This window comes from Nicotiana sylvestris, chromosome 5 (genome assembly GCF_000393655.2).
Source record: "Nicotiana sylvestris chromosome 5, ASM39365v2, whole genome shotgun sequence".
Lineage (NCBI taxonomy): Eukaryota > Viridiplantae > Streptophyta > Magnoliopsida > Solanales > Solanaceae > Nicotiana > Nicotiana sylvestris.
In genome coordinates, this window is record NC_091061.1 from 3,403,709 (window position 1) to 3,475,797 (window position 72,089).

Consider the following 72,089-nt stretch of genomic DNA (forward strand, 5'->3'; position numbering starts at 1 on the left):
AACAGGGAAGACAGTTCAAGTTTCAAGGGAAAGCAATTTCAAAGAAAAGCGGGTCGAGTTCAGCAATCAGGCGCCCACCTGGAAAACAAAGGGAAAACAATTTAAGTTTTAGAGGGAAGGAATACAATTCAAATGTTGGTAATCAGGCGCCCACCCGGAGAACAAAGGGAAGACAACAATGTTCAAAGGAAAACGGTTCAAGTTCAGCAAGTAGACACCCACCTGGAGAACAAAGGGAAAACAATTCAAGTTTTAGAGGAAAGGAAGACAATTCAAATGCTGGTAATCAGGCGCCCACCTGGAGAACAAAAGGAAAGCAACAATGTTCAAAGGAAGACGGTTCAAGTTCAGCAATCAGGCGCCCACCTGGAAAACAAAAGGAAAACAATCCAAGTTTCGAGAAAAAGCAGTGCAAGTGTTGGAAATCAGGCGCCCACCTGGAGAACAAAGGGAAAACAACAATGTTCAAAGGAAGACAGTTCAAGTTCAGCAATCAGGCGCCCACCTGGAAAACAAAGGGAAAACAATCCAAGTTTTGAGGAAAAGCAGTACAAGTGTTGGAAATCAGGTGCCCACCTGTAGAACAAAGGGAAAGCAGCAATGTTCAAAGGAAGACAGTTCAAGTTCAGCAATCAGGCGCCCACCTGGAAAACAAAGAGAAAATAATTCAAGTTTCAGAGGAAAGGAAGACAATTCAAATGTTGGTAATCAGGCGTCCACCTGGAGAACAAAGGAAAAACAACAATGTTCAAAGGAAAACGATTCAAGTTCAGCAATCAGGCGCCCACCTGGAGAACAAAGGGAAAGCAACAATGTTCAAAGGAAGACGGTTCAAGTTCAACAATCAGGCACCTACATGGAAAACAAAGGGAAAATAGTTCAAGTTTCGAGGGAAAGTAGTGCAAGTATTGGAAATCAGGCGCCCACCTGGAGAACAAGGAGAAGGCAGTCCAAGTTTCGAAGGAAGACAATTCGAGTTTTGGAGAATAAGGGAATTTTACTTCAGAATACAATTCAAGTCAGCAACAAAGGATGCTCACCCGGGGAGCACAAGTCAACTGAGCAGTAGAAATTGTAAGATCAAGTTTGAAGATGTGTAGATAGGATTCCTGTAATTCCTAGATCATAGTCTAGTCTAGCTTCTTTTTTTTTTGGGAGTAATAATGAGTTCAGCAAGCAGTAGCAGCAACAGCAATAGTGAAATCACACCTTCCTGGTAGTCCTAGCTACCGAAACTTCCCGAACTACACTGACCTGATTCCTTTATAGCCAAGGATATGTAGGCAACCTCGGAAGCAGGGTGTGGTCAAATCTTTCAAAAATGCTTCACACGGAGTATTCAAACGGGCAAAAATCGCTCGAGCAAAGATGGGCAGTTGTGAGCACGTGATTTTTTCCCTATATGAATTACTCCTATAAAATTCAAGAAAATAAAAATTTTCCATTATTTGCAATTTTATAGGATTTGGTGAGAATTTATGTTAATTGTTTACATTTCTGTGCATGTTTATTTCTGTTAAAAATCATGAAAATGTTAGAAATACCATGAATTGCATTTAGAATTTATTTTTATATTTTTTGAGGTCGATTAGTGAATTAGTTGCTTTATTAAAATTAAAATCCCAAAAATTGGCCCACTTTTGCATTTTAGTTTTTTTTTAATTTTAAAAATTAGTAATTTCCTCTCTTAATTTAGGAGTAATTAATTTTCATAAATATTTTAGTAGATGATCAGTCTTTTCTTTCAAAATAATTATTTTAGGAGTATTAATTTAGGTTTGAATTAATTAAAATAGGAAAAGAGAAAAATAGAAAAAAAAAAGAAATGAAAAAGAGAATTAAAAAACAGGGTTGTTGTGTAATGGACCAAAAATGCAAAGCCCAAATCATTTTTCCTCACCCATTCGCCCAGCCCAACTCCATACCCGGATTCAGCCCAGCCCCACTCTCGAATCAAAACGACCTCGTTTCCATAAGGTCAATCCCAGCCGTCGATCTAATTCGATCCAATGACTGGGAACTGGGTATCCAAACCATATAAAGTGTCTGAACCCACCCCTTAAACCATTCGAACCCCTTCCACTCTTTCATCTCTCTCAATCCAAACCCTAGAAGATTCGACGCCCCCAAATCCCCATCATCTTCGGCCGGCGGCGCAACCCCAAACCACCTCCAAATTCACACCTTGTAACCACCAAGCCTACCCAAACTCGAAACCTTTGGTGTTTTTCCCAAATAACTGCTGGAATTCGTTGAATCTCAAATCCAGATGTGCCCTAATTTCGGAGTCCAGAATTTTTTTTGAAGCTTCCGCTTGTCATGGCTCGAAGCTAGCCCTGGTAGACCATTATTGACTAGAGTGGTCATCATGATCTGCTTCAAGCTTTGTCAAAGCATCCCAAGTTTGGTCATTTATGCTCTTATTCTCTGAGTTTTGGTGAGTTGTTCATCTCTTTCTTTATCTTTATTTTTTGGGTCTTCTTCTCCTCTTGATTCTTTTTTTTTCTTCCTTTCTTTTCTGTTTCAAATCGATTTCTGCTTGCATGTTAGGTTTAAATCATATTAGTTTATGGTAATATTAGCTTAATAATACAGTTAACATATTTTGATAGTACATTTGATTTCATGCTTGCTTTTTGCTCAATTCTACTTTTATTTTTGATTCTTTGGAAATCTGATGTCAGGAGTTCAAAACTCCGTTGGTCTATTGTTCTTGCGGTTTGTTGGTTTTGGATTGGAAATTGGGCCAGGTAGTACAGAAGCCTAAAGAAAAGGGGGAGGGTTTCAATTCTGGCTGTTTGGCCCATTTGTTGGATTTTGATAAGGTAAATAACAACCTTCTAAAGGGTATTTAGGGGAATAGGATAGATAGGATTCTTGGTTAACTGCCTAGGAAGCTGTTAGGAAGGTGGGAATTGGGTGAATTACTGAATAGTTTAAAAGTAGGGTCCAAAATAAAAAGATAAAAAATTGGGGAAGGGGTAAATGGTAAAGTTTTAAAATCAATTTTGCTGCCCTAAAGCTGGCTATAAAAAGACTCATTCCCTTCATTTTCTGGTAGGGATTAGAATACAAAAACTAGAAAATGACTGAAATACACACACACTGATATAGGTTAAAAATTAGAAAGAAAAACACAAAAAAAGTCTCCAACACTGTTCCATTGCAACTGATTTTCATTTTTTTGGGGGTTTAAAAACTTGAACACATTGCTGCTCTTCTAGGTTCTAATCATGGATTAAATTAATGGTGTTGCAGTTGTTTATTGTAGTCTGAAGCTCTATTAATCTCTTTTGTCACCTTGCTGAAGTTTTTGTTATTTTTGGCTATATCCAGGTATGGCCATTACTCTTGAAATGGCAAGTTTGAATCAATGCATGGATTAAAGTGGAAATGCGCTATTCTGCCTTTCATTCTTCTATTTATCTTCAGCATTTGATATGTGTTACTGGTTTATGGTAGTTGTTACTTCCTAGTTATGGCTGGGTGTCAGTATTTGTGCCTTTCTTTAGTGAACTAGGAGTTTGAATATTCTGAGTCTCACATTTGTATAGTGTTTGGTTATAATTTTAAGAATTATTTAACTATGGTTGTAAAGTTGCTAAATGACTTGGACATTTGAACATTTTCAGCATGTTTTAATTGTTTGATTCCGTAAACATGCATGGTTAGATGATTAGGACAAATGTTAGTCCATTAATATTGCAGTGTAGTTTGATTTCAGAATGTGCGTTTCATTTTAGCGGAACACTGCTGATTATTTGAGCCACAATAAGTTAAAGAAAAGTTGTTGGGTCTCAAATGAGTTTGACATGGGGCCCAATTTCAGTTGGCCCAGTCTTAAGCTGGGGCATTTTCAGATCAATGTCAATTATTTGTTTGCTTGATAATTTGTTTAGCTTAATTCAATTTTGGTTGGCAGCATGATGAAATCGCTTTTGGATAACCAATAATCTGTGCTTGGGGTTTGTGTTTGGCCCAACTGAGTCGTTGATGCTTCCTGCAGCTTCAATTTCGACTTTGGGCTTCCCCTTGAGCCCAATCCCTTTAGTCTCGTTTCTGGTTGTATCTGCATTAATTTGGGGCCTCTAGTTGGCCTGCTCCTAAATATAGTTAAAGGGGCCAGAGCATGTACCCCAAGTCATTTACTAATTGCTCAAACCAATTGGCTCTAAATAATCAAGAGCCCAATACATGTACCCCAACCCCTATTACCACTAACAACCGTTCTTTTAGTTCAAATCAATTAGAGATAAGAGCATCCAACCTGCATTAATTAGATGTGTTTCTTTTAAAAACAAATTGAGGTGTGCCATATCAAACAAGACCTATAATTTATGGCCATCAAAGACTAGATCAAGACATCACTTGAAGAAAGAGATTTGAGTCATGCCATAAGCAAATTTAATCATCCATGACCCTCGTATTAATCTTATGACTTAGAATATAAAATGACAAATGCTCGTAGTTGCTTTAGGCTCGTTTAATATATCATTGTGATTGTAGACACGTTTGCGTGACATGATTACGATTTCTAAAAAACAAAACTGGAGTATGCGTTCGCGCAACTTCAGCCAAATTTTCCTTAAATAATAATAAAGCGTTATTAATTGTGGGCACGTTTGCGTGACATGATTTTTGACGCACCAAACAAATGGGTACACGTACGCGTGACCTGTTTCAAGATAATTTTTTAATTAAAAAAGGCAAATGCACATAGGTTCTAAAATTGAGTAATTAGACAATTTGATTAAACCGAGTAAGATCAAACCGACCATGCTAAAATCACGGAACCCGGGAATGCCTAACACCTTCTTCCGGATTAACAGAATTCCTTACCCGGATTTTTGTGTTCGCAGACCGTAAATAGAGTCAAACTTTCTTGATTCGAAATTTTAAACCGGTGACTTAGGACACCATAAATTATCCCAAGTGGCGACTTTGATTTTAATATAAATAATCCCGTTTTGATTGTCACTTAAATTGGAAAAAAAACTCTCTTATGCCCTTCCGGGGTAGTAAAAAGGAGGTGTGACAATGGTAAGCGATGACTATTGTTCCTTAGGTCATTTATGTTGGTCCAGAAAATTTTTAGGTTTATCCGGGTCCAATCGCCCTGGCCCAAGCAGATGGCTCGAGCAATAACAAACAAAAATCTGAGAATCGGGAAGAATTTCAGTTTGATGCCCGTAAAATGCCAAAAATAAGGAACGGTCATACCGAGGCAATGCTTATTATTCCTTAGTTTGTTTTTGATAGTCCGGCAAAATTTTAGATGACCCGAGTGTAGTCTCCTTGGCCCATGCAGATGGCGTGGGTTATAACACATGAAAATTTTGGAATCAAGCCGAATTCTAGTTTTATGGCCCTAAAACGCCAAAAATGAGAAACAGTCATGGCGAGGCTATGCCTATTATTCCTTAGTTCATTTTTGATGGTCCGACAAAATTTTAGGTGATCCGGGTCTGAACGCCAGGGACCTTGCAGATGGCGTGGGCTATAAAACACGAAAATCAAGGAATCGAGCAGACTTCCAGTTTTATGGCCCTGAAACACCAATAAATGAGGAAGGGTTATGACGAGGAGATGACTATTGTTCCTTAGAACATTTTTGATGGTTCGGCAAAATTTTAGGCGATCCGAGTCCCTCCTCCCGGACCAATGCAGATGATGTAGGTTATAGCACACGAAAATCTGAGAATCGAGCGAAATTCCAGTTTTATGGCCCCAGTACACCAAAAATCGAGGAACGGTCATTTTGAGTCGGTGCCTATTGTTACTTAGTTAGTTTCTGATGGTCTGGCAAAATTTTAGGCGATCCAGGTTTGGTCGCTCGGGCTAGGGATGCTTATCAGGCATATTGGGCGGTTATTTACTCTTAATGGTTTGGCTTATCGGTTATCGGCTTTTAAATGTACTAATCCGCTCGCCACCCGATAAGATATTGGGCGAATTGGTATCGGTTTAACTCTTATCGAGCGGTTATCGGGCGATTTATCTGCCTAATTCAATCTATACTGATTTTCTTGCACCAACACTTGTGGTTAGAAAAAGAGACACATCATGGAAAGAAGATCGTTACATGGCATCTTTTCCATCCAGAGAAAAGCGGGGATACTAGTTTAGCGCGTTCCTTGCAGTTCGAAGAATGTCTGAACTGTTGACACAAGACATTCTATGCTGCCCATATTCGTTCAGCTTTTCTCTTCTTGCCATTTTCTCCCCCATGTCCAATTGGGGAAATATCTCCTCCAAGGTTGTCGAGTTATCCCTTTCGTTCAACTTTAGATTAGTAGTAGCAGTGACCATCATGTAAATAGATGAGAGAGGGCGGGTAGAGGCTGCAGTTTGATGGTTGAGAGTCAGAAGTTGAGATAATTATACTTGAAGAGTGGAAGACTGAAGTGGAAGGGTTTTTGATATTTAATATATATATGGATAAAAATAAATTATATATATATATTCTTAGCGGGTTAACGGATTATCCGTTAAGAAAATTGAATAATCCGCCCCCAAATCGATAAGCCATTAATGAAAAAATTTCAATCTGTTCCCCGTCTGTTAAACCATTAACCTAATACCAATAAGCCATTAAGCTTCGATTTCGGTTCAGTTCGGAACACCCCTAGCCTGGGCCCATGCAGATGGCGTGGGCTATAACACACGAATATCTAGGAATCTGGCGGAATTCCAGTTTTATGGTCCTAAAATGAGGGATGGTCATAGTGAGGCGATGACTATTGTTCCTTAGGTCGAGTCTGGTTGTCCGGAAAATTTTTAGGCGATCCGGGTCCAATCGCCCTGGCCCATGCAGATGGCCTGAGCAATAACGCATGAAAATTTGATAATCGGGCAGTAGTTTTATGGCCCTAAAACTCCAATTATGAGGTACGATCATGGAAAAACGATGCTTATTATTCCTGAGTTCATTTCTGATGGTCCTGCAAAATTTTAGACGATCTGGGTCTAGTCTCCTGGGCCCATGCAGATAGCGTGGGCTATGCCTATTATTCCTTAGTTCGTTTTTGATGGTCCGGTGAAATTTTAGGCAATCGGGGTTCGGTCGCCAGGGCCTATTCAGATGGTGTGGGCGATAGAACTCGGAAATCAAGGAATCGAGTAGAAATCCAATTTTATAGCCCAAAATCACCGATAAACGGGAGCTGTTATGGTGAGGCAATGACTATTTTTCCATAGGTCATTTTTGATGGTCCGATAAAATTTTAGGCGATCTGAATCCGGTCAGCCGGACCCATGCAGATGGCCTGGGTTATAATACATGAAAATTCGGGAGTCGGGCGGAATTCCAATTTTATGGCCCTAATACGCCAAAAATTGAGGAACAATCATGTGAAGGCGGTGCCTATTGTTACTTAGTTAGTTTTTGATGGTCCGGAAAATTTTTAGGCGATCCAGGTTTGGTTGCCGGGCCCATGCATATGGTGTAGGCTATAGCACAGGAAAATCTAGGAATCGAGCGGAGTTCCAATTTATTACCCAAAAATGCCAAAAAATGAGGCACGGTCATGGTGAGATGATGCCAATGAGGCGATGACTCATGGGGAGGCATACATACTGTACCTTAGTTCATTTCTGATGTTCCGGAAAATTTTTAGGTGATCCAGGTTTGATCGTCCGCACCCAAGCAAATGACGTGGGCTATAGTATACGAAAATCTAGAAATCGAGCGAAATTCCAGTTTATGGCCCTAAAATGCCAAAAAACGAGGGACGATCATGGTGAGGCAATGACTATTGTTCCTTAGGTCATTTCTGTTGGTCCGGTAAAATTTTAGGTGATCTGGGTCCGGTCACCCGGGCCCATGCAAATAGCATGGGCTATAGCACATGGAAATCGAGGAATCGGGTGGAATTCCAGTTTTTAAGTCCCTGAAATGCCAAGAACGAGGGACGGTAATAGAGAGGAGATGATTATTGTTCCTTAGATTATTTCGGTTGGTCTGGTAAAATTTTAGCTGATCCGGATCTGGTCACATGGGCCCATGCAGATGGTGTGGGCTCTATTGCACATGAAAATCTATGATTCGGGCAAAATTCTAGTTTTATAGCCCTAATATCCCAAAAATTGAGGAACAACTCATGGGAGGCATGCCTACTATACCTTAGTTCATTTATGATGTTCTGGCATAATTTTAGGTGATCCGAGTCCGATCACCCGGACCCAAACAAATGACGTGGGCTGTAACACATGAAAATTTGGTAATTACGTGGAATTCCAATTTTATGGCCCTAAAATGCCAAAAAATGAGGAACGACCATGGAGAGACGAACACTATTGTTCCTTAGGTCACTTCAGATGGTCCGGTAAAATTTTAGGCGATACGTGTCCAGTCGCCCGGGCCCATGCAGATGGTGTGGACTATAACACATGAAAATCTAAAAATCGGACAGAATTCAAATTTTATTGCCCTAAAATGCCAAAAAACGAGGAACGATCATGGCAAGGTGATGATTATTGTTCCTTAGTCGTTTCTAATGGTCCAATAATATTTTTGGTGATCCAGGTCTGCTCTCCCCGCCCCATACAGATTGTGTGGTTATAGCACACGAAAATCTGGGAATCAGGCGAAATTCCAATTTTATGCCCCTAAAATGCCAGAAAATGAGAAACGTTCATGGCGAGGTGATGCCTATAGTTCTGTAAGTCTTATTGATTGTCCGGCAAAGTTTTAGGCGATAGGAATCTGTTTTCTCAGGCCCATGCAGATGGCGTTATACCACATGAAATTTGGAAATCGGGCAGAATTCCTAATTTATGGCCCTAAAACGCCAAAAAATGAGGAAAGGTCATTGCGAGGCGATTCCTATTGTTCCTTATTTAGTTTCTGATGGTCCAGCAAAATTTTAGGAGATCCGGGTCTGGTCACCCATGCCCATGTAGATAGCATGGGCTATAGCACACGAAAATATAGGAATTGGGTGGAATTCAAGTTTTATGGCCGTAAAATAATTAAAAGAAATGAGGAACGGTTATGGCGAGGCGATGCCTATTATTCCTTAGGTCATTTTCTGATGGTCTAGCAAAAGTTTAGGCGATCCAGGTCCGGTCTCCTGGGCCCATTCAGATGACGTGGGCTATAACACACGAAAATCTAGGAATCGGATGGAATTCCAGTTTGATGGCCCTAAAACGCCAAAAAATAAGGAACGATCATGGAGAAGCGATGACTATTGTTCCTTAGGTTAATTCTGATGGTTCGAAAAATATTTTGGCGATCCAAGTCCAATCGTCCGGGCCCGTATAGATAGCGTGAGCTATATCACCTTAAAATCTGGGAATCAGCCAGAATCTCAATTTTATGACCCTATAACACCAAAAAATAAGAAGCGATCATGGCTAGGCGATGCTTATTGTTCCTTCGGCCGTTTTAGATGGTCCGACAAAAAATTTAGCGACCTAGGTCTGGTCATCCGGGCCCATGCAGATGACGTGGGTTATAGCACACGAAAATCTTGGAATCGGGAAATATTCTAGTTTTATGGCCCTAAAATGCCAAAAAACAAGGAACATCATGGTGAGGCGATGCCCATTTTCCTTAGGTCATTTCTGATCGTCTGGTAAAATATTAGGTTATCCGGGTCCAGTCTCCCTGGCCCATGCAGATGATGTGGGCTATAATGAAAATCTAGAAATCGAGCGGAATTCTAGTTTTATGGCCCTAAATGCCAAAAAAGAGGAACGGTTAGAGCGAGGCGATGACTATTATTCCTTAGGTTGTTTTTTATGGTGCGGAAAAATTTTATGCGATCCAAGTCCTATCGTCCGAGACCATGCAAATTTGGGGTTTGAGTTCATGAGAAGCTTCACTTTCAGTATTATGACTTGTATGCATAACTGGAATTAAGATTTGGGGAGTTCGGAGTTGATTTGGAAAGTAAATTCTCATTTCGGAAGCCTAAAGCTAGAAGAATCTGATTAAGGGTTGATTCTGAGTAAACGATCTCGGAGGGATTTGAAGGTTCCAACAGGTTCTATGATGATTTTGAACTTGGGCATATATCCGGATTGGGTTTTGCATGACCCGGGAGAATTTCGGTGCCTATTGTGGAAGTTAGCATTTTGGGAAGAATTTCATAAGTATGGGTTGCAGTGCATTTCAGTGTTATCGATGTCCTCTTGGGATTTCGAGTATGGGAATATCTCCGTATCGAAATTTTGGTATTGGGAGCACGTCCGGAAGTGGATTCGGAGGTCCGTAGATCATTTTGGAGTCGTTTGGCTAAAGTTAGAAATTTGAAGGTTTTGAGAAGTTTGACCGAAAGTGGACTTTTTGGTATCGGGGTTGGATTCTGATTCCGGAAGTTTGAGTAGGTCCGTAATATCAAATATAACTTGTGTGCAAAATTTGAGGTCATCGGACGTGATTTGATAGGTTTCAGCATCGAATATAGAAGTTTGAAGTTCTAAAGAAGCTTGAATTGAGTTGCGCTTCGTGATTTCGACATTGTTTAATGTGATTTGAGGCCTCTAGCAGGTCCGTATCACGTTTTGGAACAGGTTGTTTAATGTGATTTCGGGTGGCTAACTGATCGAATTTGGAATTTGAAGAAGAATTGAGGTAGCTGATATATGGTGTAACCGCGCCTGCGAGGTTTTGGCCGCATGTGCGTGTCACGACCCGGATTTTCCACCCTCGAGAGTCGTGATGGCGCCTACTAATGTGAGCTAGGCAAGCCGACTATTGAACAAATAACCTTTTTACCCTTTTGATTCTCTTTAACAGTTATAAAGCAACAATGTGTAAACAGTGGAAATTTAGAATAAGCGGAAGAAAAGCAATAGAGTATCTGAACATGTAACTAATACAACTGTTTAAACCTCAACCACCCAGAAGTGGTGTCACAGTGTCACAGACAATCTAAGATTTTGCTACATACAAGTCCGAAAAATAAACGATACACTATTTCTGAATTAAGGAAATAAAGCAGGGATAAAGGGATAGAGGGAGACGCTAGGGCCTGTGGACACCTGCAGGTCTACCTTGGATCTCCGCGTGGATTGAAGGTAGCCACCCAATCTACGGTCCAAAAGCTGCTCCGAGATCTGCACATAGTGCAGAGTGTAGTATCAGCACAACCGACCCCATGTACTGATAAGTGCCTAGCCTAACCTCGGCAAAGTAGTGACGAGGCTAGGACCAGACTACCACATAAACCTGTGCAATTCAACTATATACAGTGGAAAAGAAGAACAGAAATAAACAGTCAAATATAGGAGGGGTAGCATGCTACGGGGGAGATATCAATTCAGAATAGAAAAACAATAGATAATTGAAGGAAACAGTAAATCTTGGATATCATCAAAGAACCAGAATTCAATAAGTGCACGGTATCACCCTTCGTTCTTTTACTCTCGTCCTCACCAAAGTAGTCAAGTAATGAAAATGTGCACGACATCACCCTTCATGCTTTTACTCTCGTCCTCACCATATAATCAATATAATCGGTACGGAATGGTACATCGTGCGGCACAACATCACCCTTCGTGCTTTACACTCTTTCCTCACAAATCATACACGGCATCACCCTTCGTGCTTTAACACTCTCTCACCAAAACAATATACGACATCACCCTTTGTGCTTTAGCACTCTTCCTCACCCAAACAACAATCACAAACAATAGGACAAGAGAATAAATGAAATTACAATAAGAATCCCGGCAAGGGAACAATAGTGCAACAATCAAGTCCCGGCAAGGGAATAACATCAAAAGAAACCTCAACATCCCGGCAAGGGAGATAAAATGAAAAACAATAATAACCCGTCAAGGGAGTTAATATAATGATTCTCTTCTCTTTTACACTTTTACTTCATAACTCTCTTCACAACTTTGAGCCAATGCTCTAAAAGATTTAATTTCCACTTATACTTTCACATTTCATTGTACAACTCGAGCCAACGCTCCTCAATGTTCAAATGTTACAATTACTTCCACAAACTTTTTCCAACAATAAAAATCATCATCAAAGCATGAATAATACAACGAAGCCATAATAATCACAATATAAGACTCACGGGCATGCTTGACACCAACGTATAGATACTCGTCACTGTGCCTATACGTCGTACTCGATGAATACCACATAGCAAATATGACTCGACTCCTAAATCCTCAAGCTAAGGTTAGACCAAACACTTACCTCGCTGCTATGAACACAATTCAAGCATCTACAATCGCTTTACCTCTTCATTCCACCACCAATTCACTCGTATCTAGCTACAAGTTACTTAAGTACATCAATAAATGCTAAATGAATCAACTCCAACGCATGAAAATGAGTTTTCCAAAGTTTTACCCAAAAAGTCATAAATTGCCCCCGGGCCTACATGGTCAAAACCCGAGGTTCGAACCAAAACCCAATTACCCATTCCCCCACGAACCCAAATATATAATTTGTTTTGAAATCGGACCTCAAATCGAGGTCCAAATCCCCAATTTTTAAAAAACCTAGGTTCTACCCAAAACACCCAATTTTCCCCATGAAAATCATTGATTTTGAGTTGAAATCATCTGAAAAGATGTTAATGATTGAAGAAAACAAGTTAAAATTAACTTACAATCGATTTGGAAGAAGAGTTGTCTTTGAAAAATTGCCTAAGAGTGTTTTGGTTTTGAAAGAGTGAAAAGTGGGAGATTTTCGGCTAGGTATAAAAATTGCAGGTTGCAGATATGGGAATTGCGACCAGGGTTCGCAATTGTGAACCCCGACCTCTACTATGTTCGCATTTTCGAACAAACTGTCGCATTTGCGACAAAGTAGATTTTCCGGTCTTCTTCGCATTTACGATAGACCTCTCGCAAATGCCAAATCACATTTGCGACTAAGGCAGTAGCTGGGGGGAATCGCATTTGCGATGGGAACCTTGCATTTGCGAGATAGTGCTGGCTGGGCTAGTTCGCATTTGCGACATAGCCTTCACAAATGCGATCTCGCATTTGCGAGCCATACGAAGCCTGCAGGCCTGCAATATATCAGTTCAAAATCTGCAACATCCTAAGTCAAAATTCCACTCCGTGGCCTATCCAAAACTCACCCGAGCCCTCGGGGCTCCAAACCAACCACGCACACTAACCTAAAAACATCATACGGACTTGCTCGTGCATTCAAATCACTAAAATAACATCAACAACTATGAATTTAGCTTCAAAATCATGAAATTTTCTTAAGAACTTAAAATTTCCAATTTTCTCAAAAACGATCCGATTCACGTCGTTTCAAGTCCGTTTCTTACCAAATTTCACTGACTTACCTTAAACCACATATAAGACCTATACCGGGCGCTGGAACAAAAATACGGGCCCGATATCATTAAGTTCTAAATGCATTTCATTTCCAAAACTCATAAAAAATATTCAGAAAAATAATTTTCTTTAAAAATTCATTTCTCGGGCTTGGGATCTCGGAATTCGATTCCGGGCATACGCCCAAGTCCCATATTTTCCTACAGACCCTCCGAGACCGTCCAATCACGGGTCTGGGTCCGTTTACCCAAAATGTTGACCGAAGTCAATTTATACTCATTTTAAATGCAAAATTCATCATTTTTCAGAGATTTTCACAAAATGGCTTTTCGGCTATGCGCCCGGACTGCGCATGCAAATCGAGGTGATGCCGAAAGAGGTTTTTAAGGCCTTGGAACGTAGAATTCACTTTTAAAACAAGTGATGACCTTTTGGCTCATCATATCCTCCACCTCTAAAACAATCGTTCGTCCTCGAACGGACAGAAGAAGGAAGTACCTAAGTCGGGGAAAAGATGGGGATAACGGTTCCGCATATTGGACTCGGACCCCCAGGTCGATGCCTCGGCGGGCTGACCTCTCCACTGAATACGAACAGAAGGAAAACTCTTCGATCTCAACTGACGAACCTGCCGGTCTAGAACAGCTACCGACTTCTCCTTATAAGACAAGTCCTTGTCCAAGGGGACAGTACTGAAATCTAACACGTCAGATGGATCACCATGATATTGTTGAAGCATGGACACATGAAACACTAGATGCACGACTGATAAGCTCGGCGGCAATGCAAGTCTGTAAGCCACCTCTCCCACTCGATCAAGAATCTCAAACGGGCCAATAAACCTAGGGCTAAGCTTGCCCTTCTTCCCAAATCTCATCACGCCCTTCATAGGAGACACTTGAAGCAATACTCGCTCACCGACCATGAATGCCAAATCTCGAATCTTACAGTTGACATAAATATTTTGCTTGGACTGAGTTGTGCGAAGCATATCCTGTATAATCCTGACCTTCTCCAAGGCATCCTGAACCAGATCTGTACCCAACAACCGAGCCTCTCCCGACTCAAACCATCCAACTGGCAACCGACACCGCCTACTACATAAAGCCTCATAAGGAGCCATCTGGATACTCGAATGGTAGCTGTTGTTGTAGGCAAACTCTGCTAAAGGCAAAACTGATCCCACAAGCCTCCAAATTCAATGACATAAGCTTGGAGCATATCCTCCAAAATCTGAATAGTCTGCTTGGACTGGCCGTCCGTTTGAGGATAAAATGATGTGCTCAAATCAACCCGTGTGCCCAACTCTCGCTGAACTGCCCTCCAGAAATGGGAGGTAAACTGCATACCTTGATTCAAAATAATAGACTCGGGCACACCATGAAGACAAACAATCTCCCGGATATAGAACTCAGCTAACTTCTCGAAAGAGTAGGTTACTGCCACAGTAATGAAATGTGCTGACTTGGTCAGCCTATCAACAATAACCCACACTGCATCGAACTTCCTCTGAGTCCGTGGGAGTCCAACAACGAAGTCTATAGTGATACGCTCCCACTTCCACTCAGGAATCTCAATCTTCTGGAACAAACCACCAGGTCTCTGATGCTCGTACTTAACCTGCTGACAATTCAAACACCGAGCCACATATGAAACGATGTCCTTCTTCATTCTTCTCCACCAATAATGCTGCTGCAAATCCTGATACATCTTCATGGTGCCCGGATGAATAGAGTATCGGGAACTATGGGCCTCCTCTAAAATCAACTCTTGAAGCACATCCACATTAGGCACACAAATTTGACCCTGCAATCTCAAAACTCCATCATCACCTAAAGTAACTTGCTTGGCACCTCCGTGCTGCACCGTGTCTCTGAGGACACACAAATAGGGATCATCATACTACCGATCGTGGATATGCTCCAATAAAGAGGAACGAGCGACCGTGCAAGCTAACACACGACTGGGCTCAGAAACATCCAACCTCACGAACGGATTGGCCAAGCCTGAATATCCAAAGCAAGTCGTTTCTCACCGACCGGAATATAAGCAAGACTGCCCATACTGGTTGACTTTTTACTCAAGGCATCTGCCACCACATTGGCCTTTCCGGATGATATCAGATGGTGATATCATAATCCTTTAATAGCTCCAACCACCTTCTCTACCTCAAATTTAGCTCCTTCTACTTGAACAAATGCTGCAGACTATTGTGATCTGTGAACACCTCACATGCCACGCCATACAGATAATGCCTCCAAATCTTTAACGCGTGAACGATGGCTGCTAACTCCAAATCATGAACCGAATAGTTCTTGTCATGGATCTTCAACTGCCGTGAAGCATAGGCAATGACCTTGTCATCCTGCATCAACACCGCACCAAGTCCAATATGAGATGCATCATAATAAACCATATAAGTCCTAAACCTGTGGACAAAACCAACACCGGTGCCATAGTTAGAGCTGTCTTGAGCTTCTGGGCACACTTGTCAGACCATCTAAATTGGGCACCCTTCTGGGTCAACCTAGTCATCGGGGCTGCGATAGATGAAAACCCCTGCCAATCTCAAGAAACTCCGAATCGCTATAGCTGATGCTGGTCTAGGCCAGTTCTTGACTGCCTCAATCTTCTTTGGATCAACCTGAATACCCTATGCAGATACAACATGACCCAGGAATGTGAGTGAACTCAACCAGAACTCACATTTTGAAAACTTGGCAGACAACTGACTATCCCTCAAAGTCTGAAGAACCACTCTAACATGCTGCTCGTGCTCCTCTCGGCTATGGGAATAGATCAAAATATCATCAATGAAGACTATCACGAACAAATCCAAGTAAGGCCTGAACACTCGGTTCATCGACTCCATAAAAGCTGCTAGGGCATTTGTCAACCCGAATGACATCACCAAGAACTCATAATGCCCGTACCGAGTTCGGAAAGCTGTCTTAGGGACATCGGATGCCCTAATCCTCAACTGGTGGTAGCCAGATCTCAAGTCAATCTTCGAGAATACCTTGGCACCCTGAAGCTGATCAAACAAATCATCAATCCTCGGCAATGGATACTTATTCTTGATTGTAACCTTGTTCAACTACCGGTAATAATACACATTCTCATCAATCCATCCTTCTTCTTAACAAACAACACAGGCGCACCCCAAGCGAAACACTAGGTCTAATGAAACATTTCTCAAGCAAGTCTTACAACTGCTCCTTCAACTCTTTCAACTCAGGCGGGGCCATATGATACAGCGGGATAGAAATGGGCTGAGTGCCCGGAGCCAAATCAATACAAAAGTCAATATCCCTGTCGGCTGGCATACCCGTAAGGTTTGAAGGAAATACCTCAGGAAACTCACGAACAACCGGCACAGAATCAATATAAGGAACCTCAGCACTAGAATCACGAACATAGGCCAAATAGTCCAAACACCCCTTCTCAACCATACGCCGAGCCTTCATATATGAGATAACACTACGGGTAGAATGACCAGGAGTCCCTCTCCACTCTAAACGAGGTTAACCCAGCAAGGCTAAGGCCATAGTCCTGGCATAACAATCCAAGATAGCATGATAAGGTGTTAACCAGTCCATCCCTAATATGACATCGAAATCAACCATGTCCAGAAGAAGCAAATCTACACGAGTCTCAAGACCCCCAATCATGACTACACACGAATGATGGACTCGATCTACCACAATAGAATCACCCACCGGTGTAGACACATAAACATGAGTACTCAAAGAATCACTAGGCATGACCAGATACGGTGCAAAATAAGATGACACATAGGAGTACGTAGATCCAGGATCAAATAAAACTGAAGCATCTCTGCTACAAACCAGAACAGTACCTGTGATAACCGCATTAGAAGCCTCAGCCTCGGGCCTGGCTGGAAAAGCATAATATCGGGGCTCGGCCCTGCCACCCTGAACTACATCTTTGGGACGGCCTAAGCTCCACCTCTAATACCTCTACCCCACCTCTAGCTGGCTGGGCGGGCTATGGAACACTCGGTGCCTGAACTATAGCACGGGAACCCTGATGCTGAGAGCTGCTCAGTGCTCGAGGGCAAAACTTAGCAATGTGACCTATATCACCACAAGTGTAACAAGCCCTCGGCTGTTGAGACTGCTGACCCTAATGACCTGAATGACCACCCCGAAAAATCTGAAACTGCGGTGCACTGATTGGAGCTGGTGGTGCACTGTAGGACTACTGATTAAAATATTTTATATGGGAAACACGACCACCTAAAGCACCGTGAGAAATCTGAAGTGCTGACTGAAAAGGCCTAGGAGGATGGCCTTTACCATACGAATCTCTGCCTCCAGATGAGGTACCACTGAATCGGCCTGAATGATGAGGCCTCTTGTCAGACCCCTAACCACCCCCCTATGATAGAACCATCTCAACTCTCTTGGCCAAATTGGCCGCCTCCTGGAAAGAAATCTCACTCCCGGTCTCCTTGGCCATTTGAAGTCAAATCGGCTGAATAAGTTCCTTAATGAACCTCCTCCCCCTCTCTCTCTTGGTTGGAAGTATGATAAGAGCATGACGGGCCAAGTCGATGAATCTGGTCTCATACTGAGTAACTGTCATGGAACTCTGCTGGAGACGCTCAAACTGCCTCCGATAGATCTCCATCTGAGTAATAGGGAGAAACTTCTCCATAAATAACTGAGTAAACTACTTCCAAGTCAAGGTTGGTGAATCGGCTGGTCTAGCCAAGCAATAATCTCTCCACCAAGTCTTGGCGGATCCAGACAAGTGAAAAGTAGCAAAATCGACCCCATTGGTCTCCACGATCCCCATGTTCCTGAGAACCTCATGACAACTGTCTAGATAATCCTAGGGATCCTTAAAAGATGCATCGCACTGAAAGTAGTAGTGAAGAGCTTGGTGAACCTGTCCAACCTCCACAAAGCATCGGTAGACATAGCTGCTCCATCACCGGTCTGAGCTACCACACCCGACTGAACTGCTCCAACTGGCTAAACTACTGGAGTCTAGAACTGGGGAGCTACCTTCTCCGGAGTGCGAGTAGTAGGAGTATGGGCTCCTCCTCCAGCTTGAGAGACGGCTGGTGCTACAGGAAGCAAGCCTGCCTGGGTGACACTCTCCATAAGGCACACTAGGCGGACGGGAGCATCCTGGAGTACGGGTGTAGCAATAAACCCCTCTGGGATCTGAGCTGGGCCTATTGTAACTGCCGGGGCTGGAACCTCATCATCAAAGTCAACCTAAGGCTCAGCCGCTGGTGTTGCTGCTATGGGCTAAGCTCTGCCCCTACCTCGGCCTCTAGCACAGCCTCGGCCTCGCCCTCTGCCTCTCGTGGGAGCTGATGCTAGGGGCTCGGGCTGCTGGTCAGTAGATAAGGAAGTGCGTGTTCTTGCCATCTGCGAATGAACAGAGTAGAAATTTAATTAGCATTGAGAAACTAAACCGCACGACAGGAAGGAATAAATGTGAAGTTTTTCCTAACTCTGTAGCCTCTGGGGGATAAATACAGACGTCTCTGTACCGATCCCTCAGACGACTAAGCTTGTCTTTGAACTGTGAGACACATGTAACCTAGAGCTCTGATACCAACTTGTCACGACCTGGATTTTCCACCCTCGAGAGTCGTAATGGCGCCTACTAATGTGAGCTCGGCAAACCAACTATTGAACAAATAACCTTTTTACCCTTTTTATTCTCTTTAACCGTTATAAAGCAATAACGTGTAAACAACGAAAATTTAAAATAAGCAGAAGAAAAGCAATAGAGTATCTAAACATGGAACTAATACAAGTGTTTAAGCCTCAACCACCCAGAACTGGTGTCACAGTGTCACAGACGATCTAAGATTTACTACATACAAATCCGAAAAATAAATGATACACTGTTTCTGAATTAAGGAAATGAAACAAGGATAAAAGGATAGAGGGAGACACCAGGGCCTGCGGACGCCTGCAGGTCTACCTTGGATCTCCACGTAGACTGAAGGTAGCCACCCAATCTATGGTCCAAAAGATGCTCCGAGATCCGCACATAGTGCAGAGTGTAGTATCAGCACAATCGACCCCATGTGCTGGTAAGTGCCTAGCCTAACCTCGGCGAAGTAGTGATGAGGCTAGGACCAGACTACCACATAAACCTGTGCAATTCAACTATATACACCGGAAAAGAAGAACAGAAATAAACAGTCAAATATGGGAGGGGTAGCATGCTACGGGGAGATATCAATTCAGAATAGAAAAACAACAGGTAATTGAAGGAAACAGTAAATCTTGGATATCATCAAAGAACCATAAATCAATAAGTGCACGGCATCACCCTTCGTGCTTTTACTCTCGTCCTCACCAAAGTAGTCAAGTAATGAAAATGTGCACGGCATCACCCTTCGTGCTTTTACTCTCGTCCTCACCATATATTCAATATAATCTGCACCAAAATACGGGCCAGATACCATCAAGTTCTAAACGCATTTCATTTCCAAAACTCATAAAAATTTCCAGAGAATAATTTTCTTTCAAAATTCATTTCTCGGGCTTGGGACCTCAGAATTCGATTCTGGGCATACACCCAAGTCCCATATTTTCCTACGGACCCTCCGGGATCGTCCAATCACGGGTCCGGGTCTGTTTACCCAAAATTTTGACCGAAGTCAATTTAAACTCATTTTAAATGCAAAATTCATCATTTTTCATAGATTTTCACTAAATGGCTTTCCGGCTACGTGCTCGGAATGCGCAGGCAAATCAAGGTAATATCAAAAGAGGTTTTAAGGCCTCAAAATGCATAATTCACTTTTAGTGCGGAGTCTCAAAAGCGGCCTGGGAGTCGCAGATGCGGTGTTGGGCAGTCAAGGGAAGGACCGCCGGTGCGGAGTGTTGGCTGCATCTGTGCAAGCGCAGAAGCGAAGGAGTTGACTGCAAAAGCGGAAGAAACCCATAGAAGCAAAGGGAGCCTCGCACCTGCGAAGCCGCAGGTGCGGCTACTATTCCGTAGGTGCGGGAATGTCGCTGGGCAGAAGGGTTTTATAAAACGAGACTTGGGCCACTTTTCTCCCATTTTCATTTGGTTTGGACAATTTTTGAGAGCTTCAAGGAGAGATTTTCATCAAGCAATTCTAGGTAAGTGGTTTCTTCTCATTTGTGAGCTAAATACATGAATTATACATGGATTGGAACATGGAAATTTGTATAAATTGTGGGGATTTTGGTAGAAAGCCTAAAATTTGGTATTTTGGATCTTGACCACGAATTTGGGTATGAAATTGAGAATAAACCATATATTTAAGTTCGTAATGTTATGGGTAATGGTTATCTTCAAAAAATTTCGGAATCCGGGTACGTGGGCCCGAGGGTGATTTTATCGACTTTTCAAGCGGAGTTGGAAATTGTTGTAAATAGGATTATAATGAGTATTTGAGTATGTATTAATGGGTTTGCATGATTATTAAATAATTTTGGAGCATTGGGCATCGGTTTGAGTCGTCGGAAGGGCTTGGGAGCCGGTTATGGAACTTCGGAGTGAAGTAAGTCTCATTTCTAACCTTGTAAGAGGGAATTAACCCCATATGTGAACTAAATTATTGTGTGCTTCTATTTGTGGGGGCTACGTATGTACGAGGTGACGAGAGTCTGTACGTAACTACTAGATATGCCTATATCCGGGTAGTTTTAGGCTCACATCATGCCTTGTTGATATTGTTATTGATTTATGTCTATTGCTTGCCTTAAGAGGGAGCGAGATTGAGTTTGGTTATTAAATGTTTTGAAAGGAGTGAAATTGAATGATATAAAATTTAAAGGGTTTCATTTGAACTTTGTAATTTCGAAAAGAATTGAGGAATATTATAATAGCTTAAGAAATCTATGTGTAACCGCGTCACATGTATATTTCGCGAGTGGGGTAATTTTCTTAAAAAGCTACAAGCTGAATTTCTCTTATTTTGAAAAAGAGTTAAGAAAGAGATATGATTTTAATTTTAAATTCATATTTGACCGCGTCGCGAGTATGATCCGCAAGCGGAGAGATTCCTTAAATTTAAATTTGACCGTGTTGCACATATGATTCGCGAGTGGGGTATTTCCTTCTACTATTCTTATGGGAACGGACCATTCGCCTCGACAGGATTTATGTACCACACTCTCATGGGAAAGGGTCGTTCGCCTCGATAGGTTAATAGATGCATCTGTAGTTCGCATTGTTCGACCCTCGGCAGTGCACAATTTACTTCTATGTTGGATCGGGCCGTACGCCTCGGCATTTCCTATGAGAATAATATATATATATATATATATATATATATATATATATATATATATATATATATATATATATATATATTATTCTCATGGAATCGTGCATAACATTTGGCTAGAAGCTAGTGTATCGGAAGGTTTTTCCCTGATTTGAATTATGACAACCTCTTGATGATATCTACTATATATATATATATATATGCTCCCGTTACGGAGGGAACTTGCTAGTTGAGAGCTTGAATAAAATTCTAAAGAGGGGAATTGTACCACCTATTTTATACATGTTTATTTCATATATTTACTCTGTATCATATTTATTTACTTCTTTACTGTATTTGATATTATTGGACCACTAGTAAGTGTCGAAGTCGACCTCTCGTCACTACTTCTTCGAGGTTAGACTGGATACTCACTGGGTACGCGTTGTTATTGTACTCATGCTACACTTGCTGTGCATTTTTATTGCACATGCACATGTATATCTAGTGGCCTAGCAGGCGCAGCGGCATGGTTGATACGGAGATTTGGGTGAGCTGCATCTCTCGAGACGACCCGCAGCCTGCAGAGTCTCCTTCAGAGTATTGTATTTTCTTTCTGTCCAAATTTGTATTCCGGACAGTTATTGTACTTTATTTTATTTCCTAGTGATTGCTCATGCACTTGTGACACCGGGTTCTGGGATGATTATGTGATATTCAGTATTAAGATTTGAAAATATTATGAATTATCCTGCAAAGTTTATCTTTTTACTAGTTAAATTAAAAGAAATTTATGATTTCAAAAATATTAAAATGAGAGTTTAATTAACTATTTAGTGTTGGCTTGCCTGACAAAGGTGTTCGGCGCCATCACAACCTTTAATGAATTTTGGGTCGTGACCGGTCGGTTTGATAGGAAAAACTGATGTCCCCATAAATCTGGTATTATTAACACAATGTTTGGTTACTATACTGCACCTTTTTAAAGTTACGCAATACTATTTTATGCATGATAAATGTACAATAAAAATGTAAGTATTAGTAAGGTATGGACTAAAAACAACAAAAGTTATAAAACGAATTATGTTTTAATAGCAAATAAGCAACAAAAAAACACTCTTATTATATATTGTATAAAAAAATTGAATACATCATACTACAACATCATCAATTTATGTATTGCACAATTTTTGCATTATTAATTCCTGCATAATTTATCTCTAAATCAAACGATCATTAAGAATTTATGCATCTCTCATAATCCATTATGCATGGCTTAAGAACCTCATCAACATAAGCCTTTAGATTCACATTAGATGAACCATCTTCTTTCATAGTATTTTTAGTTATGTCACTCTATTTCTTTGCGTTTTTCTCAATTCCTCTCCTTCCTTTCCACCCCCCATCACAATTTCTATGCAAATCTTGAACTCGGCCGCTTCACCAACGCCTTCTTCATTCGCATTTACTCTCACACCAGTCTTCCAAACATCTTGAATAAGCTTAGAATTGCAATCTTGATCGGTCCAAAGTGGACACGCCACGACAGGAATTCCAAAAACTAAGCTCTCCAGAGTCGAATTCCATCCGCAGTGAGTCAAGAAACAACCTAAAGAAGGGTGTTGTAAAATCTCTACTTGAGAACACCAAGACACTATTTTTCCTTGCTTTTCAAGTTCCTCTTTGCAACTTAAATTTTCCATTGGTTTTTCTCCATTAATTACCCACAAAAATGGCCCTTCACTTCCTATCAATCCTTGAGCAATCTCTTCCATCATTTGTTTAGGTAACTCAGAGTAGCTACCAAATGCTACATAAACTACCGATGCATTAGGCTTTGCATTCAACCACTCCATGTAATCTTTTGAACGTTGTCGCAAATCACCTCCATGAGAAGTATCAGAAGGATTCTTTCCATCAAGAAAAGATGAAGGAAACAAAGGCCCAATCCCTACCATATTCACATTCTTTATAGCCCTCAATGCCTCAAATTCCAAAGCATCAAAAGTGTTCGCAAGCACTATTTCATTACTTTCACTATTTATTAACTCAACATGCTCTTTCATAGTTTGAATTAGCCAGTCCATAAGTCCATCACTTGAAAGCAAAATTGATGGAATCTCACGAATACTTACAAGAAATGGAAGCCCGGGAATTTCAAGGGATTTGTCCTCATCAGGACAATTCTTGAATGCATCTTTGTAACTAGTGAAGTAATAGTAGTAGAGGTCTAAAAGTGTGGCTGGTTGAATCCATAGAAGTGTGGCTGGAGAATTAACCCTTTTTGCCACTATGCCAACCCAAGAGAGCACGGTCGTATGGATAATACGCGAAAATGGGCGCCCCTCCTTCGCCCTACAAAAAAACAGGAATTTCGTCACTAAAAAGAAAATTTCCTCTCTAATCATATTTAACGTCGGATTAATGACTAGAAGCAACTCCAAAATATAATTATGGGTTGAAGCTAATATATTCGTGTAAATTTTAATGATTTTTCACATATATATCTATGTCTCGTGTCAAAATATTAATATCGATTGAACCCATTAAATAAAGGCGTCATCCGCCTTTATTAACGACGACAAATCCCCCCCTCTTCCTGTTCGCTCTTTTCTCCTTCTTCTTTTTCTTCTTCTTATCTTTTTTCTCCTCCTCTTCTTCTCACCCTTTATGAGCCGAGGTTCTATTGGAAACAACCACTTTATCTTCGCTAGGTAGGGATAAGGTCTGCGTATACACTACCCTCCCCTGACCCCACTTATGGGAATATACTTAGTTTGTTGTTGTTGTTGAATCCCCACACTGATAGTTAAAAAGAAAAAGAAGCTACATATAAAGTGTAATATATTCTTAATGGTGCGAACTTGGTTCGAAGTGGATAATATCACATCATATTAACAGTATCTTTGAGCTAACTTAGCCCGACACTACCAAAACATTCGTCGCTAATTCCTTTTTTTTTTAGTAATTGTTGGACTTTAAGCATTAGGCTTTAAAGACTTTAAGCATTGGGCTTTAAAGTCCAAGAGTGTGAATTGGGAAATGGTGGGAAATAAAATGGAGGAAAATGAAAATTTGAATCAAGTGAGCTTTTGTCATGAACTTTGTACCACATTGGTGAAAGACAACTATACTTGTGTATATAAATATAGGATCACTTCTTAGAGCTCTTAAAAGGAGTTGAAGAGAATGAACCCTCGCACCGTCGTCGTCGCTCGCTCGGCTCGGCTTCGGCTTCGGCTTCGGCTTTGTCAAACGATCGATAAGATTATTTTTGGACAAAATTTATTTAATTAATTATTTAATAATTAATTAAATGCCACAGTTCATTAACGGAATTAAGCTGCCTTTGTTGAACGTTGATTTCCCTCCTGAACAGACACATTTTCCTGAACAGACATCACACCTTTTTCCGATAATTGCCTATAAATTCTGAGGCATGGCTTCTTTTTCCAGACACTGAAAAATACATAGAACTCCCTTCCTTCTGAAAATCCTGCATGTTTTTTGCAGAATCTCTTCTAAATTCGTAAGTGTGATTTTGCTCTGTTCTTTGGGTTCGTTGGTATCCTGCAATTTGTATTGCCACTGTTGCAAGAAGGTTTATTCCATTTCATCCTGAGAGGATTTAATCCATTACCTTGGCAACGTGTGAAGGGGTTAAAATTCCTTAAGGACGCACAAGCAAATTGTGGACTCGGAATATTTCTTATAGTTTACTGTTTTTATAGTTTTTTTTCCTAACAGTCTTTCTAATTTTCTGTTTTAACACAATAGCGTTCACAAGCTTAAGGAATTTTAAATCTAACGTTTCTGTGTTGAAATATAAATTAAACTGTTATCTATATTTTGTATACTGGTTTGGAGACTAAAGCCTTCGTGCTTTCTACTCCAATAATTGTTCTGTCTGGTTTAAAGTATAAAAAAACTTTACCGGAATAATAAACGTACGGGTTTGAAGTATATCAGAACTTCAACATTGTTACGTGTTGTATGTTTGGTTTGGCATTCAGTTTGAAGATATCAAAACTTCACTGATTTAACAAAGTTTTGTTTTGTTTCCAACTCTACAGAAACATGACGAATGAAAACCAAACTAATGGAAATGTTGCTGGAACGGGTGCTACTGTTATGAGTGTTGTTGCCTCGTCAAGACGTTCAACTCCTGCTCATGCTATGGCACCAGCAGAAAAACCTGGAAAGTTTTCCGGTATTGACTTCAAACGTTGGTAATTGAAGATGCTCTTCTATCTTACTACATTGAGTTTGCAGTGATTCATCAAGGAGGATCCTCTGGTCCTGGCTGAAGGCACTCCGGATGACGAACGATTTGTTGTAACTGAAGCATTGAAATATTCTAATTTTTTGTGCAAAAACTACATTTTGAGTTGTTTGGAAGATAGCTTGTACAATGTCTATAGTGTCATGGAAACTTCCAAAGCGTTATGGAATGTGATTGAGAAGAAGTACCAGACTAAGGATGCCGGACTTAAGAAGTTCGTGGCTGCAAGGTTTTAGGATTTCAAGATGATTGACACTAGGTCGGTCATAACTCAAGTCCAAGAATTACAAGTCATTGTGCATGACCTCCTTGCTGAAGGTATGACCCGAATCGATAATTTTATTAATAAGATTTATCTTGTTATTAATTATGAATTTATTATTGAAGGTATGGTCATAAATGAGTCCTTTCAAGTCACCGCTTTCATTGAGAAGCTACCTCCGTTGTGGAAGGACTTTAAGAACTATCTAAAACACAAGCAGAAGGATATGACACTTGATTGTTCGTTTGAGGATAGAAGAAGACAACAAAAATGCTGAAAAGAAGTCACGTGGAAACTCAACAATAATAAGGGCTAACATTGTTGAGGAGGCGCCACAAAATAAGAAGGGAAAGAAGGATTTTGGACCAAAGAATTACCCAAGCAAGAAACAGTTCAAGGGTAATTGCCACAACTATGGAAAATCTGCGCATAAGGCCGTGGATTGTCGTGCACCAAAGAATGATAAGAAAAAGAAGAATAAAGCTAACATGGTTGAAAATGCTGAAGAAATGGAGGACTTGTGTGCGTGCCATGTTGTCTGAATGCAACTTGGTAGGAAATCCTAAAGAATGGTGGATTGATTCTGGTGCCACCCGCCATGTTTGTGCTAACAACGAGTTATTTTCTTCCTATGCCCCCGCAGGACCTGACAAGACAATTTTCATGGGAAATTCGTCTACAGCCAAAATTGGAGTTGGCAAGATTGCGTTGAAGATGACGTCGGAAAAAATTGTGACTCTAAACCAAGTTCTCCATGTTCCAGAAATTCGCAAGAATCTTGTTGTCTACCTCACTTCTTGTCAAGAATGGATTCAAATGTATTTTTGTTTCTAATAGTGTTGTACTAAGTAAGAATGATGTGTATGTTGGAAAAAGGTTACCTGAATGAGGGCCTTTTTAAGCTAAATGTAATAGCAGTTCCTATCAATAAAGTTAATGCTTCTTCTTACTTACTTGAGTCAAACACTTTATGGCATGCACACTTAGGTCACGTCAACTTCAAAACATTGCGAAAAATGATAAATTTAGAAGTATTGCCAAAATTTGATTGCATTAATTCTAAATGTCAAATATGTGTGGAATCAAAGTATGCTAAGCATCCTTATAAGTCCGTTGAAAGGAATTCAAGTCCCTTAGACTTAATTCACACAGATATTTGCGACATGAAGCCAACACCATCTCGCAGTGGGAAAAAATATTTTATTACTTTTATTGACGATAGCACGAGATATTGCTATGTTTATTTATAGTAAATATGAGGCAATTAATGCTTTCAAGCAATACAAGGGTGAAGTTGAAACACAACTAAACAAAAAGATCAAAATGATAAAAAGTGATAGGGTGGCGAATATGAATCTCCTTTTGAAGAAATATGTTTGGAAAATGGCATTATTCACCAAACAACTGCCCCTTACTCTCCACAATCTAATGAAATTGCAGAGAGAAAGAATCGAACGTTGAAAGAGATGATGAATGTGTTGTTGATAAGTTCTGGTTTACCACAGAACTTGTGGGGGAAGCTATACTTACAGCTAACCGAATAATTAACTGTGTACCTCATAGTAAAACACAGTCCATTCCTTATGAAAAATGGAAAGGAAGGAAACCCAGCTTGAAATACTTCAAAGTGTGGGGGTGTTTAGCTAAGGTACAAGTTCCTAAACCTAAAAGGGTTAAGATAGGTCCAAAAACGGTTGATTGTGTATTTATTGGATATGTAATCAATAGCAATGCATATCGTTTTCTGGTTCATAAATCAGAAAATCTTGAGATTCACGTTAACACGATAATAGAATCAGATAATGCTGAATTCTTTGAAACTATTTATCCGTATAAAAAGGAAAGTGAATTGACCTGCCAAAAGTCAAAATGACCTCGGGAGGAAATAATGGATGGTATGCCTAATGAGGAAAATCCGAGAAGAAGTAAACATCAACGGACATCTACTTCATTCGGTCCAGATTTTCTGACTTTCCTACTAGAAAATGAGCCTCGTACCTTGAAGGAAGCAATGTCTTCCTCAGAAGCACAATATTGGAAAGAAGTTGTCAATAGTGAAATAGAATCCATATTGAGCAACCATACCTAGGAATTGGTTGATTTTCCTCCAGGTAATAAAATATTGGGTTCTAAATGGATTTTCAAGAAGAAAATGAAAGACGATGGTACTATTGACAAATACAAGGTAAGACTTATTGTCAAAGGATTTAGACAGCGAGAAGGTCTTGACTATTTTGACACATACTCGTTGGTAACAAGAATTACATCCATTCAGATGCTAATAGCGTTAGCCGCCTTGTATGGTCTTCAGATCCATCAAATGGATGTAAAAACAGCCTTCTTAAATGGTGATCTAGAGGAGAAATTTACATGAACCAACCTGAAAGGTTTGTGGTTCTGGGAAAAGAAAAGAAGGTGTGTTGACTTGTTAAGTCCCTTTATGGACTAAAACAAGCACTTAAGCAATGTCATGTGAAATTTGACCAAACAATGTTGTCAAATGGCTTTAAGATTAATGAATGTGATAAGTGTGTTTACATTAAGAACGTTCCAAATCATATAGTCATTGTTTTCTTATATGTTGATGATATGCTAATAATGAGCAAAGACATTGCCGACATTCAAGCTACTAAGCGTATGCTTGCTAGTAAGTTTGCTATGAAAGACTTAGGAGTTGCCAATGTAATTCTAGGAATTAAAATCCAGAGGACTCCTCAGGGTCTATCTTTGTCTCAATCACATTACGTGAAAATGGTACTTGAAAAATTCAAACACTTGGAATTTAGAAGTGCAAGAACTCCAATTGACTTAAACCATCATCTTATAAAGAATAAAGGTGAAAGCACGTCTCAATTAGAGTATGCTCGTGTATTAGGAAGCTTAGTGTATATCATAAACTGTACACGTCCTAATATAGCTTGTGCAATAAGTAAACTTAGCCGATTCACAAGTAATCCTAACAAACATCACTGGGTGGCAATGAAACGAATTCTGGGATATTTGGAATATACCCAAGACTACGCTTTACATTACAATAAATATCCTACGGTTATCGAAGGATATAGTGATGCAAATTGTATAACCGGCTCAACAGAAACAAAGTCCACAAGTGGATATGTTTTTACTGTTGGTGGAGGAGCAGTATCTTGGAAGTCTTCCAAACAGACGTGCATCGCTCGCTCTACAATGGAATCAGAGTTTATAGCTTTGGATAAGGCCGGCGAAGAAGTTGAATGGCTTCGAAATTTCTTAGAAGACATTTCGTTCTGGCCAAAACCTTTGGCTCCTATGTGCATACATTGCGATAGTGAGGCTACAATAGGACGGGTAGGGAATGTTATGTATAACGGAAAGTCTCGTCATATACGACGAAGACATAACACCGTTAGACAACTACTTTATAGTAGAATTATCACTATTGATTATGTAAGATCAAATGATAATGTGGCGGATCCGCTTACAAAAGGCTTAACTAGAGAGGGAGTTGAGAAATCATCTAAGGGAATGGGACTATGGCCAAGGACAAGTCAACATGGCGGTAACTCTACCTAGAATTTTGGATATTCCGAGATCTCAGTTCAAGGAGCTCAAACAAAGTTGTGATTGACCGGTTCAACATTGTCCAAATAAAATCTTTGGTCCCTTCTCGTGATGAAGACAATGTTCAGTAACAAGGATAGAACTTTACACGTTCTTTAATGATTGCCTAAGTTTGATGTGGTATTTATCAAATAGTGTCAATCTAAAGTATTACACGTTTAGGAATCACCTATGTAAGTGTGAAGTGTAAGTCACTTCAATGAGAATTCTGTAAGGCCAATTCTCTACGCACTTATGAAACCAGGTGGTGTTCATGGATGAAACGAACACAACAATGAGAACCAAAAGACGGTTAAGGGTTGATTGTGTGACATATGGTTGTCTAGGTATACACTAAAGTTCAACGGTTCAAAGATATCAAATCTACCGATTGACCGAGTATATCCGACATATGTTCACTATGGAAAGTTCAAAGGGAAACCTACTTATCCAGATGCAATTAATCCTTACTTGCAAATCACACAGCTTTCATCTATGATCATTCTTGTTACAGCCATTCCCATTCATGTGAGGGATTGTTGGACTTTAAGCATTGGGCTTTAAAGACTTTAAGCATTGGGCTTTAAAGTCCAAGAGTGTGAATTGGGAAATGGTGGGAAATAAAATGGAGGAAAATGAAAATTTGAATCAAGTGAGCTTTTGTCATGAACTTTGTACCACATTGGTGAAAGACAACTACACTTGTGTATATAAATATAAGATCACTTCTTAGAGCTCTTAAAAGGAGTTGAAGAGAATGAACCCTCGCGCCGTCGTCGTCGCTCTCTCGGCTCGGCTTCGGATTTGTCAAACGATCGATAAGATTATTTTTGGACAAAATTTATTTAATTAATTATTCAATAATTAATTAAATGCCATAGTTCATTAACGGAATTAAGCTGCCTTTACTAAATGTTGATTTCCCTCCTGAACAGACACATTTTCCTGAACAGACATCACACCTTTTCCGATAATTGCCTATAATTTCTGAGGCATGGCTTCTTTTTCCAGACACTAAAAAATACATAGAACTTGCAATTAATCGTTACTTGCAAATCACACAGCTTTCATCTATGATCATTCTTGTTACAACCATTCCCATTCATGTGAGGGATTGTTGGACTTTAAGCATTGGGCTTTAAAGACTTTAAGCATTGGGCTTTAAAGTCCAAGAGTGTGAATTGGGAAATGATGGGAAATAAAATGGAGGGAAATAAAAATTTGAATCAAGTGAGCTGTTGTCATGAACTTTGTACCACATTGGTGAAAGACAACTACACTTGTGTGTATAAATATAGGATCACTTCTTAGAGCTCTTAAAAGGAGTTGAAGAGAATGAACCCTCGCGCCGTCGTTGTCGCTCGCTTGGCTCAGCTTCGGATTTGTCAAACAATCGATAAGATTATTTTTGGACAAAATTTATTTAATTAATTATTTAATAATTAATTAAATGCCACAGTTCATTAACGGAATTAAGCTGCCTTTACTGGACGTTGATTTCCCTCCTGAACAGACACATTTTCCTGAACAGACATCATACCTTTTCCGATAATTGCCTATAATTTCTGAGGCATGGCTTCTTTTTCCAGACACTGAAAAATACATAGAACTTCATTCCTTCTGAAAATCCTGCATTTTTTTCGCAGAATCTCTTCTAAATTCGTAAGTGTGATTTTGCTTCGTTCTTTGAGTTCGTTGATATCCTGCAGTTTGTATTGCCACTGTAGCAGGAAGGTTTATTCCGTTTCATCCTGGGAGGATTTAATCCATTACCTTGGCAACGTGTGAGGGGGTTAAAATTCCTTAAGAACGCACATGCAAATTGTGGACGCGGAATATTTCTTATAGTTTACCATTTTTATAGTTTTTTTTCCTAACAATATTTCTAATTTCTGTTTTAATACAGTAGCGTTCACAGTAATACCTATCAGTAAAGATTTCGGACACAAACTCGGACCCAAGAACAGTGAAGGAAGCATAAAACTCCCGATACTCATCGAGGGATTTGCCAATGTTGGGGTAGCCATTATCATAGCCATCAGAAAATGGAGCAAACGTTAAGCCTTTGATAGAGTGAAGATTATTAGACCTGCAGTTTAATGCTGATAGACTTGTGGAGAAGGTGACATTTACTCCAAGCTTGATAAAACGCTTGGCAAATTGAAGAGAAGGATTATTTTGGCCTTGGGATGGGAAAGTTACAAGAAGAACATGGCAATTTTCTTTCATTTTGGCCATCTATTTTTTGTTTTTGGATATGTAAGCTAAAGAAATTTGGAGCATATATATATAGATTCTACTGTCTCGAAGGTTCCGATAGAAAGAATGATTGATTGCTTGAATGCCGGGCCATCTACTCGCGAAATCACCCAGGTCTCTCAGCTCCTTCCTAAAGAAGTGAATTAATGATCGATCAACGGAGGGAAAGGAATATCGGAATTGGGATGCCTGGACTCGGTCTTTCTGGTTCCATTGGTTGGTAGGTCTTAACTTCTGGGTTAGATCTCGATACGAAAGGAATATAAAGGGCGGGCGTCGAAACCCCATGCTTTGAGAGTTCCTTTCTGCCAGCACTTTCTCTACCCGGGAGTCACTTCATCAGTACATGGGGCTACTGTCCCAGGATGCCAAAGGTATGATCCACACATTGAAAGTGTCAACGTTAACTCACACGCGCCACCCTCACCGGGTAAATCCGGAGAAGAATGGAAGATGGTGCAACATCGAATCCTCTTACGTTACTACGAATGGAATCTTAGCCCACCTCACTTGCTTTCTTTACTGCATAAATAAGGGCATAAGCGAAGTCAAGTGATTCCCGTCTAACTAGTGTCTGAGAGTAAGCAAGCTACCTTCATTCAACAGATATATATATATATATATATATAAAGAAATTTGGAGCATATATATATATATATATATATGGGAGTTCAATTTTTCAGAATAAAGCTTAGAAGTCAATTCACAAGTAACCTACAAATAATAGATGTGATTTGGTAACATGAAATAAGGATAATATTTGGCAACGTAAGGAGATTATGATGACAATTTAGATTGGGTGGCCTATGGCATTATGGCGATTAACATATCTATTTTAGAGGCGGAACTAGAGTGGCGGCTACAGGTTCGGTCCAACTCAGAGCTTTTGTTATTGTGGGAGGGGGAGGGAGGGGTAAAATGCTTTCTAACTAAAGCGACTTCAAACCCAATGCTCGAACTCGAGATTTTTAATTAAAAATGAAGGAATACTTATCACTCCACTACAATCTTTGTTAGTTGTTTTACCTCTATCATTAATAGGTTATAATAGAGCATGTTAAAAATGAGCCCAATAGTTCTAGGTTGATCTTTGGAAAGCACAAGATTTAGCCCCATCTTAAAGATTTAAGCCAATCTTTTTTAGCCTTTAATAAACACATTCTAGTTACCCTTTCTAAAATTCATTAGATTATCAGAAAAACTACTTGTAGCCAATTCATTACTAGTTTTACATTTCAAATTAAAGGTTCACTTTTCCTTTTCTGTTTGTCCCAAATAATTTTCACTTTTAAAAAAGATTAGTTACCTCATCTAGCAAAGGTTGATACCTTATTTTAAATAAATACTTTTTTAAAAAATTATATTCTATAACTATTTTTTGATTTTTTATAGTCAAATATATATTTATGGTCACCTCCTACCCTTAAGCCATAAAATAAGCTTTGTATTATTTTTCTCTCTCATGTACCCACAAATTTCTCCTATCCCCTACCCAATATCTATTCTCCCTCTCTCTCTACACTTCCCGATCTCATATCTTCTTTTCTTCTTCTTGTACAATTTCAACAATTGGCAGTGCCTCGATCGAAGCCTTTGTCGCCGGCGGTGAAGGCCCCTGCATATTCTGAACGCTACTACTTGTGATTGATTCCCTACTACTTCTGGAATCCATGGAAACTTCAATCACGTACGATCTCCGATGCAACAACAGTTGGAATTAAAGGCGGCGTTGGATCGTCGCCAACCGGAGGCAACGGTGACGGCGAGCGAGGACTGGATACTGATGTTGCTTCAACGAGACGATATTAGGGTTGTTCTTGAACAAAGACGAAGGAGTTGGGGCTAAGCAACTTGAATTTTCTGTTAATATATTTCAATGTATCTCGCTGTATTTCATTTTATTCATTGTCTTTTTTTATTGTATTTCAATGTATCTCGTTGTATTCTATGTATTTCATTGTATTCACTGTCTTATTTTTCATTGTATTTTCAATGTATTCCGATGTATTTTATGTATTTCATTGTATTCACTGTCTCACTATATTTCATGAATGTATTCATATGTTTGTTTTTAATGAATATAATTTACGGAAAAGGGTTCAAAATGCCCCTAAACTATTGGAAAAGGTTTAAAAATACCCTTCATCCACCTATTGGACTAAATATACCCCTTCATCCACCTTTTTGGTTCACTTATACCCTTTGACCATTAGGTCAATGATGAATTAAAAATAATTACTTAAAAAAATATTTTGTAAAATATTTTTATTTTTTTAAACTAATGCACCAAAGTCCACTAATTTAGTAAAGTTTTCTTCTGCTTCTTTTTTCAATTTTTACAAAAAATAATTCAGTTTTTACAAAAAAATATTATTTTTTTAAAGCATTTGTTTTTGTAAAAAACAGGGGGGGAGGGGAATTGTAAAAACATAAAAAAAGTTATTTTTAATAAAATATTTTTGTTTTATAAAAACTGAAAAAAATATTTTCAACAAAATATTTTCATTTTTTTAAATTTTCTTTTTCATTTTTAAAGCATTTTTTCCGGTAAAAACTGGAAAAATATATTTTTCAAAACTAATTTTTTTTGTAAAAACTAAAAAAATTATTTTCGTTTTTTAACAAAATATTTTTGTTTTTTAAAAATTGAAAAAAATTATTTTTTAAAAACGAAAATATTTTGTTGAAAATATTTTTTTATGTTTTTAAAAAACGAAAATATTTTTGTTAAAAACAATTTTTTTCTGTTTTTACTATTTTTTTCGATTTTTTACAAAAAAAATGCTTTAAAAAACTGAAAAAATATATTTTTTTGTAAAAACTAAATTATTTTTTGTAAAAACTGAAAAATAAGAAGAAGATTTTACTAAATTAATGGACTACTTGTGCATTAGTTTAAAAAACGAAAATATTTTGCAAAATATTTTTTTTAAGTAATTATCTTTAATTCAAAATTGACCTAACGGTCAAAGGGCATAAGTGAACCAAAATGATGGATGGAGGGGTATTTTTAGCCCAATAGGTGGATGAAGCGTATTTTTAAACTTTTTTCAATAGGTTAGGGGCATTTTGAACCCTTTTCCGTTTAATTTATGTATTCAGCTGTATTATATAATTTCTCTGAAGATTGCTATGTTTCTGGGGTATTATGTTAATTGATTCACTTTTCATTTAAAACAGTGTAATCCCCTGTTTCACGCCATGAATACAGTTGAATATAGTCTAATACAATAATTTGTCCAGCTGTAATCTCATGTTTCACACCATGAATATAGTCGAATACACTCGAATACAAAAATATGTCTAGTTGTAATCCCATGTTTCACGCCTAGAAATGCTACTGTATTCATGAATACAGTAGCTTAAATACATTAAATACACTCTGAAAAATCTGAAAATATAGCTATAGAAAGTAATATAGTAAATGGTAGCTACAACTAGCTAATAACTACTAAAACATAATGATTTCTGAAAGTTTCTCTTTAAAAAATAAAAATTTTGAACATATTGGATCCAAAAGATTTATCTCAGACTTACAGTTTCCTCTTCCTAATATAGTTGTTGTTTATTATATTATAAAAAAATTAAGAAGTATCATATTAACGGTGATGACCCGATAGGTCATCTTATGTTTTAGAACCTAATTCTTGCCTTCTGTGTGAGAATTGTTCTATTGGCACGTGAGTCGTCCATGCGGTTATGAGTTGTAATGTGGGCACAAGATGCCAAGTGATTAGGGTTCATGAATTGGAACCCATGAACTGTGATTATGAGGTTCGGTACCTCGTAGAAATGCTTGAGCGAATCTGGTGGGAAAGCGGTTGTTCTTATGAAGTTGTTGCTGGTTTTCCCTTTATTTGGTTTCCCCGGACTTAGACTATGATCAGATACTCTACCGCATTATTACCTTACTGTTTCCTGTTGAATATTATCGTTGCTAGTGTATCATTGCAAGTATTGTTTTGTATTCCTTAACCTGCTTAGCTTTATATTAATATTGTTTTATCTGTTAGTTCATCTGCACACTTGTTCAGGGTGTTTAGTCCGATAGGTGTCTTAACTGTCCCTCGTCACTACTCCACCAAGGTTAGTCTTGATACTTACTGTGTACCGCTTTGGTGTACTCATACTACGCTTCTGCACATTATTTTGTAGATCCAGGTGCCACGATTGTTATTGATTATTAGCTAGTTGGTCGAGCTGTGAAGACTCAAGGTAAACCTGTCGTCGCGTTCGTAAGCCTGGGAGTCACCTTCTGATATTTTCATTGTACTATTTAATTCCATTTTGAACAGTTGCATTTAGGGATTTTCTAGCAAACACTCAGTAGAGCTTATGACTCGTACTCCTGGTTTTGGGATTGTAAGTTGTGTTCAAACATTTCTATTTCACATTTATCAGTTGGTGGTTGAATTCTTCTATCAATTTATTAAGTGTTAGGCTCACCTAGTCACTAGGTGCCATCATGACATCCTACGGAGGAAAATTGGGGTCGTGACAAGTTGGTATCAGAGCTCTAGGTTCATAGGTACTACGAGTCATAAGTGATTTTAGTAGAGTCTTGCGGATCGTTGGAGACGTCTGTACTTATCTTTGAGAGGCTACGGAATTATTAGGATAGTTTGACTTATTCTATTCCTATCGCGTGAGTTTATTGACCTTAGAGTTTGAACCTTTGTCATTCTATTCTCTCACAAATGGTGAGCACACGAGCTACAGTTACCAACGATGCTGCCCCAGAGTCGGTATTGCTATGGGTCGGGGCAGAGGCAGGGGTCGAGGAGGAGCATGTACCGCGGCTAGAGCATTTTTCAGAGCAACAATTTAGGAGCCGCCAGTAGCTCCTGATGGGAGACAGGTATCGGAGGCGCTTGTTGTGACCCCAGGACTTCAGGAGACTTTAGCACAGTTCCTAAGTATGTTTGGTGCATTGGCTCAAGCGACATTGATTCGGGTTGCACCAGCTAGTTCATAGATAGAGGGAGGAGCTCAGATTCTCGCCTCCTGTACTCGAGGGCAGCGAGTCCATATTAGTTAGGCTCCAGTGTCATGCCCACACAGCCTGTTATACTAGTCCCGCCCGTGGCTAGGGAAGCAACATCTGAGGAAGAACAGCTTAGCCTTGTGAGGTTCAAGAAGTATTAACCTCCTACTTACAGTGGTTCGGCTTCAGAGGATGCGCATGGGTTCCTAGGGGAGTGCTACCTTATTCTCCGCACTATTGGTATTGTTGAGACGAGTGGAGTTGCTTTTACTATGGGTCTCAAGGTACTCGTATCGGACAACTTCTATAGCCATGTCTGCGGAGAGGTTTCATTGAGTGTGGAGATACCAGCCATATGGTGAGAGTTTGTCCCAAACTCCGGACAGATGTTCGCAGTGGGGTATTCAGGCCATGAGTTCTGCTCCAATTATTGATATCCTTGCACCACCAGCTTAGGGTGTCGGTCAGACGAGCAGAGGGCACCCAAGAGAGGGAGGCCCAGCCCATTGATGTGCTTTCTGCAGTAGGGAGGAGGCCGTTGCAGTAGATGATGTTGTACAGGTATGGTTTCAATTTATAGAGGAGAACATCATTTGTATTTTGTTTCGGTTTTGATTATCGAGGTGATTCCTCCTATCTTGCTTCACATATGGGTGAGTATTGTGATTTGGTACTCTGCTTATGTGTTTACCCCTATTGGGAGATTCTATTATGGTAGCATGTGTCTATCGTGTTGTTTTAATTCATTACTAGGAGCTGTGAGACTAGAAGTGACTTTCTGTTACCCATTACGGTAGGTTTCGATGTGATTTCTAGGTGGTTGGTTATGAGCTGTGATTTAGATGCTCTACTAGTGTGGGAGTTCAGTATGTGTTGTGATTTTGTTGGCAAAATTGAATTAGAGGAAGGTTCTGATTGGTAAGATGTGTAAACTACTTGTGATTCAGAGCTGAGGATTGAATCCTCACATTTTCATATGGTTGATATGTTTAACCGGGCTGCGTGCCACGATGGAAGTTAAATCAGGATGAGATCCGTGTGATTAGCTCATATGTTTTGATTCTCCCTTGTGAAATTTATTTGTAGTATGGTACTAATAGGGAGTGGTGCCTGTCGAGCTTGTTTGATAGTTCTTTTATGTGTTTCCTTGTATATTCAGTCATATTCGTGTTGTGCTTATTGGGTTTTAGCTTGCGAGGTATGTGCCCAGGTGGCACTAGATATGGCTTCTTAATTTAGGTGAATAGTTATGAGGTATTCATGTTTCTTGCATCGTTATCGGTGTCGGGGAGGTTTGGAACAGGGTTCTAATGGATATGGGTTAATTTTCAGTGTTAGATTTAATTATGGGCAGTTATTATGATCAGGGATGTGATTGTCGGCATATATGTAACGTGTTACGTCGTGTGGTTGTACCCTATGGGTGTAAGTGGTTGTAGCTAGTTGAGGCTGATACCGAGTGTGATATAGGAATCTGGTCTTTTGGAGATGATCGGATGGTGAGAAATTTGGTTCTAAGACTTATTGATAATGGCGGAAGGGATAAATTTTAGTTGACATAGTGTTGTTGGGCTTATGTGGAGTGGGGTGACATGGGATCACACACGGGTGTACTTATGGTGAATGTATTCAATGATTTGATGTCTTTGAAATGGTTGTTGGCACGTTCGAGGATGAACGTTTGTTTAAGAGGGGGAGAATATAACGACCCGACCGGTCATTTTGAGAATTAGCTTCCTATTCAGCTATTTGAGGTCCCGAACAACTTCATAATGTGTATTATGACTTGCGTGTGTGGTCGAGATTGGTTTTCAGATGATTCGAGATTATATTGAAAGAACAATTCTTATTTTTGAAGCTTAAATGAAAGAGTTGACCGGAGTTTGACCTTTGAGCAAACGACTCCTGAATGGAATTTTTATGGTTTCAATAGCTTTGTATGGTAGTTTCGGACTTAGGCATATGGCCGAATATGGATTTGGAAGTCTGTAGGGCAATTCGGCGCATTTTGGAAAAATTTGGAAAGTTGAAGTTATGGAAGGTTGAGAGGTTTGACCGAAAGTTGACTTTGGTGATATCAGGGTCTGGATGTGATTCCAAGAGTTGGATTAGATCTGTTATATCATTTGGAACTTGCACGCAAAAGTTAACGTCATTCCGGGTTGACTTGATATGTTTCGGCGCGAGTTATGAAAGTTAGAAGATTTGGAAGTTCATAAGTACGATTCGAGGTGTGATTCATAGTTTCGATGTTGTTTGATGTGATTTGAGGCCTCAAACAGGTCTGCGTTATGTTAATGAACTTGTTGGCATATTTCGACAGGGTCCCCGAGGACTCGGGTGTGTGTCAGATGGGCTATGGGCCATTTCCTTCTATTTTGGACTGTTGTTTTGTTGGTATCTGGTGTCCTTCGCGTTCGCGATGAAGCAATCACATTCGCACAGTGTTAGTGGGAGGCAAGAACATTTTCCCTTCGCGTTCGCGAAGGTGGGAAGATCTTTTTCCTTCGCGTTTGCACTCAGTGGTAAGCGATCGCATAGAGGTAAGGCGGAAAAGGGCATCAGGCAACTCTTCTCTACGCGCTCGCGAGTACCTAGACGCATTCGTGTGGGGTTTCAAGATTTGGTCACCACGTTCGCGAGTACACAGGCGCATTCGCGAAGCACGTTTTGGGCAGCCTTCATTTTTCTTCGCGATCGCGAGGAATATTTCGCGATCGCAATGTATTAATCGCTGGGCTGAATATAAAAGTACTCTATTCTGAGGGTTAGCCATTTTATCACTTTGGAGTTGTAGACCTCGAATTTGAGCGATTTTTCGTGGGTTTTTCAAGTAAATCATTAGGGTAAGTGTTCTTCACCCGGAATTTAATATATTCCATGATTCTATCTTTATTTTTATCTTATAATTAGTATTTGGAGTTGAGGAAAAATGGAGATTTTTGAAGAAATCTTTCAAAGTGTAAAATGATGATTCGAAGGATGAATTGATATGGGAATTCGGTAATTCTTGTATCATTGAACTCGTATTGGAATGGGTGTTCAGGTTTTGTAAATTTTATCGGGTTCCGAAGTGCAGGCCTGGGGGTTGACTTTTAGTTCTTGTTAAAAATTGAAGTTTTATTATCCAGTATTGTTTCCTATGAGTTTTATTTATGATTTGAAGTTATTTTGGTTAGATTTCAGCTGTACGGAGGTTGTTTTTCTCGAGAAGGTCATTTTAGAGTGACGGTCTAGCTCCTTTGAGGTAAGTATCTTGCCTAACTTTGTGGCGTGAAACTACCCCTTAGTATTTGAGTCTTTGTTGCTAATTGTGCCATGTGAAGTCCGTGTAGGCGAGGTGACGAGTGCGTGCTCGGGCTTATTTGTGGATATTGGACCGTTTAGGAGTCTTAGGTTCTTATGTTCATTAGATAAAAAATTATTTTTTTATATTAATTCCCCATTTATTAGTTTCACCTCTACGTGTCTTAATTGAAATAAATTGCCTCGTGTTCCACCCTATATGCCTTAATTGAAGTAGTTACCTCTTTTATTACCATGTTATCCTTCCCTAATTATTTATCCTTGATTGAAGTTATTATTATCTCTTTCGTAATTGTCTATCCTTAATTAAAGTTATTATTATCTTTTCCGTAATTGCTTGTCCTTAATTGAATTTGTTGTATCCCTTTCGTAACTGCTCAACCCTAAATTAAGTTTTGTTATCATGTATCATTGTTGACTTATCCTTATTTGGGATTATTGACTCATGTTATCTCCCTTATCATCGAATTGTACTTTTGTGGAATTATTGCTACATATTATCTCTTCCTTATTGAGTTATTGTTATGTTGTATCATTAGTTCATGTTGTGTCTTTTCTTTATGAGCTCGTTCTTCCGTTTTCTTTATATCCTAAAGTTACTGAGTTTTTTACTTGTCGTATTCTCGTGTTATTATCATTGTTATTGTTGTATTCAATGTTGTTGAGTCGAGGGCTATGTGTGGTTGTGATATTGAAACTGTTTTAAGGAAATATTATGGCATGTGGGCACATATTTTGAAAGTCATTTATTTGAGTTGTTATGCTTTGACACACTTGTTGTTGTTGAGAGAATTGTTATTGTGCTTGCACGACGTTTCTGTCGTGCGATTGTTAATGTATTTGCACGAGGTGTCTGTCGTGCGGTTGTTATTGTATTGCAAGAGGCTTCTGTCGTGCTGTTCTTATTGATGCGCATGCGGTGGTATAAGGTCTGGGTGTTGAAACGCATACGTTAAGATAAGGTAGGCGTGAAATGCATGGCTAGTAGGGGAACTACTAGAAGACACGCGGTGTGATAAGGTGGCTAAAATGCGGGATGCTATTTCGGAAAAAAATAATTTTCAAAACTAAATATAAAGGCTCTTGTAGTGATATAAGGAAAGTTGTGATTCATTTTACAATTTGAGACGACGAGGCGGTACCTCGGGGGGGGGGGGCTCTTGTTATCATTTCCCCTTCTCTGTGCACTTCTCCGTGTTGCACTATTTTCTCAGTTCTATGTAGCTAATCTTGTTGTGATCGTCGCTACTTCAAACTTCATTGCTGCTTTTATTACACTGTGTATTTTGTGGTGATCGTTTCTTATGTGTCATTCATTGTCTCTACCCTTATTTGTTGACTGGAATTATGGTAGAACACTTGCACAAGCATACACATAATTAAATCACCCATATCGGTTTTAAAAGGTAAAATTCTGACATCATTAACCATTATACATACTCTTATCTTCTTGCCTTCTGTATGAGGATTGTTCTATTGACACGTGAGTTGTCCGCGCGGTTATGAGATGTAATGTGGGCACAAGACACTAAGTGATTAGGGTTCATGATTTGGGACTCGTAAGCTGTGATTATGAGGTTCGGTACCTCGTGGAAACGCTTGAGCGGATCTGGTGGGAAAGCGATTGTTCTTATGGAGTTGTTGCTGGTTTTTCCTTTATTTGGTTTCCCCGGACTTAGACTGTGATCAGATACTTTACCGCATTATTACCTTACTGCTTCCTGTTGAATATTATCGTTGCTAGTGTATCATTGCAAGTATTGTTTTGTATTCCTTATCCTGCTTAGCTTTATATTAATATTGTTTTATCTGTTAGTTCTTCTACACACTTGTTCAGGGTGTTTAGTCCGATAGGTGTCTTGACTGTCCCTTGTCACTACTCCACCAAAGTTAGTCTTGATACTTACTGGGTACCGCTTTGGTGTACTCATACTACGCTTCTGCACATTATTTTGTAGATCCAGGTGTCACGGTTGTTGTTGATTATTAGCTAGTTGGTCGAGCTGTGGAGACTCAGGGTAAACCTATCATTGCATTCACAGGCATCGGAGTCACCTTTTGATATTTTCATTGTACTGTTTAATTTCATTCTGAACAGTTGCCTTTAGGGATTTTTTAGCAAACTCAATAGAGCTTATGACTCGTACTACCAGTTTTGGGATTGTAAGTTGTGTTCAAACATTTTTATTTCACATTTATCAGTTGATGGTTGAATTATTCTATTAATTTAGTAAGTGTTAAGCTTACCTAGTCTTAAAGACTAGGTGTCATCATGGCATCCTATGGAGGAAAATTTGAGTCGTGACAAAAAATCACAATATATTGTTTGCAACCACTTGAGCAATAAAATCATAAGTAGTTTAGAATGGACGAGAGTTAATCATAAATCCTCATGGGATGATATTTTCTCATCACTTTATTACTTGTCGCCACGTATACCGGGTCTATACGTGGATTTTATATCGGATTATGTTGATACAAGATTGTGTATCAGGGTACATGGGCCTTGTAATTATTTGAGCATACATTGACTAATTTAAGAGTACTCATTTTACTGCTAATTGCTATTTGACATCCTCATATGTTAGTTGGTAGTCTCGGCTCCATTATTTGAGCATGCTATCTTTTATTAATATATTTGAGCAGCGCTATGCTTATTTCTGTACTAGAAAAGCATGCTTAATACTCTTCAATTGTTGATATCTGTGATTCTTATTATTCATGATATTATCTACTGTTTCAGTTCTTAATTTTGTTACTATACCGGTGTGGTAAGTATCTGGAAGTATCTAGCCTTGTCATTGCTTCTTCGAGATTAGACTTGATACTTACTGGGTACCAATTGTGTTGTACTCATACTATACTCTGCACTTCTTTTGTGCAGATTCTCAGGTGGGTCCTAGGAGATTACATGGAGACTTAGGGTGAGCTGTACTTCAGGGATCTACTTCGCAGTTCCCGAGTCCATGTTCCTTTATTATTTATGTCTATTTGTATTTCAGACAGCTTGATATGTATATAGACTTGACCTCGTCATCGTAATTTGCTCCTATACTTGAGCCACCTAGTCTTGGAGGTTGTACGGTATTAGTCGTGTTTAGGCCATGTTATGAATTTATCAGAACTTTTTTATTATTTTGGATTATTATTGTCTTTACTTATGTTGTATCATTATTAATTAAAGAAAATTGACTTTATTTTATGAATTGTGAGTTGGTTTGCTTAGCAAGTTCGGCTAAGTGTCATCATGGTCTCGAAGTGGGGTTTTGGATCATGTCAATTCTTTGGATAACCTACAGCTATTGGTGAAGAAACAAATGCTTAGGAGTCGTTTGGTTGGTTTGATAGGAAAAACTGATGTCCACATAAAGTCTGGTATTATTAACACGATGTTGGTTACTATAGAGTACCTTATTAAAGTTACGCAATGTATTATTTTAAGCATGATAAATGTACAATAAAATGTAAGTATTAGTAATGTGTGGACTAAAAAAACCAAAAGTTACAAAACTATCTATGTTTTAATAGCAAATTGTCATGCCCCGAACCTGGGGGACGAGACCGGTACCCAGTGCCTCACTTAACCTTACGTACCAACTTGCAACTAAGGGACTCTGAACATATGATGTCATACTTTGGCCATGGTCCATATTGCAAGACAACTGTGAATGTTGACTAAACATCAATATAAAACTGGACCGATAAGGCCGTCACAATTATTACAGCCGACAAACCAACCAAATATACATACCAGGCATGTAAGCTAACATACTGCACTAACTGACAAGATATGTATTCAAACCTCTACTGATGGATATATTGTGATCGGAACAGCTCCCCGACCTACTCATAATATATATACATATGTATACAAGATGTACATAAGGCTCTAGACCCGGAAACTCTGAAAGGCATGGAGCTTACTGATCAAGCTGAACTCGGGCAACACCTAATGAAGAGGCCTACCCGTCTGTCTGTCTGAACCTGTATGCATGAAATGCAGTGCCCCTAGAAAAGGGACGTCAGTACGAAATAATGTACCGAGTATGTAAGAAAAGCTGAAACTGAACTGATAATATAATAACTGCAAGTAGCTAGAAGTCAAAGATAATCTGAAGATATGCTTAGATGATGATACTGACTCAACTCTCTCAATATAGTAGGTAAAATAGTTGTCTGGCCCTATATATATATAACTGCTCTGCCGTAGTAAGCTCGCTCATAGGCGCTCGGCCATACTAGGATCTGTATCTCGACCAACTGGGCTCGTTCATAAGCACTCGGCCATAGTTGGATCGGTATATAACTTACCATTTGATTAGAGGTTGCCCAATAGGGGCCTGCCCATCGATTATAGCTCGATGGTAATGAAAATATTTTAATACTGTATATATAAACTCTCTGCTCTCTTGACTGGAAGAAGAAAATATTCAATTGAATATGAAGTCCCGGTAAGGAGGATATTGTAACTTACAAAACTAGAAAAATATATGTAACTTGAGAGACTAGCAAAATATACGTAAATTTCGGGATACGAATTGTTCTTTATGCCTCGTTATCAAACTTGTGTAATGACGAGATCACGCAAAATGAAATAAGGGTTTAGCCTTAACATACCTGGAGTAGTAAAAAATCCTTATGATGTTCTTGGAAAAGATTGCACCGTACTCCCTTAGAATCGCAAAATCCTATTGCTATTACACAGTATAATTTCATATGACATTGTGCTTATGATCCGTTACTTGCTGAATATAACCATCCTTAATTTGACATAGAAGCCTCACGTTACTTACTGAAAATCTTGAGCTAATCACATTTCTTAAATATGAAGGTGTGACTCTCAATTCTCATATTCTCATCTTTATCAAAGTTCACATCTTGAGTATAACATTGCCACCTATTTAAAAATGACTCTTAGTCATGAATTATGACTAAGAGTCATACGGTTGATGTATTAATTTACTGCCACGTGGGACTTTGATCCTATCCATCAATCAATTCATTTAATTAGGTAATATTATGCTATCCAGTAATTAACCAATTACCCGCATAATTAAGAATTGGCTCAAATTACTTAAAATTCTACTTATTTTTAATACACTTTATACATCCTACTATCATGGCCATATGGTACCTCATATGATACTAATCTATAAATATCGGGTATTATCGCTCGGCCCGTATTTTATCTCAATATGCCAACTAGGACGAAAATTCATTTTCTTTGACTTGCTTTCCTTCCCACCTTCACAAATTTACTCATAAGTTGTTTGAAATAGTATAATGCATATAATTTCAAAATAATCCCATTCTCGAACTTACGTCGATTAACTTTCGACAAAATTTTAACATATGAAAATGTGGGATATAACATCATTCCTCCCTTTGGAACATTCGTCCTCGAATGTTGACTGATGCACTTATCATTCTCATAACCCATAGCTCTTACGAATACTTTAGTGCTCCTCTTTCCATCTAGGCAACTATTCTGTGAATAAGTCCCAAGGCTAGGGCATTTCTCCCTTTAGTCATATTCCTCATATCACGACTTGTGTTCAGGATCTTTTCAATCTTGTAACTGTTGCTACCTTCTATTATCCAGCCTGTATGACTTTGACCTTGTAAGTGCGCCTATGCGACTCTTCTCCCCTTTTTCCTCTAGCTTCTAGCCAATCTCTAGGACTCACTTCGCAAACATATACAGAGCTTGATGAAATGTCCCTTTGGGCATTTGTAGGTATACTAAAGTTTTTTGCTCGGTATTTTGTTGAAATTATAATTATTGCAATATCTTGTTTCATAGAACCGGTTATCTAACCGTGTGATTTTTACTATATCTAGGTAGGTCATACTATACCATAACTCTTACTTCAATTTATCGTTACTGAGGTCTGCTACCAAATTCCAGGTTACTCTTTCACTGCTTATCATATATGTATAGATCTGAGTCCTTTAATGCTTCCTCATGACTATTCATCTTAAGAATGACGGCCTATTCTCATTTTATAATTTGTAACTCTTATACATCCATTGTTGATTCACCTCACTATTTATCTATACTCTACCATTGGTAACTTGAAACCACTTACGTAATCGCTAGGGCTCACGTTGCATCGAGGATCATTTGAAGTGATTAGACTGATCCGCCTGGGAAAATACCATGCTTCCATAACCGTATCTCACAGCATCCCAATGTGATTCACCTTGTGTGGGTATTTTAATCATGTCCGATTTATGATATCCCTTTATTTTCTTTGTTAGATCATTACTCAATCCAAGGCCCAAATATCATCCTTTATCTATCACAATTACATACTTATTCTATTACCAGGGCAGCATTCCATCTCTTTTAAATGCTATTAGTCTTAAACCACTTTGAGTTCATTCAGGCTATATTGAGCTTTCTATAACTTAGAGGAACCATCAGCTCCTTTGTTTTCACAGGCTTAATCCCGAGAACTTATCCATTTTCATCACTTTCTCACTTGCCTTCTCATTATCCTTACTCTTGTCTTTCTAAAACCTTGTCGTTCTATCATATTTTAGCTTGCGATCAATTCCTATGTATTTTCTGGAACATCAAGCGAGATATCGCATCGTCTCTAACTCTCCTTTTACTCTCTAATTAGACCTTTCGGTACTAAGAAACCATAGGTTGGGAATTATTCCACTGACGACGCTGCTATCATTCCTGGATAATGAATCCCCGCGCTTCTAGACTTTTATCCGCAATATGAACTATTCACGACCTTCTGCATTTGAGTATCTTGTATGTTGTTCTCCTTTATCTTTCTTACCTTACAATCTTGCATCATATCTTCTATCTCTTTCATGACCTCCCTTCCACATAGGTATAATTCACATTCACAACTTGAAGTTCTATTATAATACTTGTACCTTTGGGCATACACAAATCGGTGGGAGCTTTATATTGACTTCTTATGAGGCTAGTACTTCTTCTAACTGGATTTATCGTAGAGCCGTTATAGAATATGGTTGTTGTAATATCTCCCATCTACCTTTGATATTAAGAGTAATTCTGCAATATTCTAAATCACAATTTTTATAATTTCTTGGTCCAATAATCGGATTCCTGATTTACTTCATTGATGTAACTCTTTAGTTTCCTCATTCTTTCGATCGGCCTTTATGTCAGCTTAAATTATGTCCCGCTTTGGATTCATGGTATTAGTTATTCTGTTTAGCCGTTCATGGGCGCTGAGGAATATGCATGACACAATTCTTTAACAATTTTATCATTCGTTTATGACCTGGGCTCAATTCTTTCTTTTAACATACACCAGAATCTTCTACGGCTGTTTATGCTGCATCTATAAAACTCTGAATCCTTAAGTGCGTTCATAACATAACCAACTCTGGATCATCGATCGAATAATTTCTTTCATTCCATCTTAGCTTTCTTTCAAGTTAAGCTATTACTTTTTCTGGTCTTTCTGTCCCCGTGTTGCGTCCATACTTAGCTTACATTAGTGCCCATACATGCCAGAGTTTTCGTGCAACTCATATGATTTTGAATATTACTTTTAATTTCACTTCCCGTTCATTAGCCACGGTAGATGCCACTTTCCTTTTGAGTGCTTCCAATATTGTTGTGAGACTGTTGTTACACGACTATTTCCTCTTTAGGTCGTTGTGCTTAGGTTGAAGCCTTCTTCCTTATTTCCTCAACTAGTCTTTCGTTGTAGTACTTAGGGAGAACCCTTGACTCTCGTAAAGCTGTGAGCTTATTACAGACCTTTTAATGTCCTTCCTTGCCTATAATCATATGTAGTTGCTTACCTCTATGCCCTTGTGCTTGCAGGGTTGCTTTTGAACTGATATTTTGACTGTCTTCTAAGTGGTACTTTCTTTTATCCATGTAACACTCATATGGTACATTTAATTACCTCGACTCCTATTTGAATATATCTTAAGTGTTATAATGACATTACTACGAGGCTGAATTCTCCATGTTAGGGTTTACTACATTTATCTTGCATGATCTGCTGATTTGTCTGCAACGTTTTATCTAGTCATTACTAGGCTCTTCCTTTATCATTCCATATTCCTCTTTTAGGGAAGTACTAAGGCTTGGAGTTATGACGACCTGCCTATAAATGTTTTTCCTCTCCATCTTTGGCGTCCTTTCACATCATCAATAAACCTAACTCGCCTTGTGGTAATCCTTCTGTACCAAAGATAATAAAATTCCTCACTCGCAATGGTGACACTTAGTGTAACTGGAACATACAGTCCCTTAAGCTCATATTAACTTTGCTCATCTTAACTTTGCTCATATTGCTTGCTTTAGGGAAGCGTCTCCCTCAATGACCACTCTCTAAATTCATCATGGATCTTCTTCTGTTGTCTATTCTATTATTGTCGGAATGCAATCTGAAATTCTCATGATGCTGACTATTGTCAAATCACTCAGTTCCCAGTTCATGTATAGTTTATCTTGTTCATCAGCCCATACTGATTTCTATTACTCTAGGGTCTAACTTTTTCTTCTGCTAATCACGCTAGAGTTGCGAACTTATTTCTCAAAATGAGGATGTGACTGTATGGCCTATACTATTTTGTTGTCTTAAGGCTCATCACCCCCGTCTCTTTCTTCATTTGACTATAGATTCTATAATATTGTCATCTTTTTGACCTACTGTTGTCATCTATGTATCACATCTTACTCTTAATGCTTCATTAGTTCTCTTCTTATTTCCTTCTAACATTTCAGTCTATTACTTTATTCCGAAAACTTTAACAAGATATTCTTTCATTTTTAGCTCTCCTTGCTTCATTCATCGACTCTTCGAGTTACTCAATCTCCTCGCTCTACTAGGGACGAGAGTCATACTAAGGTAATATTTATCCCTTCCAGGCTTTTAGTGCCTATTGATAACTAGTGATTATAGTTTATTTTACACTCCTTTTACTTGAGTTTTGATTAAAAATGTATACAAAATAGTCCCAAAGGCTTACATATTGTACTTGTTTGCAGGGTTTATTAAAAAGGTGACAATTAGTCAAAATCAGCTCAAAAATGAGTGAAACATGCACAAGTACCAAGAACAAGTCTAAGCATAGTACAATAGATCCACTGCGGCTGCATTCCATTTAGTGAGGTCCGCAGTGAGGAGATTCAGAGAGGTGCATATTTTAGAAACTCAAGCACTGCGACTGTAAGTAAATTCAGTATTCCGAGGCCAAAAAACTCCCTTTTACCTCACTTTGATTTGCGAGCGTGGTCCGGACCCATATCCGAAAAGCCTTCTATGTGAAAGATGAGAAATAGAATTTTCTAGAGTTAAAATTTTGGTTTTTAGTTGACTTTGGTCAATATTTTGAGCAAACTGACCCGAATCCGTGTTCCGACGACCCCGATTGGTCCGCAATAAACTATGGGACTTGGGCGTATGCCCGGAAATGAATTCCGAGGTCCCAAGCCTTAGAAATTAATTTTTGAAAGAAATTGTTTTGCGGAATTATCTAAGAAATGAAGAAAAGAATTAATATTTGAAACCATTGGTATCGGGCCCATATTTTGGTTCCAGATCCCGCTACAAACTTGTTATAGTATTTAAAGATAACTTTGAAATTTGGTGAAAACGGAGTTTATTTGACGTGAGTTGGACTTCTGGTTGAAGAGTTTTGAACTTTGAGAGTTCTTGATGAAGATGTTGAGTTTTGAGGTTTAATTCATGATTTTACATGTTATTTTGATGATGTGATCGCACGAGTAGGTCCATATGATATTTTTGAGCTAGTATGCACATTTGGTTTTAAGTCCCGAGGGCTCGGGTGAGTTTCGGGTAGGTTCCGGGATGTTTAGGCTTAAAATATAGCTGTTGCAGGTCCAAAGATGTTGCAGATCTCTGATCCCGCCAGTGCTGACCACATTGATTTTGTGCTGACCGCGGAGGGTCCTTTGCGGCCGCACTCCTTTTTGTGCGGTCCGCGGTGAGGAAGAATTTCACTTGTCTGACTTCGGAGGCCTATATCTATTGATCTACAAGATATTTTGAGATGATTCAAAAATAAAAGTTGTAGCCCTTCGTGTCTAGTTTCCAAAAAGGTAAAGAAATCATATTATGGACATCTGTAGAGAAAGTTATGACCAAAATACTAAAGTATGTCACTTCAATCAACATTGTGAGCTCTGCGGCCGCACTCCTTTTTGTGCGGTCCGCACAGGGGGTCTGATAGGGGTATATTTAAACGGTATTTTCAATTATTTTTCATTTTTCAAAACCCCAAAAACATAAGAGGAGATTTTTCAAATAACATTTCTTCTCCAAAACATTAGTAAGTGATTTCTAACTCATTTTCTTTACTCCTTAACTTCATTTCATCCAAGAATCTAGGGTTTTCATAGTGGAATTGGGGAATTTTGGGTAAAACCTAAGAATATTGAAATTTGGGGATTTAGACTTCAAATTGAGGTCGGATTCCAAAACAAATTATATATCTGGGCTCGGGGTGAATGGATAATCGGGTTTTGGTCCGAATTTCGGGTTTGGACCAAGCGGGCCCGGGGTCGATTTTTGACTTTTGGGAAAAACTTTAGAAAACTTATTTCCATGCATTAGAAATGTTTCATTTAGCACTTATTAATATTATTAAGTAACTTGTGGCTAGATACGAGCGAGTTGGTGGTGAAATCAAGAGGTAAAGCGATAGTTGAGGCTTGAGTTGTGTTCGTAGCATCGAGGTAAGTGTTTTGTCTAACCTTAGCTTGAGGGATTAGGGGTTGTTTCTTATTTGCTATGTGCTAATTGTGGAGTATGACGTATAGGTATGGTGACGAGTATCTATACGTCAGTGTCAAGCATGCACGTGAGTCTTGTATTGTAATTGTTGTGACTCTGTTGAGGTTTATTGTGCTTCATATGAGGATTATCATTATTGTTCCCTTGTCGGGATGTTGTTGTCATATTGTTGTTCTCTTGTCGGGATGTTGTTGTTATAGTATTATTCCCTTGTCGGGATGTTGTTGTTATATTATTGCTTTCTTGTCGGGATTCTGTTATGATTGGTATTGATAAATGAAAAGGGAGAGGTTTGCACGCCAGCAACAGTAACATATGAAATGGGAGCGGGTTGCACGCCTGCAACATTAACATATGAAAAGGGAGCGGGTAGCACGCCTGCAACGGAAATATATGAAATGGGAGCGGGTTGCACGCCTGCAACGGTAATTATATGAAATAGGAGCGGGTTGCATGCCTGCAACGATAATATATGAAATGGGAGCGGGTTGCACGTCTGCAACGGTACAATATGAAATGGGAGCGGATTACACGCCTGCAACGGTACTATATGAGATGGGATCGGGTTGCACGCCTGCAACGGTATTACATGTGTACTTGTTCTTCTTATTTCCTTATCTTTGTTAGTAATTGATTTATAGCATTCCTTACATTTCTGTACTGTTGTTTTGTTATTATCTGTTACTCCCCGCAACATGTTTCCCCCGCCCAACTTTAGTCGTAATTATCTTCTTCTATTTTCGTTGTATATGATTTAACTGCATAGGTTTATTTGGTAGTCTGGTCCTAGCCTCGTCACTACTTCGTCGAGTTTAGGCTACGCACTTACCAGTACATGGGATCAGTTATGCTGATACTACACTCTGCGCTCTTTTGTGCAGATCCTAGTGCTGTAGATTTTGGACCGCAGTGAGATTGTTGTTTCTTGTTCATCAGGCGACCCGAGGTAGTCCTGCAGGCGTCCGTAGGCCTTGGCGTCTCCTTCTATCTACTATTCCTGTTTCTTTCATGTATTTTCAGAGACAGTATTGTATTTATTTCTTTTAGACTTTTATTTGTAGTACTCCTAGACAGTCTGTGAAGTTGTTACACCAGTCTTGGGTAGATTTGTTATGGATTGGTATTAGCAGTATTATTAAAACTTTACAATGCAGCCTTCCGCTTATTCAATTCTGTTGTTATCTAATTGTTGGCTCTTAAATGTTATTGGATTAAAAATGGAAACAAGGCAAATAGTTAGTTGGTTGGCTTGCCTAACTTTCATTAATAGGCTCCATCACGACTCCCGAGGGTGGAAAATTCGGGTCGTGACAAAATCATTTTGTGCCGACCGCATTTGTCACGCCCCAAACCTGGGGAGGCGTGGCTGGCACCCGGTGCCGCACTGGCCCAAGTGAACCACTGTGAAACTTTTTTTCTTTATAACTATCATGGACCAACATGACCATAACTCGTAATGTATAACTATAGGTGGGCAACACTGTATTACTGAACTATTTTTCTTAAGACATGAATACTTATGGGTCATCAAGGCCTCTGACATATTGTACAAACTGAACCTCTGTCTACAAAGCCTCTAAGATTATTCGACATCAAATGGGACAGGGTACCGGCCTACCCATAAGTCTGTAGAAAAACTCTGACACGATGACTCATTGACTCGGCTCCACTTCGAATGAGGTGGAGTCTTACCGATACTTCGCTGAATGCAAATCTCGTTTACTGTGAGGGATCGTCAAACTGATTGTCTCCTGCAGGCATGAATGTAGCGCCCCCAACAAAAGGACATCAGTACGAATAATGTACCGAGTAAGTAAGGCGGAGCTGAAATATAACAGTAAGTCAACATTAATTAAGGACATGGAACAAACATGGAGTAGATAATTCATCTTGTAAGTCTGGATAGCTCTGTAAATAATGAAATATTTATAGTGGCATGCATATGCATGTAAATGTCATGTAATGCATAGGTCTGTACGTACATAACATCATCAAGCCTCTGAGGGCATCCCATCATATCATCTCGGTCACTATGGGAAAATCATCAATGTATACCAACTGATCGGGTGGTGGTACGTATATAACATCGTAACCTTTTTCCATATCCCATATACATATATATACATATCTACGTGTATATAACGCCATCTGAGTCATATTTCAGCCACTGTGGGCAACATCATCATCGGATACTAGCTGATCAGGTGGCGGTGCGTACGCCGTAACCTTTTCCCATATCCCATATATATATATATACGCATATATAATGTCATCTGGTCATGGGTCAATGTGCATGTATAAATGTATGAAATGCATATGAAATACGTTAATAAAATCTCTCGGTACGTCATAAGACCATTATGCCTCTGATTAATATCATGAAATAAAATTTATCAACTTACGTATTTTCTGAGACCCATGAATATATGATAGAATAATATAACACATAGGGAATCAAGAACATAAGCATCTCTAGTATTTCTATGAATAGAGTCATTTATGAAAATTGCGCATTTGCTCGTTTTATTCGTATTGTATAGATCATGCCAAAAAGAAAGAAGAGATAGCCTTAACATACCTGAGTAGGGAGAAATTCGTATGATATTATTGAGACAAAATCTACACGGGCAAGGAGCGATCAACTAAGCTACAACGCATGGTCATTCCCAATTCAAATAACTAACTAATGCCAAAATCTATTTGAGGCCCACCCCCGGGACCAAAAATTTCCAAGATTTGGCCAACCCAGGTATCAGCGATAATTGAGAAGCTCTTTCCTAAATTGGTTCTTATATATGCAAGTATCCCAAATTCTTGATTATGTGTTTTTCAAGTACTATATATACATGCCAATGAATCTTGACACAGAGACAGCAACTATAAACAAGAGACCACATAAAATCTGCACTATAAAGTGATAATCAAAACATTCCCAAGGCATTTTCACCATTCACTCATCACAAGATTGATTGCGAAAAATTCCTACAAAAATTTCAAGTTTTCAACATGTTCCTATATTTATTGACATATTATGTAGTCAGCTTCAGATTTGATTCTTTTCCTCTAGCGTTTTACTTTCTCTTGCCCAAAATTATTAGCTAAATCGACAGACTAAACAATCATTTTAGTCTAAATTACACTAAGCACCATATCCAACTTTTTCAATCACTAGCTAGTCAGCTAATAATGTACAAAATATTAAACAACTAGTAATAAGTTTTTGTGACACCACACTCCTCTTGTTGCCACCTAACTTAATAAGTTAAGAGTCATCAACTATAACCTATATTGCTGCCATGTAATTCCCTTGTTGGGGGGTTTAATCTTTATCTAGTAAATCTTTAATTAGTTAAGTTAATATTCCACTAAAAATCATTAATTACCCACTTATCCACATAGTTAGGAATTATCTAAAATTACTTAAAATACTACTCACTTTTAACACACTTTATATACCTTACTAACACGGTCATGTGGTACCATATAAAATAAATACATACACTATTATCTCATTAAAACGTCCATGTAAAAATATATATATATTCTCAACTTATACTTTTCCTAACCTCATATAAAGAGTACAAATATACGTACGCTTAATTCTTAAAATGGTAAAAAGATAACCTTCTTTTCTTGTGGGAAAATAATTTCTATCTTTAATAAAGAAAATCTCATAAACTTTCTTATATTATGTGAATAATTTACCATATTCGAAAATATTAAAATGTTAACTATCCAAAATTGTCAAACGAATCAACTATAATCCATTTATTGGTTTAATGTCCACTTGTAAATACAAATCAGGTATTCCTCTAAATATTCATCTAGCTTTGATCTGCTAAGCCCGAGGATGAACATAAGGAAACATATTTAGAGATATAAATAATCAACGAAAATCCGTGAATGGTTAAAAAAAGAAAGCTTTGGATTTAAACTTTTAGTTTTTCTTAATGGTTGTAAAGCTAATAACTGAACATGGAACTGGAGACTGTTTTTGTTGGATTCAAGATTTATATCCTTACTCCCTTATTTGGATTAGTGAAAATAATAAAATAAATTTCAAATATTCTCAAACATTTATTCTAACTGAATCTACTTTTTTTTCTTCTGTTGGGTGCACATATATTTTACAAGACGTACAAGTATGATCATTATGACATTTTATAACACAAAGATTAAGAAGCAAATAACTTCTACTAGCCAGATACATTAACTTTAATACCTTCAGATGCTTTTGGAAATAAACTTCTACGGTCAGAACAAGTTTCCCAGTAAATTTGTATCCCCATAAAACTCAACATAGTAAATCTCTCCCTCCTAACCAGGAAACATATTTATAAGTTAAACTATTAGCTATGAAAATGTTTCATATAGAAAAGAAAAAAGCTAATAAAACAATACACAGACATATATGATTGACGGCCTATAGCATAGGAAGTAAACATACTTACTTTGATATTAGTAATGAGCACTACGGATTACTACAAGACTACCATTATATATAGAAGGTTTAGGGATGAAATAGAAGAGGAATATAGGGAAGATTTATGTTACTGGAGAATGAATATTTTTCTTTTCTTTCTGCACCTTGATAATTGAAGGATGTCATGTGCACATCTGGAATGAGCTATAGTTGTAAAGTATTTAATTCTACATTCAATTTCTTAAATTTCACTTCCAGTGTCCTTTTGCATTTCATTTAGAGTCCTCTAGATTGTCTTAGTCACTTCAAGCTCATGTGGATTACTACGACCCATCCTATTATTAAAGTACGGTATGTAACGGCAGTGGCCTCACCGCGGCCGCAATCGAGTTTGTGCGATTCGCAAAGATGGGGTTCAGAGAGCTGGGAGTTTGGAGATTAAGGCCAATGCGGTCTGCGGTCCTTTTTGTGCGGATCGCAGTTGAAGCCACCGCGGCCGCGGTGCATTTTATGCGGCCTGCAGCGGCCAAGTTCAGAGAGCAGAGACTTGAAGCCAAAACGTCTCATCACGACCGCACTCCATTTCTTGCGGTCCGCAGGTATCCCCGCAGGGGTATTTTTGTCCAGAAAATTTGGCAGAGTATAAATACTTTCTTTTCCCATTTTAGGTCATCGTTTGTAATCTAACTTTCAACTGAGCACGTGAACGGTTGAATCTTCAATTATTAGCTTGTAATTAAATCTTATGGGTTATTCTTCATCTATTTATCAGTTTTCTTTCATTATTATGAGTAGATAGACCCATTAGCTAGGATTGTGGCTCAACTATAGTGTGGGTATTTGATGGGTCTTTTCTTTTAAGGCTTGGGTGTTTATGGGTAGTTGATATTTGGACTGATTTGTGTTTTCCATGTTGAATTAGTAGTTGCAAATACTAATTTGTGCTTATTTGACTTGGGCTCTTCTTGAGAAAGAGAGCTTGAATCTAGGAAAATCAATACAACAAGGAATTAGGGTGTAATCAAGAGATTGATAGCCCCAATTAAAAGATTAAACCTAGATATATTAATACCCGACTTGAGCCTATATTGCTTGCACAATTTTGACACCCAATTGGTCTTGAGAAAGTCAATTAGGGCAAAGTCACTCAAGCTACCGAGAGGTATAGAGTGAGTAGTATCGTGCATTGGCTATATCGCAATCCCCAACATAACAACTTCGCCTAAGGCTTAAGAACCCGTCGAATACTTACCTAGGAGAAAGTCACTTCCTTAGTGCCTCTTTAACTAATTAGAAAATCCTACAAACAATCATTCTTAGTTTAATTTAGCTTATCATTAGCATAAATATTAGAGGTAATATCCAACCAAAAGATGATTGGAAGAGTAATTAAGAGCACTACGCATCTCTAGTTTAGATAGGAATCCAATTCCTACTTCTAGCTTCCTGTGGATTCGATCCCGACCATCTTGGGTAAAAGTTGCTTTGACCGCTCTCGCCACTTCGTAGTGGTGTAGGGTTGGCATCGATCACTTTTTGACGTTGTTGCCGGGGAGCTAACAGTTTTGGCTATCTATCTAAATAGTTTTGTGTATTGTTCTTCTTTCCTTCTGCATTACTAATTTGTGTGTATCGCAAATGCAGGTACAAAATAGCTGCAAACAACGCACCTCTTGGAGAACTTCCGTCGGGGGAGGAGGTAGATGACAATATTGATGATGAGATTCCAATTGTACCTCAAGGACAAAGGAGAGGCCGCCAGGCCAATGATAATGTTCTAGACCCTCCCTCACCACCTCCAATGGCTCCTCGAGTGCTTCCCAACCAAGGATATGCTAGTGCAATTGTCCCACCCCCGATCCGGGTAGGCAATTTTCAAATTACAAATGTGATGCTGACGTTGTTGGAGCAACGAGGGTATTTCACGGGTGCTCCCCATCAGAATGCTTACAAACATCTCAAAGGTTTTGTGGATACCTGTTGGGGGAACAAGCAAACAAATGTGTCCGAGGATGCACTTCGGTTGAGATTATTCTCTTTCTCACTTAGAGGGAAGGCATTGGATTGGCTTGAACGACTTTCCAACCATTCCATCACTACTTGGGATGAGTTGGCGGATAAATTCATTGCAAAGTTTTTCTCGCCGGGGCACATGGCAGCATTGAGGGATGAGATCTTAGCTTTCAAGCAGGAGCCCACCGAACCATTACATAAGATATGGGGGAGATACAGAACCATGGTAAAGGAATGTCCCAACAATGATATGATTAAGGCAATGATACAACACACATTCTACCGGGGCATTAACACAACAAATCAGTGCATAGTGAACCAACTTGCTGGGGTAATTTTATGAAGTTGTCTTATGATGAGGCTTGTGGAATTCTTGATGAGATGGTTGACACATCCTCCGCTTGGCAAAGTAGAGCCAATGTGCAACAAGGTCACCCCACAGTCACTCACTTGCATAAAGAGCTACATGATCATGGGCAGGCAATAGCAGAGCTGACAACAACGATGAACCAGCTAGCAAAGGCACAGTTACAACAGGTTCAAAATTTACGCAAAGTAAATGCTATGGAGGGTGTCAACATGCTAGTGAACAAAAGAAGACAAAGAGGTCAACAGAACCAAGGGTGTTCAGATCAATATGACAATAATAGTGGTGGATTCCAAGATGATGGTTATGATGTGCAGAATGAAGAAGTGCAATATGTGAACAATTATCAGGGCCAAAGGGGCAATTCTTCCAACCAACAACAATGGAGACCCCAAGGCAAATGGGGCAATCAACAACAACAAGGGAATAGTAATTGGGGGAACAACAACCAAAATTCCAATTGGGGCAATTAGAACAATGATCAGAACAATTAGGGTAATTAGAATGGAAACAACAACAACAACTGGGGTGGTAACAACAATTAGGGTGGTTGGAACAATGGCAATTAAGGAAATCGGGGCAAGGCTTTCAAAGGCCCCCAATATATCAACAACCGAACAATCCACCTCCATTTCCATACCAAGGTCCTAGTTCTTCCAACAATAAAATGGGGAGATTTGAAATGATGTTTGAACAGATGATGAAAAAGAATGCGGATTCTGATGCTCAGTTGGCATCCCACAATACTTCAATCAGAAACTTGGAGGTTCAATTAGACCAAATCTCGCAATCTTTGAATACTCGCCCTAAGGGGGCTCTACCAAGTGATACGGTAGTTAACCCAAAGGGTGGGAACAATCATGTTATGGCAGTAACTACAAGAAATGGATGAGGCGGTGATGTGAATGCCTCCAAACAAAAAGAAATTTTGAATAATGAAGTTGAGTTGCAAGAAGATGAAATCCCTTTGGTTGTTGAAATGTGATTGATAAGAACGTGAATGAGGAAGTGAGGATTGATGTTCATAATGCTGAGGTGGAAACTTAGAATGACGTGAACCCGTCTAGGGAAAACGTAATAGACATGCCGGAAATAGTTGTGCCTAAAGACAAAGATCCCTTGCCAAGGCCACCTCCATCTTATCCTCAAAGGCTAGCGAAGCAGAAAAATAAGAATCAGTTTAAGAATTTTATTGACATGACGAAGAGCTTACCCATTAATGTACCTTTGGTGGAGGCTCTAGAGCAAATGACGGGTTATGCTAAACTCATGAAGGACTTGGTGACAAAGAAAAGATCCATGGATTGTGAAACTATCAAGATGACCCACCAAGTTAGTGCAATAGCGCCTTAATGGCCCCGAAGCTAGAAGACCCCGGTGCTTTCACCATTCCTTGCACCATTGGGAGTGCGGACTTTGCAAAAGCTCTATGTGATTTGGGTGCAATTATCAACTTGATTCCGTACTCAATTTTCAAGACTTTGGGTATTGGGCAACCGAGGCCAACTTCCATGAGATTGCAAATGGCAGATAGAACAATAAAGAGGCCGCTTGGTATTATTGATGATGTTCTTGTCCGGGTGGACAAATTTATCTTGCCAGTTTATTTTGTGATCTTGGATTGTAAGGTAGATTATGAGGTGCCAATCATATTGGGCAGAAGTTTCCTTGCAACTAGGAAGACCTTAGTTGATGTGGAAGCAGGGGAACTCACCTTCCGGGTGGGTGATAAGGAAGTGGTCTTCCATGTGTGCAAGTCAATGAAGCAACCCAATAGTTCTGAAGTGTGCTCTTTTGTGGATCTTATCACAGCAGTGATAGTTGATGATACTAGTTCAATGATCAATGTGGAGGATCCTCTAGAGGCGGTATTGTTGAATCTTGATGTAAATGAGGATGCAAGCCGGGTGGAGTGTGTCAATGCTTTACATGGAATGGACTCTTACTCTTATGAGCCTAGGAAACACTCTTTAGATCTTGAGAATAGGAAAACTCCACCAACAAAACCTTCAATTGAGGAACCTCCGATGTTGGAGTTGAAGTCGTTGCCTCCACACCTCAGGTATGAGTTCTAAGGCTCTAGTTCAACTTTGCCAGTTATTCTTTCCTCTTGTCTTACTAACATGCAGGTTGATGACACATTGGCAGTGCTCCAAAAGCGGAAGAAGGCAATTAGATGGACCTTAACTGATATTTGGGGGATAAGCCCTGCATTCTGTATGCACAAGATTATTCTGGAAGATGATGCAAAACCATCCTTAGAACATCAAAGGAGGTTGAACGAGGCAATGCAAGAAGTTGTGAAAAAGGAGGTGATCAAGTGGTTGGATGCCGGGGTTGTGTACCCTATCTCTGATAGCTCTGGGACTTCTCTGGTGTAATGTGTGTCGAAGAAGGGTGGTATGACTGTGGTGACCAATGCGCAAAATGAGTTGATTCCTACCAAGACTGTCACCGGATGAAGGGTGTGCATGGACTACCCAAGTTGAATAAAGTGACACTCAAGGATCACTTTCCATTGCCTTTTCTTGATCAGATGTTAGATCGACTTGCTAGGCGTGCCTCCTACTATTTCTTGGATGGGTATTTTGGGTACAACCAAATTTTTATTGCTCCGGAAGATCAAGAGAAGACCACCTTCACTAGTCCATATGGCACTTTTGCCTTTTCTAGGATGCCTTTTGGGTTATGTAATTCACCGTCTATATTCCAGTGGTGTATGATGGCTATTTTTACCGATATGGTGGAAGATATTTTGGAGGTGTTCATGGACGGCTTTAGTGTTGTGGGTGACTCGTTTGATGAATGTTTGAAAAATTTGATAGAGTGTTGGCCCATTGTGAAGAAACCAATCTTGTTCTTAATTGGGAGAAATGCCACTTCATGGTTGAGGAGGGCATAGTTCTTGGGCATAAATTTCAAAGCATGGTATAGAGGTAGACAAAGCAAAAATTGATGTGATTTCAAGGCTTCATCCCCTACTTCTATCAAGGGAGTTAGAAGTTTTCTTGGGCATGTGGGGTTCTACCGGAGATTTATCAAAGACTTTTCAAAGGTAGTGAATCCCTTGTTCAAGTTATTGGAAAAAGATGTCAAGTTCGTGTTCAATGAGAGATGTATGCAAGCCTTTGAACTTCTCAAGCATAAGTCAACCACCACTCCTATTATTACCGCACCCAATTGGAGCTTTCCTTTTGAGCTCATGTATGACGCGAGTGATGTTGCGGTTGGGGCGGTCTTGGGTCAAAGAGTGAACAAAATGTTTCATCCGGTGTATTATGCGAGCAAGACAATGAATGATGCTCAAGTGAACTACACGGTGACTGAGAAAGAGTAGTTGGCTATTGTGTTTGCAATGGAGAAATTTCAGCTGTATCTCATGGGTGCCAAGGTCATAGTTCATACCGATCATGTCGCACTCCGGTCCTTGATGTCGAAGAAGGACTCCAAAGCTAGACTGATGCGATGGGTCTTATTACTTCAAGAGTTTGATTTGGAGATTGTGGACCGAAAGGGTAGTGAAAACCAAGTGGCGGACCACTTGTCCCGCTTGGAGGAGGAGGGGAGGCCTCGTGATGGCCTAGAGATCAATGATTCATTTTCCGATGAGCAACTCCTTTCTGTGTCGGTGAATGGTATGCCATGATTTGCGGACATTGCTAATTTCCTTGTGACTGGTATTGTCCCGTGTGAGCTCTCTTCTAACCAAAGGAAAATCTCAAATGGGATAGTTTGGACTTCTATTGGGATGAGCCGTACTTGTTCAAGATTTGCACGGATGGTGTAATTCGAAGGTGTGTCCCAGAGGAGGAGCAATTGAGTATCTTAGAGGCTTGTCATTCCTCACCCTATAGTGGTCATCATGGTGGGGTGAGGATCGCTTCGATGGTTCTTATTTGTAGGTTTTATTGGCCAACCTTGTACAAAGATACGGGTGATCTTGTAAAGAGATGCGACGAATGTCAAAGAGTGGGTAGAATTACAAAGAAAGATGAAATGCCTCTTAATACTATTCTCGAAGTTGATATTTTTTATGTGTGGGGCATTGATTTCATGGGCCTGTTTGTTAGTTCGTGTGGGAACACAAACATTCTCGTGGCGGTTGATTATATTTCAAAGTGGGTTGAAGTCGTGGCTTTACCCAACAATGAGGCCCGGAATGTTGTTGCATTTCTCAAGAAGAGCATTTTTACTGGGTTTGGTACTCCTTGAGCAATCATAAGTGATGGGGGTCTCATTTTTGTAATAGAGCTTTTGATACCTTGCTTTCAATATATGGTGTCAATCACAAAGTTTCTACTCCTTATCATCCTCAGGCAAGCGGCCAAGTTGAAGTCTCAAACAGGGAAATCGAGAGTATATTGTCAAAGACGGTCAATGCAAATAGGACCGATTGGTCAAAGAAATTGGATGATGCTCTATGGGCTTATAGGACTGCTTACAAGACTCCAATTGGTATGTCTCCATACCATATGGTATTTGGGAAGGCTTGCCATCTACCGGTTGAGTTAGAGCACAAGGCTATGTGGGCTTTGAGGAAGCTAAATCCTGAATGGGATGTGGCAGCAAATCTTCATGTGGAGCAGCTTAATGAACTTGATGAATTCTGATTCCATGCCTACTCCAGTTCGTCCTTCTACAAGGACAAGATGAAGTACCTTCATGACAAATATGCTAGTGGCAAGGAGTTCAAAGTGGGTGATTTGGTTCTCTTGTTCAACTCCTGGTTACGTCTATTTCCGGGAAAGCTTAAGTCAAAATAGAATTGACCCTTTAAAGTGGTGCTTGTGACTCCCTTTGGTGCACTCGATTTGAAAAACAAAAATGGAGAGGTCTTTAGAGTTAATGGGCACCGGGTCAATCACTATCTTGGAAAGATTGATGATAGCCACGTGGCGGCACTGATCCATCTCAAGTGATTTGATGGTAACCTGCATCGTGCCGCGACGTTAAATCAGGCGCTTCTTGGGAGGTAACCCATGTGTCTTTCTTTTTGTTTTTCTTTGATTTTCTTTGTAGTATGGGATTTGCTTTTGGACTAACTGGTTGTGAGATGTGTGTACGATTATTTTGATGTAGTGCAGGACCAAGTTGGGAAAAATGTGCACTCTCTGAAGTTTGCACTGCGACCGCAAAGGCCTTAGTGTGGGGGCAACATTTCAATGTGATCCGCAGAGTTGATTGGTCAAAAATAGGGTTCTCTGAAGTTTTCCACCTCTGTCGCAATGCATTTGTGCGGTTTGCGATGGACCACTACGACCGCAGAGCATTTCTTGCGGTCCGTAGTGGACGTCTCCCCAGTGTTTCATGTTTCTGAGTACCGCGGTGCCATTTTGTGCGGTCTGCGGTGGGTAGGTATAGTGGGTCCCAAGATCCTTTTCTATAAATAGGACCTTAGGCCTTCATTTAAAACTTTTCGCTCATTCTCACTCTCAATAATAAAAAGTATTGTTCATCCAAGCCCTAACTTCACGATTTCAACTTCTGATTCTCATTCATCAGTGTTGCATCTCATCACTGGTACTTTTAATCTTTCCCTAGTTTTTAACTTTAATATTTTCTTTTAATTAGTTAGTTTTTCTTCTTTTTCTTCCCGTTTTCTTTCAATTCTGTATCGTAGGTTTATTTAATCATGCTTAGTTTAGGATTAATTACTTAAATACCATGATTAACTACCTGGTGGGTTCATAATATCTGCATTTCGGGGTTAAATTGAGCAAAATCTAAAACCCTAAGTTGGTATTACTGGTGGTGGCTTACCGCGGTCTGCGGTGGATTTATTGCGGTCCGTGGTGCTTCTCCGCGGTCCGCAATGCCATTTTGTGCAGACTGCGGTGGTGAAACTTCCGAAAGTTGAGGATTGAGTACCGCGGCTGCGATGGATTTTCTGCGGTCCGCGGTACCATTGTATGCGATCCGCGGTGGCCTTTATCAGAGAGTGGGTAGTTTGGCCCCCACCTCAATGCGGATCACAGTGCTATTTTGTACGGTCCGCGGTGGTCCCATTGCGGTCGCACTACATTTTGTGCGGACCGCAGTCTGCTGTCTGTAGCTACTTTCTTCTGTTTCCTGCAATTATGTTTTTCACTGATTCTTCTGATACTAATAAGTTTCAACTGATTGTTCCTTGTAGATAATGGTTCAATCCCGAGGCAGTGGTAGAAAACAAAAGGGAAAAGGAGAGTCCTCCCGGGGTAGGGGACCAGGCATGATCAGATTAACCCGACAAGTCCCGCAAGTAATTAAGGAAACTAGAAAGTCTATAAGGGCTACGGATAGAGCTGCTTCCCATTCGGAAAATGAGTATTTTCTCTCCCAGGAGGCATCCGACTCCGGGTCAGTGCCGGAGTATGTTCCTGACTGGCCGGAAAGGCGAAAATTGAGAGATACACCTCCGGGCACTCCTACTGCTCAAGCTTCAGTTGCAATTTCTTCTGAGTCGTCTGACGACTCAGCTGAGAGAGGTGATGATGTTTCTTCTACCTTACCTACAACTTCAACACCTAGAGAGGATCTCGTCGACGATGAGGTTCCAGATGAAGAGGAAGGGGGTAAACCACAACCCAGGGGTGTGGAGAGAACTAGAAACCCTGAGGTATGGAAAAGAAAATTTGTCAGTGAGGTCGCTTACCACAAATTCCGTGAGTGGTGGCCCGAGAGGAAGCTGAAACTTGAAAGGAGATTTATTGACAAAGACCTTTTACCTCACAACCCTAATGTACAAAGGCAGTTCAGACAGAAAACTGGTTGGGAGTATTTTATGGGGAACGTTGAGGAGGAAAATGAGCACCTAGTCAAGGAGTTCTATGCGAATGTTGCCCACATCAAAAAGGCACGAAAGTGACTAAGGTGCGGAACTTGAAATTGAAGTTTGATGGAAAGACCATCAATGACTACCTAGGCTTTCTGGAGGAGGATGAAACACTATATTTAGAAAAGGTAGCATTGGGGAGGATGTCTGTCTGTGGTTAGCAGAGTACTTGGCAATCCCAGGTACCACCCCAGAATGGTTGATAGCGGGAGTCAAAATCTTGAGGAGAACCCTGAATTTCGAGGAAAAAGGGTGGGAGACATTTGTTTGCAGCAGGCTAGACCCCACCACTCACGACAACTCTCTTCTGATCTCTCAGGCTATCTTGGTGGCGTCTATCATGGCGGGGTATCCGATCAACATCGGGAATGTTATGTCCAGGGTGATTACACGGGTAGTGAATGAAGGTGATAGATCCTACCCCTTCCCAAATTTCCTTACCATGTACTTTGAGGATAAAGATGTAGACAAAAGAAAATTTGATGTGCAAGTGAAACCCAAGGCACATTTCTCCTGGTATAGCACCAAGGGTTGTTGATAACCCCAAGGACCCTAAATACAAAGCCATTGCTTCTACTGGCCAATCTGAAGAGCCAGAATTAGTAGTAGATTCTTCTCAGCCGTCATTAGCTCCAGGACCCTCAACCACACCATACATAGCCCCGGGACCCTCTACTTCCACAGTTCTTGATATTCCCTCCTCCACAGCCTACCCATTGACTGCCTATCGTTTGAACCAAACCCTTGCCAGTATAAACAACTAGATGCAGGTAGCTACTTCTAAGCTGTATGTATTTTCTACCTCGGTGGCAGCCCAGTCTGTGCTCTCTCAGCTAGGGGTGGGCATAATACCGAGCGAACCAAAAACACCGGTCGAACCGTGAATTTCGGTTTTTCGGTTTCGGTTTAATCTATTTTTCGGTTGGTGCACGGTTTTAACATTATTAATTTTCGGCTTTTCGGTGCGGTTTACGGTTTTTGTATTTCGATTTTCGGTTAAACCGAAAAACAGAAATTTTGGGTATACTCTAGTATTTGATGCATCTTTAGCTGGAAGAATTATGGAATGATTAATTATGGAGGCATATCAGTAGCTTGGCATGAAATTATTGGATAGAAGAAAGCTTTTCAAACATATTATTACTGGAAGATCAGAGCATAAGATAGTGTTGTAAACTACTTTGATTAGCACAAAAAGGAAATGGTTAGATCCCACAATCTTGAGAAAGATGGTCCAGATTAATGATTACTGCCAGATGGAAAATTTTAAGATGGAAGATTTCTTCGTATCTGAAGCCCATCGAGAAGCAGAGGTTGACTGCATCATTCTTGAAATAGTTAATGACACAGGGTTGGAAAATGTTGCAACAAGTTGGAAAGACTTGCAGTAAAGGGAATACGAAGAACTTTTCCATCTGAAGCCATGCTCAAGTGGTGAAGATTATGTCATAGCCACATATATGAGGTAGATTTAATTGTATTGTACATAATTATATAAGGACAGACTTCATTATTCCTACAAGTCTACAACCGTTTGAAACCGGAAATAACCGAACCGAACTTTGAAAAAATCGCACCGAACCGTAAATACTTTGGTTTGATTTGGTTATTAATATTACAAAACTGAAAACCGATAAACCGAATTGTATTCTTATAATAACCGACCGAACCAGCCGATGCCCACCCCTACCCTCAGCCACAGGTCCCACAGTCAGTGGAGGACACTCTCAAGGAGATTCTAGACAACAAGAAGAAGCTCCTGGAGAACCAGAAGTTAATTTTGGATGTTGTAGGTTCTCATGGCAAAGCATTGAAGGAGTTGACCAAAGAAACAAAGAAATTGAGAAAGACTCGGGCATCCAAGGAGTCGGTGAAAGAGTTGAGGGTGGAGGTGGAGAAATTAAAGGTTGATCACTTGCCTTTGGACCTTTTTATTATATGACTCGGCTCCAACAGCCCAACCTGAGCCGGAGCAAGAGACAGAGAGGCCAGCAAAGAGAAAAAGGGTGATTCCCCATGCTGATGATGTTGTGATAGAGTTGGAGGAGCCGTAGGGAGGTTCCTCTAGCCAGCCTCAGGCCCCAGTGCATGCCCAGGTCCCAGTGGAGGCACAGGTTATAGGGATCCAGTCATAGGTTCCCAAGCAGTCCGAAGACCCTGGGACACAGACTCATGATCCTATGTTGACGGAGGGCCAATAGGGAGTTTCTCTTTACTCTCTATCTTTTATTGTTCTTATTTTGGTTAGGTAGCATTGAGGACAATGCTAGCTCTTATTTGAGGGGGTAGGCCCTATTTTGATGACATTGGGTTGTATATATGACATTACTTTCTTTTTATTATGCTTTCTCTTTACTTTTGGTATGTACATAATTTTACCATTCTAGTTTACTTTTCGTACTTTGCAACTTTGGTCTGTATATAAAGTTACTTTCTGATGTATATATTCATTTCCCCCTTATGTATACTCATCTAAATCCCCTATTGTACATATTCATTCTACTTTCCGCGTTTTCTCTTTCATAGCTTCTTATTTCATTTTGATAGATCTTTATTTCCACTTTCTGCATTTTCTCTTTCATAGCTTCTTATTTCATTTTGATAGCTTCTTATTTTGAGTTTTGCATTCAATAAGCCTTTGGTTTTCTTAATGCCGCGATTTTTTCTAAAGGTGGAATTTATCTGAACCGGGTGGCTCTTCCCGATGATGGATGGCATGACAACCTTCTTAAGGGTTTCGTTTGCTTTTTGTGCAAATAGTAGCTAGTGAGTAAGGGTGCCTCAAGCAAAGCTTCACTTGGGCCTAACACATTTGTCTCTGATCCTATGGTCAAAACAAATTATATTGTATAGGATGGTGAAAATTGTGACCTTGAGACTCTTGTGTTGGCCGATAATCATCAAGTGATTTTTCGGCACCATTGTGTTGCCCAAATCTTAGCTAAAGTTATTGTGGGCCCCCAACTCGGTCTCTTTAGCAATCCTATAGCTTGTGTGGTGAGAATTTGAATTGCAAGTCCAAGTCCCGAGCCATTATTCTAGAACTTGCCCTGAATGTTTGTCTAGGCGAAATTCTAAGTGTAGTTTGACTTGAGATGTGATTATAGGCTCTCCTTGATCCGAATGATGTCTTGAAAACTTCCATAGCCTACCAATGATAATATCTCTAATCAACCCTTTTGAGCCATAGATCTTTTTCTTTCAAAAACCACGATACAAGCCTTTACCCATTCTAAAAATACCCTCTCTTGGAACCCGATCTTTCCTTAGCACAAGTCAACAGCATAAGTTTGGGGGGAGAGACGAGGAATGCAACAAAGTGGTAAAAGGTACAATTGAAGAAAAGGAAAGGCAATGAAAAAGAAAGAAAAATCAAAAAGTCAAAAAGAATGATCAATGTAGAAAAAAAAAAGAAGGGATTCAATAAAAGTAAAGAGATGAAAGGTGTGGAAAGTTGAGAAAGGAGAAAAAGGTTTGAAATGAACAAGAAAGAGTGACAGTGTATATCTCTAACCCCAAAGAAAGAAGCAAATGATTTAAAAGGTCAAGAGAATATGTGCCAAAATGAAGCAAATTGAAGTGCTAAAGGGAAGATGGAACCTTTAGACCAAACATTTCCTGCCCTGAACCAAAAGCCTACACTATATCTCCACAAAACCCTTATATGATCGAATGAAGCTTACATTAGTGGTGACTCACATAAGGGGCAAGCTTATGGTACATAGAGCCGGACTTGTGACCTTTATTTGAGAGAGATGAGTGTGTTTCCACTAATCTCGTTCTGAGTGCTACAATCTAAAAGTGAAGTTTGCTTAGGGAAAGTTGAGAATGTATGAGTTTGGGTTCCACAATGACCAAAGTAGTAGAAAGAGTTTCTTTGATGGGTTGAGTCAACTCTTGATGCTCTTGTGTCGCACTGAATCCATGGTGTTTAGAAGGTCGAATGTTGTTAATGATTCATTTGAATTGAGGGCAATTGTTAGTCCCAAATGATGCTAGATGAGGTCACTTTAGGTCAGCTGAATTTTCTTGGGTTTACTCTTAAAGAGGTGGGTCTTATTTTTTTTGCTTGAGGACAAGCAAAAGCTTAAGTTTGGGGGAGTTGATAACTACGGATTATAGTTCATTTTACATTCCTTCTTACTTGAGTTTTGATTAAAAATGTATACAAAATGGCCCCAAAGGCTTACATGTTGTACTTATTTGCAGGGTTTGGTCAAAAAGGTGACAATTAGTCAAAACCAACTCAAAAAGGAGGGAAACATGCACAAGTATCAAGAACAAGTCCAAGCACAGTGCAACAAATCCACCGCGGCCGCATTCCATTTAGTGTGGTCCGTAGTGAGGAGATTTAGAGAGGTGCATATTTTAGAAACTCAAGCACTGCGGCCGCAAACCATTTTGTGCAGACCTCAGTGGCCTCACCGCGGCCGCAATCAAATTTGTGTGGTCTGCAAAGATGGGGGTTCAGAGAGTTGGGAGTTTGGAGATTAAGGCCAATGCGGTCCGCGGACCGTAGTTGAAGCCACCGCGGCCGCGGTGCATTTTATGCGGCCCACAGTGGCCAAGTTCAGAGATCAGAGACTTGAAGCCAAAACGCCTCACCGCGACCGCACTCCATTTCTTGCGGTCCGCGGTACCCCCACAGGGGTATTTTTGTCCAGAAAATTTGGCCTGGTATAAATACTTTCTTTTCCAATTTTTAGGTCATCTTTTGTAATCTAACTTATAGCTGAGCACGTGAACGGTGGTTATTAACTATTTTAAGTAATTTTATAGTGGGTTTATCATTAAATCTTCAATTATTAGCTTGTAATTAAATCTTATGGGTTATTCTTCATCTATTTATCAGTTTTCTTTCATTATTATGAGTAGATAGACCCATTAGCTAGGATTGTGGCTCAACTATAGTGTGGGTATTTGATAAGTCTTTTTTTTTAAGGCTTGAGTGTTTATGGGTAGTTGATATTTGGACTGATTTGCGTTTTCCATGTTGAATTAGTAGTTGCAAACACTAATTTGTGCCTATTTGACTTGGGCTCTTCTTGAGAAAGAGAGCTTGAGTCTAGGAAAATCAGTCCAACAAGGAATTGGGGTGTAATCAAGAATTGATAGCCCCAATTAAAGGGTTAAACCTAGAGATAGTAATACCCGACTTGAGCCTATATTGTTTGCACAATTTTGACACCCAATTGGTCTTGAGAAAGTCAATTAGGGCAAAGTCACTCAAGCTACCGAGAGTATAGAGTGAGTAGTATCGCGCATGGGCTATATCGCAATCCCCAACATAACAACTTCGCCTTAGGCTTAAGAACCTGTCGAATACTCACCTAGGAGAAAGTCAATTCCCTAGTGCCTCTTTAACTAATTAGAAAACTCTACAAGCAATCATTCTTAGTTTAATTTAGCTTATCATTAGCATAAATATTAGAAGTAATATCCAACAAAAAGATGATTGGCAAAGTAATTAAGAGAACTATGCATCTCTAGTTTAGATTGGAATTCAATTCCCACTTATAGCTCCCTGTGGATTCGATCCCGACCATCTCGGGTAAAAGCTACTTCGACCGCTCTCGCCACTTTGTAGTGATTTAGGGTTGGCATCGATCACCTATCTTCGGAATTTTTTTGATCATGCTAGTATTCACATCTAATTTTTATATTCTAGAGTGCACCACCTAGGTGTCTCACAAGGAGATCTATTAGTACCTTTGTAATATCCTTCAAAAATGTCAACTAACACAAACCATCCATTCATCATTTTGGGTTACTCTAACCCCAGCTGGATCCTACTATCCTGTCTTTCTCTTAAACCATATCTATTAGCTCCCATAGGGCATGACTGAGATAGGTATGGCTGATTGTACGTACATCTATTACTGTTGAAGGTAATTCAAAATGCTTATATCTCTCTCCCTAAATGGTAAATAATGATAATTTTATTAAATGGGTACCTTGTACCCTTCTTCACCTTGCATCTTTTACTTGCTGCAACTTGTGTCTAACTTCCGATTCCGTTATTCCTTTTTACCGTAAGAGTAGATAAATATTCTTTCCTAAAAGCTCCTTAACAAGAATCGTGTACCTTTTTGTACATACATGATCTGTTGAAGACCTCACATTTACTCATCATAAGCAAGATGCAAATTCGAGTTCCTCTAATTCAGCACTTCCATAGTTATATCTCTTATCGATCATCTTTCTGAATGTAGGCATCGTCTTATTACGAATAAAATAGAAGTTCGGATTTTGAATTCTTATAAGTGAGCTCTAGCACACGATCTAGAGTAAGAAGAAAGAGTGACAGTCCTAAAAGCCTTGTAGCCTCTTGCTTATAAGTGTGATGCACAACACACCCATAAACAAGACTCTATTAGATACGGCTTGTAGACTCCCTAGGACAGAACTGCTCTGATACAACTTTTGTCATGCCCAGAACCTGGGGGCGAGACCAGCACCCAATGCCTCACAAGGTCGTCATAATTATTACAGCTAACAAACCAATCAAATATACATACAAGGCCTGTAAGCCCAACATACTGCACTAACTGACAGGATATATCTACAAGCCTCTACTGATGGATATATTGCGATCGGAATAGCTCCCCAACCTACTCATAACATATATACATATATATACAAGATGTACATAAAGCTCTAGAATAGGCAACTCTGAAAGGCATGGAGCTTACTGATAAGTAGGGATTTTAACGAGTTTCATGCTCCTTCTTGCCTATGCTTTGATTATAAATCATTACAAATAGTCCCAAAAAGCTCATAAGTTGTGCTTGATTGCAGGTTTGATCGACAAAGTGATGAAATGTCAAAGATCGGCTCAAAAGGAGTGAAAGCTGCTCAAGTATCAAAGGCAAAGTAAATTGAGGGCAAACAAGCCTAGTGCGGACCGTACAAAATGGAATGCGGTTGCACTAGGTGATTCAGAGAGATGGCAAGATCAGGCTTCAAGCAACGTGGCCGCAGTCCATACTGCGTGGCCCACGGTGAAGGTTCCGCGGCCGCACTGCCTTTTTTGTGCGGTCCGCGGAAGAGAGATTCAGAGAGATGACAAAAACTAGGTTTATGCAACGCGGCAGCATTACACATTGTGCGGTCCGTGGTGAAGGTTCCGCAACCGCACTACCTTTTTATGCGGTCCACGGAAGAGATATTTAGAGAGGGGCAAAATGCCAATGCGGTCCGCGGTCATGGTTGTGCGGACTGCGACAGCTGCCTCCGCGGCTGCGGTCCATTCTACACGGTCTGTGAAACCCAAGTCAGAGAGCCCAGAATTGAAATCCAAGAGCCTAGCACGGCTGTGGTCCATTTTATGCGGCCCGCGCTGACTCCGCAACGGTATTTTTGTCCAGTTTTTCTAGCCTAGTTGGAATGGTTGGGATGAGTTGGCAGATAAGTTTATTGCCAAATTCTTTTCTCCTAGTCATATGGCGGCACTTCGAGATGAAATATTATCCTTCAAGAAAGAGCCAATGGAACCTTTGCATGAGATTTTGGAGCGGTATAGAATGATGGTGAAGGAG

General features: G+C 39.6%; 1 protein-coding gene and 1 pseudogene across 1 annotated transcript; one reads left to right on the forward strand and one right to left on the reverse strand.

Moving 5' to 3' along the window:
• Window positions 1-22,845: 22,845 nt before the first annotated feature.
• On the reverse strand, window positions 22,846-31,860 carry LOC104235114 (UDP-glycosyltransferase 75C1-like). The gene is made up of 2 exons (XM_070147445.1): window positions 31,547-31,860; window positions 22,846-23,854 (listed from the first exon to the last, which is right to left on the reverse strand). The coding sequence occupies exons 1-2, from the start codon at window positions 31,858-31,860 to the stop codon at window positions 22,846-22,848; spliced, it is 1,323 nt and encodes a 440-aa protein (XP_070003546.1).
• Window positions 31,861-65,780: 33,920 nt separating this feature from the next.
• Window positions 65,781-72,089, forward strand: part of LOC138868197 (uncharacterized) — a 13,199-nt pseudogene continuing 6,890 nt past the window's right edge.

Bases quoted from the DNA above. Each gene is read 5' to 3' on its own strand.
- LOC104235114 (XM_070147445.1), bottom strand. From the start codon at position 31,860: ATGGCCAAAATGAAAGAAAATTGCCATGTTCTTCTTGTAACTTTCCCA. The intron at 23,855-31,546 runs GTATTACTGTGA...GTTTTTTTGTAG, and splicing joins TCCGAAATCTTTACTGATAG to GGCGAAGGAGGGGCGCCCAT.